General features: G+C 42.4%; 3 protein-coding genes and 1 long non-coding RNA gene across 8 annotated transcripts; 3 read left to right on the top strand and 1 right to left on the bottom strand.

The window, feature by feature from the left end:
* Window positions 1-19,247: 19,247 nt before the first annotated feature.
* On the top strand, window positions 19,248-21,196 carry LOC122032001 (probable glycosyltransferase 7). The gene is made up of 2 exons (XM_042591242.1): window positions 19,248-20,406; window positions 20,501-21,196. The coding sequence occupies exons 1-2, from the start codon at window positions 19,597-19,599 to the stop codon at window positions 20,975-20,977; spliced, it is 1,287 nt and encodes a 428-aa protein (XP_042447176.1). The 5' UTR covers window positions 19,248-19,596; the 3' UTR covers window positions 20,978-21,196.
* Window positions 21,197-22,757: 1,561 nt separating this feature from the next.
* Window positions 22,758-45,835, bottom strand: LOC122031725. Of its 4 annotated transcripts, XR_006125841.1 has the most exons (9): window positions 45,389-45,819; window positions 45,081-45,144; window positions 27,809-28,276; window positions 27,381-27,508; window positions 26,742-27,268; window positions 26,155-26,266; window positions 25,001-25,712; window positions 23,695-23,892; window positions 22,758-23,599 (listed from the first exon to the last, which is right to left on the bottom strand). It is a non-coding gene; the product is annotated as an uncharacterized LOC122031725 (long non-coding RNA). The 4 variants fall into 4 exon arrangements; XR_006125840.1 differs by lacking the exon at window positions 23,695-23,892 and having other exon boundaries at window positions 22,793-23,599; XR_006125842.1 differs by lacking the exons at window positions 22,758-23,599; window positions 23,695-23,892 and having other exon boundaries at window positions 25,574-25,712; window positions 27,381-27,451; window positions 27,721-28,276.
* LOC122031724 (protein SOB FIVE-LIKE 5-like) lies at window positions 25,007-26,103 on the top strand. Of its 2 annotated transcripts, none has more exons than XM_042590825.1 (4): window positions 25,007-25,393; window positions 25,476-25,571; window positions 25,648-25,723; window positions 25,843-26,103. In XM_042590825.1, the coding sequence occupies exons 1-4, from the start codon at window positions 25,007-25,009 to the stop codon at window positions 25,953-25,955; spliced, it is 672 nt and encodes a 223-aa protein (XP_042446759.1). In that variant the 3' UTR covers window positions 25,956-26,103. The 2 variants fall into 2 exon arrangements, with proteins under 2 accessions (XP_042446759.1, XP_042446760.1); XM_042590826.1 differs by having other exon boundaries at window positions 25,648-25,740; window positions 25,843-26,101.
* LOC122031723 (long chain base biosynthesis protein 2a-like) lies at window positions 45,684-48,602 on the top strand. Its single transcript, XM_042590824.1, has 12 exons — window positions 45,684-45,816; window positions 45,895-45,960; window positions 46,332-46,420; window positions 46,535-46,680; window positions 46,755-46,879; window positions 46,968-47,061; window positions 47,147-47,310; window positions 47,387-47,548; window positions 47,632-47,758; window positions 47,833-47,999; window positions 48,072-48,179; window positions 48,322-48,602. Exons 1-12 carry the CDS (start codon window positions 45,691-45,693, stop codon window positions 48,397-48,399), a joined length of 1,452 nt encoding a protein of 483 aa, XP_042446758.1. The 5' UTR covers window positions 45,684-45,690; the 3' UTR covers window positions 48,400-48,602.
* Window positions 48,603-61,223: the final 12,621 nt, after the last annotated feature.

Raw genomic sequence — 61,223 nt, 5'->3', positions numbered from 1 at the left:
TTATATCACGCCTCGACCTGAAATCTCATTATCATGTCTCAATCTCATATATTGATATCATGTCTCATATCCCAACATGTCATGTCTCATATCCTAACATGTCATGTCTCAGCCTCAGTCGTCAACTTCAACTATCTTCAATGACACTCTACATTGATTGACGGTCAGCTATCAGTTAATCCCCTTCATATAACTTGGAGATGGACTGTGAGGGGTACCTGGGGTAGAACTATCAATTTGGGTTGGGTCCGTCGGGTTGGCCCACCCTGCCATACAATTTAAGTGGGTTGAGTCAAAATTTTATCAATCCAAACCTGCCACAGGCCGACCCACCGCGGGCCGACCCGCCTCGGCCCGCGACCCGTGCGGGTCGAACCGCGACCCCGTGCGGGTCGGCCCGCGACCCCGTGCGGGTCGGCCCGCGACCCCGTGCGGGTCGGCCCGCGACCCCGTGCGGGTCGGCCCGTTACCCCGTGCGGGTCGGCTCGCGACCCCGTGCGGGTCGGCCCACGACCCGTGCGGATCGGCCCGCGACGGACTTGGGTTGACCCGCTGGTTGAGAAACATATGTAAGCTAAGTTTTATACCAATTTATTATCTTTCTTTGTTATAATTTCAAAATAAAAATAGTACTTTTCATCCCACATAAGTACATATTTGTGTCCATTTTTATTTAAAATACATGTTTATGGATATATTTGATTGATTAAATATTTTCGAAGTAAAATGTTGAAGATATGAAATATTTTTTTATTTTTTTTTAAAAAATAATGGGCTCCCGGGTTGGCCCGCCAAACCCGCAACCCGCCAAGTTGACAGGTCGGCCTGTCCTGCCCGGTCAAATGGTTGGCCCGCCACGGGCCAACCCGCCTCACTACGCGTTAGCCCGTCTGACAGCTCTAACCTGGGGTAACATAATCATCTTTTGCTAAAATGATACTCCACATTAATGCCATTTCCTTCTTCATCCTAGATCACTAGATCAAATCCACACTAACTCCTCATTAATGAGACCGATTTTTCTAGAGGCTATAGACAACGACAATGAATATTTTAAAACATGTGACACAAGATGAATTGCGAGATGGTTAATGGGTTGTCAGATTTGGTCTTCTAGATGTTCTCCTTCAAAATGTGACGCTTAACAGATTGAGAGACAACTAATTGGATCTATTCCCTTATCGACGTTGACGTGGAGATACTCTTTTGATGATTATATAAACTACAGAGAAGGTAAATACAAAAAGCTTCTAGGATATGAACTCTCTATAACTCCACTAGATCCTCTTCTTCTCTATTTCTTCTTCCAATATATTACCCAAAATGAATCCTGACTTGAGCATCAAAGTTGCAAGGTCGGAATCTCTCTAGTGCTTATCTAATCTCCTTTTAGAGTATCTTTTAGGATCCTTTATCTTCTCTTATGGAGAAAATACACTTTGACTTGTGGATTGATAAGTAATTAACCGGAACAATGACTAAACATACTCAGGAAATCCTATCTATGTAGATCATTCTAAGAGCATCCACAATCCACTTCCATTATAGCACCCATTATCTCATTAAAAAGTACGGAGTTTACTGTCATATACTCATTATAACAACATATCTCTTTTATTCACATTCTTATTAACATTAATACTCATTATTTATTGATTTCACAGTCCATTCAATTATCTTAAAATTATATCATATTAAATAAATATATTTTAAAATATTAAAATTATTATTATTATTATTTTTAATAATAATCTTACTATTTAAAAAATAGTTTTACTATTTTTAAAAATGATATTAATATTTTTAAATATATTTATTAAATAAAATAGATATTTGTGAGAAATACCATAATAGAAGAAGTATACCCCAAAAATTAGATTTTTATCCTTAAATAATAATAATAATAATATTAAAAAATACACTCATATTTTATTATTTACCTATTTTATTCAATTTTTAATTTTAAAATTATATTTTTTTTTGAATAATTAAAATAAAAAAAAATACACTCACATGCTCTGGCCTATCCCACGCCATTTTGAACGTGTTCAAGATCTTTAACGCATTTTACACCTCTTCTCTTGAACACGGTTTACCTGGGCTACAACCCGGAGGTTGACGGCGTCTAATCTTAAATTTACAGTAAAAAATAAATTAAAAAATATAAGAGAAAGAGGAATTAATCGGGGCGATGGCGACAAAGTCAGCGATCATTGCTCACAACTTGGAACTAGCCCGGATAGATCACCCGGCTCTGCCATTGTATACACCATCTCCATATTAGCTCCAAATTTATTGATTAATTCCTGATTTTAACAGACAGTGAGTTGTGGGTTAGGGGACTTTTCCTATTATTCCCGCGATTAGTTTAATTTGATGCCACTGTAGCCATTAGACATGCAGCATTAATTAAAATTTACAAACTGATCAAGTTATACAGAAAATGTTAAAAGTCACTAACAATAATGCAAGCCAGACGCAGACGGAATTAGTTGACAAAGAGCCAAATTGACAATTATATATATATATTCCATCCGTTTCACCAAACGATACTTTTCATTTTCTTAATGTTTTCTGTTGCAATTTCAATTTCCTTTCCTAGTCATGCACTCTTTATTTCTCCTCAGTTTTTTGGAGGAATTGAACAAGACAAGTTTCCTTTCTTTTCCAACGTGACATTTTCTGATGCAATAACGAGGTTTTGCGAGTGTTCTTCCTCTTGACGTTTTTTCATCTGAAGTCAGATAGACTCAGCATCTCGTAAGAGCTCTGAATTATTAAAAATAAAAAATAAAACTAATTTTAATACTCAAAGCTAGAAAATTATAACAGTTCCTGTCCGAAAATTGAGTCGATGGACGTTGGAGATGTAACGCTCTCGTTGACTGGTCGAAGACTCTACAAGTGTAAATCTCCCACCGACGTGGACCTGCAAGCACAACGCTGAGCAAGGGAGGGGTTTCCTGACGATAGCCCTTTGACACTCAAGTAAGATCTCAGGCGGAAAGAAGTAGAAAAAGAAGAAATGAGACACACATACATCCACTCGACCGGATACTCGCGGCGTTGACCATTGACTTTCCACGTGTCATCACCCCTACTTATTACCGGATCACATGTCTTCCCTTCAAGTCTAGTCGAAGGAGGTCAGAGGTCCGACTGACTGGACGAAATTAGTCTAGTGCTCCGTCGATCGTTCGGTCGTGCTGCTGCAGAGGGTCTGACCGGCCTCACTTCGCCATTCGGCGATACGTGTGCCGATAATTATGCAAAATTCACCATTCCGGGTCCCGGTCCGCGGGCGGTCAAAGCTGACGTCATCCGGATTTTCTCGGAATTCGTACAAATCACCGTCATTAAGCCGAGCACACGACCATGCCCAGTAATGGAGCTCATTAAATGTGCCCTTGTATGTGAATGTCACGTGGTGCCGCCGTCGTCACCACGTGATTGATGCGTCAGAGATGATGTGACGTGTGGCGGTTCAAATTCGACGATTGGATGCGTGCGTCGATTTTCGTAACCTAGATTGGACAACTCCGCTCGGCCGGACTTGATCTTTATAAGGCCGCTTCGCCGACTTCTGTTTCATCGTTGCTGTTTTCGTGTTCGTGTGCTCCGGCGACTGTCCGCGTTCATTGCTCTGGTGCTCTCCGACTTTCTACTCTAGCGCTCCCCTTTTCTGTAAGCTCCCACTTCTGTTCCTTCGATTTCCTTTCTCGCCCTTTAGCGCTTTCAGGCGTTCCGCCATTTTGCCCGGTGAACCTTCTGTCGATCATGCTTTTTGGTTTTCCGACAATTCCTTTCGCTAGTCCTTCCGTTTCTTTGTTTTCCGATCATGGCTAGTTTCATCTAGCCAGTCGACCCCGCCCCTAGTCTCTGGTATACCACCATGGAGACCAGGTTTGATGCGGGCGACGCAGCGCACCTTATCAACGCCTTTGACATTCCGTCCGACCACGAGATTATCCTGGCCGGACCGTCCAACCAGCCATACAACCTGCCGACCGACACCATATGTTTTTTCCGAGACCAGTTCGTGACCGGTCTCCGATTTCCTATCCATCCATTCATAACTGAAGTTTGTAATTATTTTCAAATCACGCTCGCCCAGCTCGTCCCCAATTCCTTTCGCCTGCTGTGCGGCGTGGTGGTGTTGTTCCGAGTGCACAACATCCCACTGGCCCCTCAGGTCTTCCACTACTTCTACTACGCGAAATAGTTCGAGCTAGGCACCTATCTGTTCCAATCCCATATTGGTCTGGTCTTCTTCGACAAGATGCCCTCCTCCAACAAACACTGGAAGGAGTACTTTTTCTATTTGAGACTTCCTGAGCGACCCCACTTCCGAACTCAATGGCAGACCACCCTACCACCCCAGCCCGAGCTGAAAAGATATAAGACTCAACCGGATTACCTTCATGCTGCCAATATGTTGGTCGGGTTGAAGTTCAACATCCACAAGTTGTTGCCAAAGGGCGTGATGTACATGTTTGGGCTGAGTCCGAACCGAGTGAAGCTCTCGAACAGCATAGGTATGAGATTTCTTAACCTTCTTCCTTTCGGTCTAACTGATTATGTTCTTCTTTTGCAGTCGATATCATGATGCGTGCCCGGGCGGCTGGTATAATGAAGGCTAAGCATGCCGAGATCGAAGCAGCTGCTGCCAAGGAGATGGAGCGGCTCGGATTGACCCGGGTCGGCTCGCACGAAGGCACGACTGGGGAAAATACAACTGCGGACGACGGGACCACCGAACGGACACCCAGCATGGGAGGGGTAACCGACCCAGGAGCGGTCCAAGAGGCGCCACCCGTTATCCCTGCTGAGGGTTCGGGGTCCTCGGGCGACGACGTACCGCTCTCCCGTAAGAGGCGCCGAATGGAGGCACCTTCCTGATCCGCCACTTCAGTCGTCCAAGCCTCTGCGGGGGGAGGTGTCCCGTCCTTAGCTCCCGCCATAGTGGAGGCTACTTCCTCCAATCGGACTCCGTCCGTCGCTGAGCTATAGGAGCCACTCCCCGTTCAGCCAATCACCTCCCTTCCTCTGACTAGGCGGAAGATAACCCGATCAGCCATTCTTCCAGTCCGTCCTGCTCAAGCCTCCGACCCGTCTGCTTCCGCTCAATCGACGTCGGGTGGGAAACGATCCATCACTGCTACCCTTCGCCTGCCTACTCAGGATCTTCTTACGCCAGGCGACCAACCCAGCTCTCCTCAGCATTAAGTCTACATCCAGGGTCGGCTAGCCTGCATCTGGGAGGAGGCGAGGGCGCGAACGACCATGAAACCTCCGGGCGCACTGGCTGACAGCCATCTAGAGATGTCCACTGGGGTTAGTATTTGCAAATATTAGTTCATAAGTTACCTCTGCTTGGCACTAATCTTTGCTTGCAGTTCTGGGTGGAGAATATCACCATGTGCCAGCGGCTGACCCAAGTGGAAGATGAGATGAAGAGGCTCAAAATTTCTGGAGAAGCCTCCTCCTCCCAAAGACCGTTGGTCGCTCGTCTGAAGGTCGAGTTGGAGAGGGCTCAACAACTCCTTGCGACGGAGCAGCAAAAATCGGCCGAGCAGTCCAGTAGCCTGGGCCAGATCGAGGCACATCTGAAGACTTATAACCGGAAGCTCGATCTGGCTTCCACAAGGAAACTACGGGTCATCGCCGATCTGGAGGAAAAAAACAAGGAGGCCCGATAGCTGGCCGAGGATCTGAAGAAGGTGGAGGACTTCCTGGTGTTAGGATGTATACTAAAAGTCTAGCTTTTGGTATAAACATTTATCTAGAAATAAGAATCACATTGGTCAAATGTCTACATTTATGATAAATGTAGTTGTTCAATTAATTTATATTGTAGATAACATGGTGTGTGGTGTCACACACAGAGGATCATATTATCAGTACCTTATAAATTATAAACAGTAGCTCACGACCAAGATGGAAAGGAACAAACCATTAGAAGGTCGTAGTGTAATTAGGTATTAGTTTATCTTAACTATACAATTACACTAGTACACTTAGAGTGTATTGAGTAGGACCATTGGAGGTCGTTTCTTTTTATATTGACTTTATAAAGGAACAAAGACCTCAGTTATTATGGAAGTGTGTGCTCTTAATCCTAATATAATAACAAGCACATATATTTGATATTTATTTCTTTAATTTATCAATGGGTGAGATTTAGTTCGATAAATCAATAAGCCCGGTAAGTTGGGAAATGATATCACTTATAGTGTGTGTTGTTGATTATAGAAGGAAACTGTGTCCTAATAATCTAGGTTGAGAATGTCCCCAAGAGGAGCTCATAAGGATTGTCATGTTAAACCCTGCAGGTGGACTTAGTCCGACATGACGATGAAGTTGAGTGGTACTACTCTTGGAGCTAGATATTAATTAAATGAGTTGTCAGTAACTTACTTAATTAGTGGACATTTGTTATCTTAAATACAGGGAGACTAACACACTCATAATAAGAAGGAGCCCAAAATGTAATTTGGGATTGATGCGATAGTTCAATAATAGTTCTTTAGTGGAATGAATTATTATTGATGAAATTAAGTTGTGTGTTCGGGGCGAACACGGGATGCTTAATTTCATCGGAAGACCAAAACCAATTCCTCCTCTCGGTGCCTATCGTAGCCTCTTGTATATAGAGATTTATACCCACCGCATACCCACCTTCTTACCTATCTAATGGGGCTAGCCAAGCTAGCTTGGAATCCAAGCTAGGGCCGGCCAAGACCAAGTGGATGAGCCAAGTTGGTGGTCGTCCAAAGCTTGGGTCCCAAGCTTAGGTGGCCGGCCACTAGAGTATTAAAAGGATTTTTATTAAAATTATTTCTTATGTGGATATCAAGGTTTTTAAAAGAGAGTTTAAAAATTAAAAATTTCCTTTTATAGCTTTCTACAAAAGATTAAGAGAAGAGATTAATCTCTTTCCTTATTTGTAGATTAAAAGAATAGTTTTAATTTTTGGTAAAAACTTTCCTTCTTTGTAAATCATCTACATGTTTAAAAGAGAGTTTAAAATTTGAAATATTTCCTTATTTGTTAATTAAAAGGTGGATTTTAAATTTTAAGAAAACTTTCCTTTTTAACCATGTTCATGGTTTAAAAGAGAGTTTAAAAATTAAATATTCTCTTTTATAAGTTTGTACAAAAGATTAAGAAAAGATTTGATATCTTTCCTTATTTGTAGATTAAAAGAGATTTTAATTTTTAGAGATAACTTTCTTTTAATCCACATGTTTAAAAGAAAGATTTTAATTTATTAAATTTTCTTTTTATAAACCAATCATGAAGGGATAAAAATTATTAGAGAAATTTTATTTTAAAATTTTCGAAAACAAATTAGGAAGGTTTTAATTCTTGATTGAATTAAATTTTCTTTGCTTAGTTTATTGTGGCCGACCATGTTGATTAATAAAAGAGAAATTGATTTTATATCAATTAAATTTATTTTTCATGGCAAAAGAATTAAGGAAGTTTTTATTAAAATTTCTTTATTTGCCAAGATCAAGGATTATAAAAGAGGGGGTAGAGGTACCTTGATGACAAGAACTCTATTCTATTTTTCTCCCTCTTTTTCTTCCTTGGTGTGGCCGGCCATCCTCTCCTCCTCTCTTCTCTTTGATGGCCGAACCTCATCCTTCTTGTGGAGATGCATATGGTGGCCGGATCAAGTTTAGAGAAGAAGAAGAAGGAGGAGAGAAAGAAAGCTTTGTTTCTAGCATCCCTTGGAGCATGGTGGTGGTGGCCAAACCTCTTCATCCTAGGAGAAGTTTTGATGGCCGAAACTTGCAAGGAAGAAGAAGGTGCTTGGTGGTTCTCATCTCGGAAGGTCGTTGCCCACACAACGTCCGAGGTTAGAAGAGGAATACTGTAGAAGATAAAGAGGTCTTTCTAAAAGGTATAACTAGTATTTTTCCTTTCCGCATCATACTAGTTATTTTTGGAAATAATACCAAATACAAGAGGCATGCGATTCTAGTATTTCGAATTTATTTTCGATGTTGTGTTCTTTTGTTTTTCTTTTTCCTTGTGATTTGATTGTTCTTTTCGGTTGACCTAAAGTTATTTAAGGAAATTAAATATTAGCTTTCCTTAAAATACTTTGTCTAGTCGGTGGTGGTTGCTCCCATATCCAAGAAGGTCATGTGCCTCGCCATGTCAGTACTGGAAGCTAATTTTAGAAATTAATATTTAATAGAATTAATAACCTAGGTGATTTGGATCGAAAGTGTTAAGTTCCGCAGGAGATCCAAGTCTAAACCTAAAAGAACAAATAGATTAAATTTCGGATCAAATGTGTTAAGTTTCGCAGGCGATCCAAGTTTAATTTAAAAGAATACATGGTAGCTAGGAAAAGGTTCAGACCTTTGTACAAAATTTTTGTACAGTGGAATCATTAGGTTTTCCGAGTAGCAACCAACACCTGGTGGTCCAGCGGGAGAGTCGCTTAGCCAAGGAGGCGGAGCTGCAGGGCCAGGTGAAGCGCCTTGAAGAGGAGCTAGCGGCCTCCCGTTTGGCTCTGACTACTTATCAAGAGGCCGAGCCAGGTCGTTTTGCAGCCCTGAAGCAATAGTACCTCCGTTCGGACCAATTCTTGGAGAAGGCGACCGATCGGATCGTCCGCTCTTTTGAACTGGCGATTGATGCAACTCTCGGACAACTGAAGGCGAACGACCATGTCTCCGAGGCCTTATCTGATAAAGACATGAGTCGTGTCCGGCTCCTTGAATCTATTCCCGACGAGGCTTTTGAATACATTGAGTGAGCGAGGGGTCAGTTAGAAAACATTTTTGTAAGGTTTTGATTGTACTCCTGCCGTTCGACAGTGACCTATTATCAATGATCCTTTTGCGTTTTTTCTTCATATTGTTTACTATGTCATATGTTCGTTAGGCCATCTGTTTGCTAAGTGTTTGGCCGTATAGTTCCGATCGACTATGGCGCCCGTCCTATGGTTATTGAAATATTCGCTAGGATCATACCTCAGGGGTTTATAGTCACCGCTCGACTCTAGGTTTTAACGTCTCCGCTAGACGATTTTCCAAGGCGGACGTTTAAGGTTGGCGTTCTATCGTCGCTTGAGTCATGGGTTTAACATTGCCGCTCGACGGTCTTCCGGGAGGATATTTATAATCGTCGTTCGACTCTTGGGTTTAACGTCGCCGCTCGACGGTCTTTAAGGCGAGGTTTTTATAGTCGCCGCTCCGACTCTAGGGTTTAACGTCGTCGCTCGACGGTCTTCAAAGCGGGATTTTTATAGTCGTCGCTTTGACTCTGGGGTTTAACGTCGCCGCTCGACGGTCTTCAAAGCGGGGTTTTTATAGTCGCCGCTCCGACTCTGGGGTTTAACATCGCCGCTCGACGGTATTCAAAGCCGAGTTTTTATAGTCGGCGCTCCGATTCTGGAGTTTAACATCGCCGCTCGACGGTCTTCAAAGTGGGATTTTTATAGTCATCGTTCCGACTCTAGGGTTTAACGCCGCCGCTCGACAGTATTCAAAGCGAGGTTTTTATAGTTGCCGCTCCGACTCTGGGGTTTAACGTCGCCGCTCGATGGTCTTCAAAACGAGATTTTTATAGTCGCTGCTCCGACTCTGGGGTTTAACGTTGTCGGTTGACAGTCTTTAAAGTGAGGTTTTATAGTCACCGCTTCGACTCTAGAGTTTAACGTCGCCGCTCGACGGTCTGCAAAGCGGGATTTTTATTGTCACCGCTCCGACTCTGCAGTTTAACGTTGCCGCTCGACGATCTTCAAAACGGACTGGTCACTCGATGATAACTTTGTAAACCCTTGCTTTATATTTTAATTCTGCAGTCGAAGGACGCAGAAAAAATGAAGATTACATGACATTAGTTATATCAACGTACCTTTCACCCAGCTCGGTATGACTGGAGGTGGTTTGCACACCATGGACGCTCTAGCCTCCGCCTGTCCTCGTCCTCTAGGTAATAAGCACCTGACCAGAGCTTTTCCACTACCTTGAAGGGTTCGACTCAAGGAGCCTCCAACTTGGTGACATCGCCGACTGGCTTCACCTTCTTCTAGACGAAGTCACCGACCTGGAAAGATCTAGGAATTACCCGCCTGTTGTAGTTCTGGCGCATCCTTTGTCGACAGGCCGCCAGCCGGACGACTGCTTTGGCGCGCGCCTCGTCTACCATAGGGGTGAGCAAAAATTCGGTAAAATCGAATTAACCGAACCGAACTGATCGAATTTAGGAATTCAGTTCGGTTAATTCGATTTTCAGTTTTGTTTTTTAAATTCGGTTCGGTTTTCGGTGAATTCGGTTCGTTTTCGGTTTTAAGTTTTGTAATTCGGTTAAACCGAATAAACCGATTAAACCGAACAAAAATATTTATTAATTTATTTTTATTTAAAAATATAATAAATAAAATAAAATCTCTTCTTTTTTTAATTGAAATCAAATAAAGTTTTAAAATTCGGTTAATTCGGTCAAAAACTGAATTAACCGATCTTTTATCGGTTCGGTCGGTTCGATATTTGTAGAGAATTCGGTCGGTTCGGTTGGTTGAAAAAAAATCGGTTTAGTCGGTTTTCGGTTTATTCGGTTCGGTCGATTTGGTTTTGACCGAATGCTCAACCCTAGTCTACCAAGTCCAGCTCCAAGAGTCTCCGCTCGGCGTAGTCCTTGCTATACTGCTACACCCGATCGGATTCAACTCCGACTTCAACAGGGACGACTACTTCGCCTCCATAAACCAAGTGGAACGGGGTCACTTTCGTCCCCTCCTTTTGAGTCGTGTAGATTGCCCATAGCACGCCAGACAGCTCGTCTGCCCAACTGCCTCCGACGTGATCGAGCCGAACTCGAAGAATTCGTAGAATCTCTCGATTAGCGACTTCGGCTTGTCCGTTACTTTGGGGATATGCTACGGAGGTGAAGGCCTGTCGAATCCCACACCCCTCGCACCATTCTTTTAGATGCTGTCCAGCGAATTGTCTTCCGTTGTCAGAGACGAACTGACACGGGATTCCAAACCGACATATGATGTATTGCCAGATGAATTTCTTAAATATCTGCTCGGTTATTCTTGCTAGCGGCTCAGCCTCGACCCATTTGGAAAAGTAGTCTACGGCGACGAGCAAGAACTTTCATTGACCGGTCGCCATGGATAAGGGTCCCACTATATTCATGCCCCACTGGTCGAACGGGCAGGATACTACGACCGCTCTCATCTCCTCCGCGGGTCGGTGCGAGAGGATGTGGTACTTCTGGCAGGACAACCAGGAGGATACTATCCGAGCGGCATCTGCTTAGAGGGTCGGCCAAAAATATTCGGCCAGCAGTATCTTTCTGGGCAATGACCGACCGCCCGGGTGTCCTCCGCAAGTTCCTTGATGCAATTCATGTAGAATGTAGTCGATATCCTTTGACCCAATGCATTTGAGCAGGGGTCGAGAGAAAGCTTTCTTGTATAGTTGATCCTCGATTAGTGTGAATCTTCCTGCCCTTCTTCTTAACAGGTGGGCTTCCTTCCGATCGGACGACGTAATTCCCGATTGCAGGAACTCTATCAGCGTTGTCCTCCAATCATTTGGGAAGGTGAACCCTTCTATTCGATCGATGTGTGCCACCAGAGATACCCCGCCCGATCGGCTGCGATATAACAATCGACGATATGGAGCTGGCTAGCTTAGCCAGCTCATCTGCCACTTGGTTTCCCGTTCGGGGTATCTTCTGAATAACCACCTCCCGGAAGTCGGCCTTTAGCTTTTCAAAGACCTCAGCATAGAGCTTGAGTCGAGTGTTGCTTATCTCGAATGTCCCGGTGAGTTGCTGAGCGGCTAACTAGGAATCCGAGTGAATCAAGACCTTGATCGCTCTGACATGCCGAGCGACCTGTAGGCCTGCTATGAGTGCCTCGTATTCGGCCTCGTTGTTAGTTGCCCGATATTCTAACCGAACGGACAAGTGCATCCGTTCCTCCTGGAGGGAGATTAGTAATACACCGAATCCACTTCCTTACCGAGTAGACGATCCGTCCACATATACCCTTCAAGTGGCTTCTGGCTCGAGATTCTGTACTTCATTGACAAAGTCCGCCAAGGATTGCGTCTTGATGGCTGTTCAGGGCTGATACTGCATGTCAAATTCGCTAAGCTCTGTCGTCCACTTGATCAGCCATCCAGACGCCTCTGGATTGAGGAGGACTCTACCCAGAGGGATGTTGGTCATCACTATGATTATATGCGCGAGAAAGTATGGGCGAAGCCTCCGAGCGACGAGCACCAAAGCAAAGATAAACTTCTCGAGACCAGTGTAGCGGAATTCAACATATTTTAAAATGTGGCTCAGGAAATACATTGGTTGTTCCTCGCCATTCGACCGCACCAACACAGAGCCGACAGCGTGCTCGGTTGAGGACAAGTAAATGCGAAGCGGCTCACTGGCAGTTGGCTTAACTAATACATGCAACGAATTCAGATATGTTTTTAGCTCTTCAAACGCCCGGTCGCATTCTTCGTTCCATTGGAACTTCGTAGCTCGGTGTAGTATCTTGAAGAAAGGGAGGCTCCGGTCGGCAGACTTGGAGATGAGTCGAGAAAAGGCAGTTATCCGACCGGTGAGGTTCTGAGTTTCCTTCAAATTCCTTGGCGGCGACATATCTTACAGCGCCCTCACCTTACTAGAGTTCGCCTCGATGCCCCACTCGGTGATGATATGGCCGAGGAATTTTCCACCCTTTGCGCCGAACAGACATTTGCTCGGGTTCAGCTTAATTCCATATGCGCGGAGCGTCTGGCAGGTTTCCTCTATTTCTGCACAGAGGTCGGCAGCTCGGAGGGACTTGATGAGTATATTATCGACATATACCTCTATGTTTCGTCCGATCTGCTGCCAGAACACCTTATTCATGAGTCTTTGGTAGGTAGCTCCAACATTCTTTAGTCCGAACGACATCACGTTGTAGCAGTAGGTGCCGCCCACCGTGATGAAGCTCACCTTCTCTTGATCCTCACGGGCAAGCAGCACTTGATGATACCCCTGATACGCGTCCAGCATGCATATCAGCTCCCACCCAACTGTGGAGTCCACCATCTGGTCGATCCACGACAGTGGGTAGAAGTCCTTCAGGCAAACCTTGTTGAGGTCTCGAAAGCCGATGCAGACCCTCCACTTATTGCAGGGTTTCGAGACCAGCACCACATTCGCGAGCCAGCTCGGAAACTGGACCTCTCTGATGTGGCCGACCTCCTATAGCTCTTCTACTTCAGCTTGGATGATCTGATTTTGCTTGACACCGAAGTCCCTTTTTCTCTGCTTCACCGGCCTAGCGTCCAGTCGGACGTGGAGCTCATGCTGTGCTACGCTCGGGGAAATGCTGGGTAGTTCATGGGTAGACTAGGCGAAGACATCATGATTTTGCTGAAGACATCTAACCAGCTTGGCCTATTGCTCAGCTTGTAGGTCGGACGCTACGAAGGTTGTTGCCTCTGGTCGGCCGGGGTATATCTGCACCTCCTCTTTCTCTTCATAAACTAAAGTAGAAGGTTTCTCGGTTATGACATTTACCTTGAGTCGGGGGGTTTTCCGAGCGGACCTGGCCTCCGCCTTCACCATCTTGACATAGCAGCGCCAAATAGCCAGTTGATCTCCTTTGACTTCCCCAACCTGATCCTCCACGGGGAACTTGATATTCTGACAATAGGTAGAGACTACCGCCCGAAATTCATTGAGGGTCGGCCGGCCCAGAATGACGTTATAAGCTGATGGGACGTCCACGACGATGAAGGTGGTAGTCTTGGTCCTCCGGAGCGGCTCCTCTTCGAGTGATATGACCAACCTTGTTTGACTGATCGGCTGGACCTCATTGCTGGTGAACCCATACAAAGGGGTTGTCATTGGTAGCAACTCGGCCTAGTCGATCTGGAGCTGGTTGAAGGCTTTCTTGAAGATGATGTTGACCGAGCTCCCTGTGTCAATAAATATGCGATGAATAGTGTAGTTGGCAATTACCGCACGAATGATGAGGGTGTCGTCGTGCGACACTTCAATCCCATCAAGATCCTTGGGACCAAAGCTGATTTCGGGCCCGCTCGCCCTCTCTTGGCTGCACCCTACAGCATGGATCTCCAATTGCCGAGCATATGACTTTCAAGCTCGGTTGGAGTCTCCGCTGGTTGGTCCACCAGCTATGATGTTGATCTCACCCTGAGTGGCGTTGCTTCAGTTCTCCTCCTCCCGAGCGGAGTGCCTGACTCGCTCGTGTGGGGCTTGGGCGTGGTCGTCACCCCTGGTCGATGATGATGATGCCGCTCAGGTGACTGCCTAGCCTCCTCTCGCCGTCCGGCGCTTGGCCGCCTATATCGCAATTCGGGGGAAGGCGATCAGCAACGATAACTCCTAGGAGTCGGTTGAGCTACTGCAGGGACTCCGCGATAGTCGCGGGTGTTTGTGGGTTGCCGATTGATGGAAGGTACGAAACATGGGAGTCCATACCTTTCCCTTGGACCTTGTCCGCTCGGCAGCCACATGTTGGACGATGTGTGACCTTGCCTCCTGATGTGGTCGTGCCACGTCGGCTCGGGGCACTCTCGGAGGCTGGTGGCTGGTCGCGGCCTTCGTTCGGCATGCGCCGATGGTTCTAATGGCGCTTCTTTCCTTCGGGCTGCCCGAGCTTCCTCCACGTTGATATACTCGCTGGCCTTCTTTAGCATATGGTCGTAATCGTGGGGCAGCTTCCTGATGAGCGAGCGGAAAAAATCTCCGTCGATGAGCCCTTGGGTGAAGGCATGTATCATTGTTTCAGACGAGACCGTGTGGATGTCCATGGCCGCTTGGTTAAAGCGTTGAATGTAGGCCCGTAGAGTCTCTCTCGGCCCTTGCTTCATAGAGAATAGACTGACGCTGGTCTTCTGATAGCGCCTACTGCTCGCGAAGTAGTGGAGGAAAGTCGTTCGGAAATCTTTGAAGCTCTAAATCGATCCGTTTGGTAATCTTCGAAACCAACGTTGTATCGAGCCGGATAACGTGGTGAGGAAGACTTGACACTTAATTACATCTGTGTATTGATAAAGGGTTGCGGCGTTATCGAACTTACCGAGGAGGTTGTCTGGATCAGTCGACCCATTGTATTCGCCGATCGCCAAGAGTGCGTAGTGCCTTAGCAGAGGATCTTGTAGAATTGCCTCGAAGAATTGGCAGTTGATCCGTTCGAGGGAGGAGTCAACTCGGGGCGCTTTGCCCTTTCTCGCGTCCCGAGTAAGAGCTTTGTCAGAGGAAGATCGGTCTCGATTTGCTTGCGCGATTTCAGATGGCATCTGGAACAAGACCCGATGGAATGGAATCGGGGCGGGCGGCGCCTCTGCTTGCGTGCTGGTCGGACCCTTGTTTTGGGCCTATATAGAGAGTTGTTCTGGCCGATCTTCATGCGCCGCTCGACCTCCATATGTTGAGGTTGCTTGTCGCGCCAGCCGATCGACTAGCGCCTTCTGTTGCTACTCTATTATCTTGGTCGCTCGCGCCTGTATGAGTGATTACGACCCAATTTGTCATGAATTGGGCATCAAACAATGAAGTACCGAACCCCTCCTACGCTATGTAGCATAGGAATGACTCGGGTCGTCCGCCAACGAAAGCAACGATAGGATGGTAAACTTAAGGTCGTATATTATTTCTATTTTTAGGGTTTTCAATATGGAAATGAGGGTTTTGGATTTTGATTCTAAATTTAACAAATGAAGAGCAAAGCAAGTAGGAAATTAATCTAGTGCTGGAATGAAATCTAAGTAAGTGTGAATAATTAATCCACAACGCATTGTCACTCTACGTTATGAATTAACTATCAACACAACTAAATTAAGAAATGAAATAGCAAAGCATTAAATGAAAACTAATGTAGTAAATGAAAGACAATGCAAGTAATAAAAATTAAGTCTAACCTAACTACCATTGCAGGAATAAAAGACAATATGAAATAAAGTAAAGCAAAGCATTTAATGAACCCTAAAGCACTTAATGAAACCTAAACTAATCTATCCTAATTGTATCCAAATAAAGAACTAGAACTTAATGAAATTGAAAGAACAAGACAAAACAAGAATTAAACAAACTAAAATGCATCAAATTGAACATAATTATTGGTTGAAGCATTTCATCGAACACATTGTAGGCGTGTAACTAATTAAGGTTAGTAAGCACAATTTAAACATGAAAATTCATATTCAATACAAGCATTCAATAAAATAACTTCAACACAATCAAACATCAACAATGAACAGAAAATAAACTAAAAACTTCAACCACATTCCACACAACTTCTTCAATACCAATGATTAGCCTCGCCATCACACGAGGACCCGGCTTCGGAACCCCCAAAACCGGTGGACAGGAGCTCACTGTAGGTTGCTGCAAACTTCGACAACGGTGTGGATGAGATGAATCTTCCACCGAAGAACCCCTTCTACGGAAGTTGCTGGACTATGATGGACTACCGCCGGACCTCCTTCTGCTATGCCGCCTTCTTCTTCCTCTGCCCATCCCAACCCCAGAAAGACAGAGAAGTCGGAAGGTGAAGGATCTCACCGGAGAACCCCTCCGGTGAGGTGGATGTTCGGAATCACTGCTGAAGCTAAACGCCACCTTGAAGAGTGATGCCGTCGCTTGCCATTTGAAATCAAGAAGACGAAGGGTGGGATGTGGAGGTCCGGCCGGTAGGAGCAAGCATTCGGTTAATTCGGTTAATTTGATATTAATTTTGTATAAATTCTTTTTATTATTATTTTAAACAAATTTAGTTAATTCGGTGTTAACTGAAATAGCTAATTCGGTTAATTCAGTTTTAGTCAAACTTTGATTTGATTCGGTTAACCAATACTAAATCGGTTTTCGGTTAATTCGGTTAATTTATGGACCGAATTAACCGAATGCTCACCCCTACCCGCTGGCGACAGTAAAGGTAAGGGAAGAAGCAGGGTCGCCGGTCGGAGAGAAGAGAAAGAAAGGAGAGGGGAGGTGCTGTGCCCTAGCTGCGGAAGAGGAGAAAGAAACGCGAACAGAAGGGGTGAGTTTTTGCTACTGTGCATCGCGAGAAGGTAAGGAGGAGAAGGGTTCGGGTTTTGGTTTTGGGTTGAGAGGTTTGAGTGAGTTCCGGATCCGGATCCAATAAGAAGATGAAATTGGGCTTTTATAATCGGGCTTGAAGAATGGGTTTGAAGAGTAGACTTTTGGATCAAATCTGAATTGGAGCTCCACTTCTTAGATGAACCCTTGGATGCCTTGATCTCGATCAACGATCCAGATCGCTTTAAATCATGATGAAGGGTTGGATCACTTGATCTGACTGAAGGGGCAGGATCTCACTGGATCTTGATCAACGGTCTACATTAATTCAGCTTGATCTTCCTTATTTGGCCTCCAAATCAAGCCAAATTTGATCCGGCTCGACCCTAATCCATGGCTCTTTGAATTTCCTACAAAACCAAAAATAAAAACATGCGATTAAATTTCATAACTGTAGGAAATTTATATTTAAGTCCAAAATAAATCCTACTCGCAAATCATGATATAAACACAATATTAAGTATACGAGAAGGTATAAAATGCTAAGTATAAGAGCCAAAATAATACACAAAAATACTCATTGTCAATGAGCGCGTCGTGCTCCTCTTGAGAGAGCGTCACAGTGTGCTGACGTCCAGCTTCTTCCATCTCCTTGGCTCGGATTCAGGTGCGTTCCCACAGACGACGCCAAATTTGTTCCTGTTCGAAAGCTAAGTCGATGGACGTTGGGATGTGGCGCTCCCGTTAACTGGTCGAAGACTATGCAAGCGTAGATCTCCAGCCGATGTGGATCTACAAGCACAACGCCGAGCCGGGGAGGGGTTCCCCAGCGATGGCCCTCCGACGCTCAAGTAAGATCTCCGGCGGAAAAAAGTAGAGCAAAGAGGAAATGAGAACTGTAGCTACAGTAAAGAAGTAAGCATACCTCCGTCAAAATCTGGGGGTCCTTATATAGGGCTCCCCAGAGGCGTGTGCACGCTCCTCAAAGCATACTTGGAATGGATGTGCCAGAAAAGCGTGTTTGACGTCATACCTCAATAGTATGAGCATATCCCTGACGAGACAGTAGAAGCTTCTTCAGTACGATTCTCTATCTGACCATGCCGCCGACCATGCCATCTGTCGGTGACACTGGTCCCCAAGAAGATATCGTCAACTGCTTCCTTTGTACTTTATCGGGCCGAGCGGAGGGACCGTCCGGCTAGTGCCTTTCAGGAGACACTAGGGCCGGACCGAGCAGGATGTCCGCTCGGCCAATCATCCTATTGTCTCGGTTCTGTCTCGCCGAGCAAAGAAATCGTATTTACAGGGCCGAAGCTGCGCTCCTTGTTCGACCAAGGGGGGTGGCCACTCGGCCGCTCGGCCCTCGTTCCTCCTTGCTAGTCATGCTTGAGTCTTCTTAGCGTCGGAAGCTTAGCATTAGACCGAGCTGTAATACAGAATCGGACACACATACGTCCACTCGGCCGGTTACTCATGGTGTTGACCGTTGACTTTCCACGTGTCATCGCCCTTACTTATTACCGGATAAATAACTAATTAAAATATTTTAACTAAAAGTTTTCTGAACTTAATCAAACCGAATAAATTTGAGTAAATTATGATGTATATGAAGTCTAACGGCAATCCCGTAATTATAGTCACCAATTACATACTCTATTCGGTCGTAATCATCATTTGATCGTGGCATCATCGTGACAACTTAAAAATGAGTGAATTAGTGATTTGATCGTGTCATCATCATAATAATCATATGACATGATTTGATTTTGATTGAAAGAAAGTCGAAAGAAATTGCATTATTTTTCTTTCATCCATTTTTTCTTGTTATAACCTGAATTCAGATCAGCAAGTAATAAATCCCTGTCATGGTTTCATTAAAAAAAAAAAAAAAACTTATAATATTATAAATTTCAGTTAACATTTTCTTTTAAAAATAATTAAATTTATATTTATATTCTTAAATATCAATTTAAATATTAATTTGATATGTTATATTTATTAAATCATTTAATTTATTAAATATTGTTAGACTGACCATTCTGAACTGCTTGACTTATCCTCAAATTAAGTCAGAATTTGATCTGAGCAAAGCCAAACAGTCTGACTGTATTTTGCTTCCAATTAAAATTAATTGTCTTCGAATTAACCAGGATCATAAAATGAGGCCGCACACTTTACCCCATTTCATGGAGCAACTCTCTCCGCAATCCCCGCAATGCGTCACCCAACTGATCCCTCGTGGAACCATGTCGACCGTTAATAGTGGCGCGAATTGAGCCCGTCGCTGTCCGTTTCCTGAACTCGCCTGCCTTCGTCGTCGTCTCTGGCGCCTAAGTCGTCATCTCAACCGCAGTGCTACATGGGAAGCGAGGAAACCACCACCATCCTCATCCTCAACTGTGCGAAATGGTGTCCATTTGATTCTCCGAGCACAAGCAGAGCAAGCAGGGGAATTGAGGTAAGCGTCGATGAGCATGGACGATCACCTGCCGTAACTGTGCAGGCGCCGTCACGGCCGGACGCCTTGAAGCCTTTCTGTTTGATGCTCTAGCCGCCATGGGGGCGTCTTCCGTGGCTACGACTCGCCGCCCCTCCAAGGCCTCCTTCTCTTGCCTCTCTCGCGTCCTCGTCGTTCTCGCCGCCGCCGTCGCCCTCCTCGTTGTTTTCTACGGCGTCTATACCACTTACTCATCCAACTTCTCCTCCCCCGTCGTGGATTCTCGCTCCCGCGTCCCGCCGAGGCACCGCGGCCGCCTTCCGGACGCCACCTTCTACGACGACCCCTCCCTCTCCTACGCCATCGACCGCCCGGTCGCCGACTGGGACGCGAAGCGCCGGGAGTGGCGCCGCCTGAACCCCCACCTCGCCGGCGACGGCCAGCGGATCCTGATGGTGAGCGGGTCCCAGCCGGGCCCGTGCCGCAATCCGGTGGGGGACCACCTCTTGCTGCGCCTGTTCAAGAACAAGGCCGACTACTGCCGCCGCCATGGCATCGAGTTGTTCTACAACACGGCGCTGCTCCACCCGAAGATGGGCTCCTACTGGGCCAAAATTCCTGCGATCCGGGCGGCCATGCTGGCCCACCCGGAGGCTGAGTGGGTCTGGTGGGTCGACTCCGATGCGGCCTTCACGGACATGGACTCGGAGCTGCCGATGGGCCGCTACCGGTTCCATAACATGGTGCTGCATGGCTGGGCCCACCTTGTCTACGAGAAGCGTAGCTGGGTCAGCCTCAACGCCGGCGTCTTCCTCATTCGCAACTGCCAATGGTCGCTCGACTTCATGGCGGAGTGGGCCTCCATGAGCCCTATTTCCCCCGACTACGCTAGATGGGGCAAGATCCTCAAGGAAGAGCTCAACGACAAGGTATTCAATGTTCATTATTCAAATTTCTAATTTAATTTAATTAGAAAAAAAGGAATAAATTTTGTAAATATTCTCGGCGGGCTGAATTAAATAGTTGTATAACGAATCGGACGACCAATCGGCGCTCGTCTACATCCTCCTGAAGCAGAAGGAGCGATGGGGCGACAAGATCTACCTCGAGAGCGAGTTTGAATTAGAGAGCTACTGGCTGAAGACGCTGGGGCGGCTGGAGGAGTTCGCGGGGGCGTATGCGGCGGTGGAGCGGCAGGAGGAAGGGATGCGGCGGAGGCACGCGGAGCCGGCGAGCAGGGCCTACGGGCGGATGCGGGAGAAGCGCATGATGGGGGTGGAGAAGCTTCGGCGGCCGCTGATCACACACTTCACCGGGTGCCAGCCATGCAGCGGAGACCTCAACAAGATGTACACTGCGGAGAGCTGCTGGGAAGGGATGCAGAGGGCGTTGCACTTCGCCGACGACCAGGTGCTCCGTGACTACGGCTTCCGCCACGCCAACCTCCTCACCGCCGACGTCATCCCGCTGCCCTTCGATTACCCTGCGGCCACGAGCTAAACAAAAACGTGGCACAGGTGAAGAAGGAAGATGTGCCGTCGTTCCGGTGTAAACACAAGTGAGGTTACAACTTCAGACGTAAAGAGATGAATTGGGCCGGAGAGGTTTTAGTCCAGAGAGGGTTGTTGTGGGTTAGACTTGAAATGGGCTTCCTATTGTTCCCATGTTCAGTTGATTAAAGACGATAGACTTATTACAATAAGATGAGATCAATTATTGATGCACTCATGTCCTCCCACTTCTTACCCAATTTGACTAATTTAAATCTATGAATTCATTTAAAATTACGATGCTAGCAACGTCAAAGTAATTAATTAAGATGGAGCATTAATATGACAAGGACACACATCTTATAACTGCATTATGGTCTGACTTCGCTTTTGCCACATTATGATCTGACTTCTGGTCTAGTAGTTAACGTATAAGATGTTAGCATAATGAGATTTGAAGTTTAAATCTTGATAAATCCGAAATAAATATCTTCTTTGTGTGTTAGTCACTATTCCAAAGACTAGTAACCACCCGTGATTTACCTCCTCCGTGTAGTAACCATCCGTGATTTATTTTCTCCATGTTGACCCTGAGATGAATTGACAGGACGCTGAGGACGAACGAATTCGTTTTTTTTTTCCCCACAATTATGGTCTGACTTCTGGCTACCGTCTGAAACCTACGTACATCTCTGATTAATTTGTGTGTAGTTTGACTTCCTTGATAGCTAGCTAGATGTGCAGCCATAGTCAACACAAGCCTAAGCTCCTTGATAGCTAGAGGCAGTGGACACCAGCATGAGCTAAAAGACAACTCCAGACCTCTAACTTTATCGTGATCTCCAATAAATATTAATCAATCTAAGATGTATTTAATTATACATATAAGTCAAAGATTTGTGTCTCAAAAATTATTAATCTTCTAGAAGATAGCTTTTCTGCTAGCGAAAGATAGTTAATTCAGTAATCACCAGTTCCTTATCCACCTCGACGCTGTTTAGATATTGTAATTAACTCCATCACAATCTTGTCAAATGAATAAATAACTTGGCCATCAGTGACCATCTATCTCTATCAGTAAGCAATTAGTTGAGTCGAACCGTGCATGCACTTCGCTCGAATAAGTTTGTTTGCTGCCTCCATGGTCAAGTGTCAACGTACGTACAGTTGAGCCGGGACAGGCGATAGTCAATATGGTTGTTCTAGATGGATGGTTAACTATATATATATATATATATATATATATAAAACTTACTCTTCAGACCTTAATAATTAACTGATTAGATAGGATTGCATGCAAAATCTAACTCTTTGAAGAAGAAGATTGAGACAAAGTCGAGACTAAGCAGTCAGCGATCGATAACTACATCAAGGAAAAAACAAAATTCTTCTCATGAGGAATCCATTAAGAGGAGAAGCTAGAAATACATCTTCAAAAGGACAAGCATAGTATTCACCTTACTACTAGGAGCTAGCTAGATGGTTTTTCATTAATAGTAAAGGTTCAAGCCTCTTTTAAATGAGCAGATGATTGAACTAATTAAAGAGTTCTCTAAAAAAAATGGGCTAGAAGTTTAGATGCTAGCATGCATGTACCTTGCTCTCTATCTTTAGTATTGGACTTTAAGTGGACTTCACCTCCAACTGTCTTCTCCAAGCTGACTTGGGAGGACAGCCATGTTCCCTAGATCATATCCTTCCACTTGCAGGACCATATATTATACTATATTTTTAACTTCACCACTGAGTGACTTATCATTGCAATTTGTATCAAGGAACGTAACTAATAATTGATCGACCAGTAGTGACCATGACAAGATAGTTAAAAAAATAAAATAAAAAATCACTATATATTTCCAAAGTCCAAAGGCAAAAAGGAACTACACCAATTCTTTGAGATACATTCACATAGGCAGCTGGTGTAGATAGAAAGAGGACAACAGGACCTGCGTCTTGGTCTTCTAATGGGTCCCTTACATTGTAGGATCCATGCAAGCAACGGACCCCACCCCTTCTATACCATGAATTAACGTTGCACATGGCTTGAGCTACCCCTCGCCTCGAGGCTGCAGATTCGGTAAAAGATGGGCAGCTAGGTACTCTTTAACACACCCACAAATTAAGGGCTCCCCCATATTCATTCCCTTCTTCAGTCAAGTAATTAAATCCTTTCGGAGTGGTTAAGATAAAACAGTTCGATACGGGGCCGGCAGATTCAATTCTTTGGCAGCTGTATGAAGTATTTTTGTTGGATAGCAGTTTTAACTCAACAGCGAACAGTAGCAGACCGAGGTGGCAGATCAAATCAATGTATGTATCATAAGCATAGATGGATATTGAATTCTAGTTAGTGTCTCTTAGCTACATCGGCCTCCAAATAGGTGGGGGCATTCAATTTCATGATCCAAACTAGCTAGGCTTCAAGTTAAGAATCCAACGTAACATACAGGCTAATTACGTACCATCTACATGGCGGGCATGTGAAGAGGCCATTAGCACATGCAGGAGATGGAAGTGGAAAGCGGTGAGAGGTGCGGGTTAAAGAACCATGGTCCCAGACTCCGTTAAGTGCGAGGGCAAAGAGAAGACCACGCACGCCGTGCCTGGCCGTCCATGTTCATGCATGTTTAGACTGCAAAGTACGATCCTGATTAGTGATTAGGTGGTTCCAAAATAACGATGACAACTGATAATTGCATAAATATTATTACTTGGAGCTCTATTTACCTTTCCCTGTTTCACGGAGGGAGTAAATTACCTAGACAAAGAACAAAGTCTTCAGTCTTCGCTAAGCGAGTCATGCAACACTCATCAAAACCATTCGACGGCATTTTGATGGTCAGAATATATATAATTGACCATTTAGATTACTGATTGCTTTTGCTGCAGGTGCGAATCATGGTTTGTGGAAGAAATATATCTCCCCTGCAGGGAGAATTAAAGCGCCAATAATTACTCACACTTGTTAGTTCGATCTCCACCAGCAGCATTATTGCTAGCTGATCGATGATAGTTGATGGTCAGGCTTCCTAGCTAGCTATAAGTTGGAGCTATCACTTAATGTGACAAATTTCTTAATCATCGATCAGGAAGTAAAAATTTCTACAAATCTAGCTAGCACTGAAGGAATACAAACAATCGTGTAGGAGATATGCATGCTTCAATTAAGAGACAAAAAAAACTCTTCCTGTGAGATTGACTGAATAGTAATAATCGGATCAGACAAGAGGATTGTCTTTCATGACACGCGTTCTTCATTACTCCATTATTCTGACCAGACTGAATTTGAGTGTCAGGTTATTACACGAGGGAAGCGATTGAAAGGGCTGGATTAGGTGGGAATAGAGTTACGTTACACAGGTCTCAATTGAACCTTCAATAAGTAGTGTGAGAATCTACGAGGGATATGACAAAGAAAACATTGAACAGGGTCCTCGAGTAAGATGGAGGGGCCTGCGGCCGTACAGATAGTAATAGGATACGCCTCACCTCCCCAACGCCAAAATTTGCTCCGTTCACGGGATTTTAAAGGCGAATAATGAAACCCGGCGTGGATAGGTACGCTTTGCCTCGCTGTATTGCATGTGAGGCTGTTTTGGCTCCATTCCTTCTACGGGATGAGAGAGAAACAGAGATTTCCAAGGAAGAGCGCAGCGCGAGGTGAGATCAGTGTGGGTGTGAGAGTACTCCTTCTCTCTCTATCTCTAAATCTATGTGGTACAGTGTCGGAGTCTCACTCAGTGTCCGCCAAGTCCATGTTCACCAACAAAGCGTCCGTTGCCCAACTGGCAGTTTTAATTTTTTTCATGTGCACCGAGGAAAGCAATGTGGTGGGAGGAAGGACGGCATGGACATAAGGACAAAATTAGTCTCGGATTAAATTTGGCTCTCATGCTCTTCATTTCATCTGTTTTCTCTGCTTCATTTCTCCCCCTCTCCTCCCCACTGCTTCCCACCACCACCGCTACTACTTCACATTGACGGACACTTAACACAGACAGTGCAAATACTATACTGGGGAGAGATCAAATACCTGATCATGCTGGGGGAGGAGGAGCGAGATGTCATCAGCTCAGAGTGCAGCAGTGGATGCCAATCTGGTTGGACGGCTTACTTAGACAACTCCTCCTGTGCCTTCTCTCTGCCTCTTGAGCATGAGAAAGGCGATTCCTTGGAGGAGGAGGAGGAGGAGGAAGAAGAAGACTTGTCGATGGTCTCTGATGCATCCTCTGGGCCGCCTCACTTCCCTGAACAGGATAAGCTCTCCCTCCACAGTATCAACTCCAGCACTTGCTTTGAAGGCAATGACTTAGTCAAGTGTGGTAATGCCAAGAAGAGGAAAGTTGAACCGGAGCAACAATACCAGGAGCATTGCTCTTCTCTGTTGGATGACACTGCCAGTTCACCTCTCGTCAGCCAACCCAAAGTATGAATGCAGATTTTGGTTGAAGTTCCACTTCGCCTGCTCTCGTTGGTTATTAACCTCTTGAGGTTCGCTGGTATTGCAGGCCAGCTTCATTAGTGAGGACATCAGCAGCTACATGAAGACCCCCATGGAAGGTGATTTGGAATTCTCTTGTGGCTACTCAGCTACCCATTTCGAGGTGAATTTTTCTTACTTCCATAAGCACATCTTCCATTGTTGCTCTGTGTTTCAATTGGTAGTCCAATATTGAGCAGAGAAACTATACGCCAGAAAAAGCAAATGGGCTTCCTTCAATCCACTTCTCTCGGCAAGCCAAGACCTACAAGACCAGTTAAGAGATTTCGATGGTCAGCATTGTCTCATGTTAATTATAATAAATAAATCTGGTTAGGTTCGTGTTATGTTCTTTAACTCATTCTCAATGGCTGTGGTTTGTCTGTCTTCTACAGATGTCAAAGAAAGAAAGTGGAAAGAAGATTTAAAGAGATTGACCCTATATCCCCTTCTCTGTAGAAGAAATAGAAGGATGAATCTACAGAAATCTCGAAGAGATCTCGTTTAGTTTGTCGTTGTAACTCTCTCCCTTTCTTCCCTCTGTTATTTTTTTTGTGGCGTGTCAATGTAGTTGGAAGCAAGTAGCCTAAGCAACAGAGGAAAAACAAAAATAAACAATCTTTCTGTCTTTTTTTGTTAATTTATCATGAACGAAGGTAAACAACACGAGGCCTGGCGTTTTTGTTTCAGTTATCGAGCCATCTTACCATGGTCTCGAAGGTACCACACAATGATCTTTCAACCTGATCTCCAACCCCCACGAGCACTCCAAATAGAACATGCAATGGCACCATGATGGTGGATCCACTACCTTCCAGCCTGCCATCACGTGATTAGAAAAATATCAATTTACTAATTTATTTATGCTACAATATTATAATAATGCTCAGGCCAAGAGTCCTATCCTATTAGCAAATTGTTCAAGTGCTGTGCCACAATATCTCAGAGAGTCGACACCTTGGAATCATATGAAGTGGTGGAGAAGAAGAGTTACCATAGGATGTCACTTGTCAACAGAAGCTAGACGGACAGTCGTAGTCACTTTCACTGCCAGCATGACATAGGAACAAAACACTTATCCATTGATGTGGGCAAGAATGAGGATTAACTTCTCGTGGATGTTAATGAGTGATGTATGTCACTTTCTCGTAAAAAAAAATAAAAATAAAAAAGAGAGTTTCTTGCTACTATGACTGCCTGCTGCTTTGTATAAAAAAGGAAGCATGCATGACAAATTCATGCATAGTGAGTTTGATCCAACAACCAAGGACAGGTGAAAGAGAAGCATGGGTACCTTGTTTTGGCTGCAGTACAATCCTTGCGAGATTCTTTCATCGTTTCCAGAAGAGCCCAAATTCTTTGAATTTTTCTTTTGAAAATTTCTCTGAATCGGTATCCAATCCAAAGCGGTATTAAGCAAAGCCTGAATTTATTTCTCATTTGAATGATCTTTTCTCAGAGATAGCGAGGACAGTGGTCTTGTCGTCCCATTAGACAGTACAAGGATAAAGCAGTGTCTATGTTTTCGAGGACAAAGTTCATAGGTGCTGCACCCTTTATTACTCTATTCGCAACCTAAGTTTACATGGTTAATTGAAGGAAAATTCCAACAAGATGCCGTAGAGCAAGTGCCAGACCCCCCATGTGGGATGCTTGTGCGAACTTTTAAACCTGAGATCCTTTAGTTAGATCTTCCATGCCCGGATCATGCGGCCAATATAATACTGTGATCCTCAACTCTTGAAGCCCAATATCTTCGTGTCTGTACCTAATGCTTTCAACACTAAGATCCCCTTTGGAACGGTCCTCTGGCCACGTGTCCTGTTACCATCTAATTTAATTAGTTTCTCTAGTCAACCATGGAATAAATAAGTTGTAAATCAAAAGAAAGACAGCACTTGGAGTTGGAGTTTGGAATGTTCACCCCTCTCACCTGTTGTTCTCCCAGCAAACTCTGACAACAGAGAGAGATATGAGAAGATGTGCGTGGCTGCAGTCACCTACCTACGTTGGATGAGGAACCAGAGACAGGTAAAGATAGACATCTCATTTCCAGCCAACCTAATAATTCATGTATCCAATTCTGTGAAGTTTTTTATCAGCCATCAACATGATTCAAAAAACACTTGTAGAGACTCATTTAAGCAGTCAACATTTTTAAATTTATCATTCAAATCTAACTTTTTTTTTAGTTGACATCAAATATTAAACCCTTCAAATTGACTATTAAATTAAAAAGTACTCATGAAAACCAGCATTCTTAGAAACCTAACCTTTTCTTAAACTTTATCTCGATTGATCTGGTTGGGTTATTAAGTCCCCACCAGACGGGAGCATATAACATATTACTCCATACCATACCTTGAAGCTCATGGCAAGGGGAGTGAGAATGGCCAGGGTGTATGAATAGGACTTGACTTGCATGTGTGCCCAGCCATCACACTCCTCTTCATGTGAGCGCGTGGACAGTCACACAGACACGTACTCTCACCTGCGCACATGCGCACGTGCAACTAATGCGGCTTTCAATGCCCGTATCGCCTCAAACACAGGCGTCATGTGCGCTAGGTCTGGGGCTCTAAGCTCCATGAGACTCTTAATCCGAGACAGAAGCACAAGCGGAGTAACATGCTCTCCTGGTAATCCCAATCATCTTTTCAGAGCGTCATAGGAGATTGATTTATTGATTCTTGATCAGCAGAAGCAATGGAACTATGGAAGGAAGGCAAATTCTTTGACCAGAGTCATTCCATCATAGACTCTTAAACCTGCATTCGTTTCAGTTTCCTGTGTAGGAGATTTCCAGCCCCTTGTAATCAATACACAGATCTGGCAAAAGAAAAAAAAAAGTGAAGGTCTTGATCACATATCCATCTGTAGTTTGTCTTGCAGTAAGTTATTGATTGACGGGCCAAAGAAAACAATAGGAGAATTTTGGAGGATAAAGAGGGGAATACTAGCTTCCCTTTGAAAAAGTATGACTTTAAAGAGGAGAATCATGCTATGTCCACTACTGCATCAACTAATTAGCTTGTGTTCCACATCAGAAGTGAGAATTATAACATGGATGCATCCTAAATAAATGCATTTGATTTAGTCTTGGAGACAATAGCATTTTTACTGAAAGACTTACATAAGGAGTCAATGAAGGTATTAGGAATGAATTTATGTTATAGGAAGTGAACCAAGAGTCTTGTACATTAAGTTCACTAGGGTGGAACTAAATTTATAGTAGTAGAAATTGTAGACTCTGCATATTTGTAATGGTTTTTTCCAGCAATAAGTATGCACATCTTCTCATTTATTCTCTTCAGAAAAAGATTTGAGTTCTCTTCTCTCAGTAAATCACAAGTGTTAAATTAGTAGGTGTTCAGTAGATATTCCAAGTGGTGTTCAGTAGTATCACTAGTAGGATTAAAACAGTACTTCTTGCTTTAACATAATTATTAAACTTCACTGTTCATTCACATCCTAAAAGATCAAGCCAAAAGTGGTCAATCTACAAATTTATGTTCTCAACATTTGGGATCTAGGTAAACCTACTTAAAATGTAGCTGAGCTCAAGAATTTTCCATACACTTCTTTCAGTGAGAAATAGACTGAAAACAACCAGGTAGGGTTTCTACGGAAGGATACCGAATGTTAAGTCATCATACATTGTGGTATCCGGTATTTGTTTATCAACACTCAAGCCAGCCACCTGAGCAAAATACAAAAAACATGATAAACCATCAATTTCTAGGCTGGATACACAGTAGTCCAATCGCCCAAATCAGAATAAACTTAGACAATTAACCATCAATTACCACTATACTCTGTATGGTTTCTGAATCTGACCAAAGCTCGCACTAACAAAAGAATCTTAAATTATTAAGTGCCTATCATTATCTATGAAGGTAGTGCAAAACTAGAAAAATATTGTTATTTGATTTACATATCTAGGTATTTCTAAAAAAATGAAGTTGAAATGATAAATATTTGAAGACACCATTTTGCTTGTCTGTAAGGCAATCCAGATTTCTTGAATCATATCTGAGTTCTTACAGTGCTTCAAATGAAACTAGGTATTTCTAGGACTTGATCGTTGAAAACTCAAGACTTTCTGTTTGGATGACTCAATATGAGAGAGTTTCTATAAGCTTAGTTAGAATTTATCACAGTAAATCCATTGACTTAAGATGAAAAAAATAACAAATATGCAAAATACAGCAACTAGAAAGTATATGTGGTCATCTTAAGAGAGTAACACTATATTTCTCTTTGTTTCTCTCTTTAGTTCTCTTCGCCAGAGACTGATTCCCCGACAGTCCTATTATTTCAAAACCCTTTTCAGTATTAATTCACTATGCATCCCTTAGCATCCTTCCATATATGGAATTATTTTGTTGAATTTTACAGTACTAGGCTTGCTGTCAGATGCAAAGAAGATAACCCAGATTGATCCTCAATCTAAGTTATTTTTGCCACAAGATCCAGCCAGTTTGCTTGAACCTTGAAACTGATAGACAATGTTTTTATTGATTGAAGACCTTAATCTCCGAGTTTATGATTTCCAAAAGTGAACAAGTTGCTATGTAGCACTCGGTACTTTTGCATTTTATAGGTGACATCTACAAGAAGAGAGAACAACACAGACATCTGAGAATATTGGAACAATCCATGCCTGAACTTTAAGCCTGAATAAACAGTCAGTCAAGTAATCTGTTTAAGATCACAAAATACCTTGATTGAGTGTAAATATATCTTTGCAATTCTAGAAGGATTATAGTTATTATCTAGTTCTAAACAGACTACCAACTACAGCTCATATAATGTGCCAGAAGACACATTACTGAGGTTTGGACAGACCTCAGAAATTCTGTGCAAGGTCTGACACGCATAGAGTTAAAAGGAAGACCTTGAAGGAACTTTCTTTCAACTGATATGACAACAGTCCTCTAGAATTCTGCATAAAAAGAAACAAAACAAGGAATGAGTAGTAACTTTAAAGTCTAAAAATCTCCTCAAGTTCAGAAACTAGCAGTTATTCCATCAGGTTTCTCTCTCAATTTTCCAGGGCAGGAGTCATATTCCTTCATTTGACTCTTATATATAGAATTGGTTCAATTAGCAGATTCAGATCAAGGAATAGAAGCGTCTTAGAAACATAACTAAAGTAAGATGTCAAAAGCATTGGAAAAGGAAGAGTACCTGAAGAATAACAATAATAACTGAGATTTTTTTTTGCACTACTTGTGTCGAATGCCCATCAAGCAAGATGATACCAACAGACAAAAGGCTGTCATATTACTATTTCTTTTATACAGCTTCTTGGAACACTGGTCCTATCATGCTAGCAGAATATAACAATTTTTCATGGCTGATACTTGCTAGTATAAGGATGCCAAGCGCACTCAAAGAGTCGTCACTACGATGGTACCTCTCCAACTAGGAAGAGTTTACAAATTATAATTAACAATGTATCATGCTGAATTTAGTGCACTAAAACTTAGCAATTGCATTTTTTTTCTTCTTTCAAACCCACTGCAAACAGACCAATCCAAGATCTACATGGAGCTCTACCAACTCTAGTTAAACTCTCATGCAGACTACATATTCATATAATATCATGATGGATAATGGTGATTAATTAAGTTCTTCCTTTCGATTTATAATTTTGTGGAATATTTTTAATTGGGTTGGACCATGGCGCTCACTTGGCTACCAAGATTCAAAAAAATGCGCCTTTTTATTGTAACGACCCGACCCCTCGGCCCCTTGGGCGGCCCATTTGACGGTCCCTTGGGCGGCCCAACTGGCGGCCCAACTGGCGACCCTTATGTCATCGACCGACGACCCTCGGCCGTGCCGTTACTCACTAGGACTTCCCACCCCTGGCCAGTGGATTTTTGCCTTCCCCAGGATTCAAACTCTAGATCTTCAGGCTAAGTAATAGAGTTTATGAATCCTGGTAGCCAAGTGCTAAGCCAAGAAGGTTGGAAGAGCTTATATATGGAGCCCTTCCATCCTTGCTTAGCAATGTTAAGGGGACCTATACGCATGCGCGGGCCGAACCCAAATCAGGTGATTTCGGGAGGTTCGAGCCGGAAATCCATAAACCGGGCGTGACGCACGCTATCATCGCGCGCAGGGGGGTGCAAATCCCCAGCTCGTGGGCTTCACGCTCATAGGCGGCCTGGTTTGTTTTTGCCAGTCTTTTCGCTGGCGAAAGCAGTAGAATTGGTTCTGTTCCACGAGTGAAGGAGGGAACCGACGCTTTGGTTTGCTCGCGAAGAGTTGGTTCTGTCCCGACGCTTTGGTTCGCTCGCGAAGCGTTGGTTCTGTCCCGACGTTTTGGTTCACTCGCGAAGCAGTGCTACTGCTTCAGGGTGAATAAATACCTGCGCACTCAAGCAGTATTATTCATTTACTCTCAAGCAGTCTGCTTTCTCGTACACTGTCTTCTTCTTTTCCGAGAGTTTTTCCTAGTCCTGAGGCTTGGTTTCCGCGATCTGAGGTTGAGTCAGAGAGCGACGTTCGTCTTGGAGTGCACCTACGGACGACGCGAGTGGTTGTCGGATCTTGGGAGAATTTTGCCGGAGAGCCTCTGCACCGTGGGCGGCAATAAATTCTCTAAGGACAGTCGGCACGCTGACGCTTCAACCGGAAGATATCAATTTCTAAATCTTACTCTTTTATTTACCTGCTTATTGCATGCTTACTATTTTGGTATAATTTACTACCGTGCTAGTACTCTCCTATCAACAACAATCTTAGAGAATTTATTGCAAACATCAATAGACAAGATGAATGATAGGGTAACGGGGTCTGATGAGGCTAGCGCCAGACCCGAGAAATTTTTCGGGCAAAACTTCAGACGTTGGCAACAACGGATGAAATTTTGGCTTACTACGCTAGGGCTATTCTCCGTTATAGAAACAGATCCTCCTTCACCTGATGAAGAGGAACCTGCCTATAGTGCTGTCTTACAGAGGTTTAAGCAAAAGGATTATCTCTGTCATGGGAGGATCCTGTCTGCCCTCTCAGACGTACTATTTGATGTATACTGCTCAATGACTTCGGCTAAAGAGCTGTGGAAATCTTTGGATAAAAAATACAACTCCGAAGATTCTGGTTTAGAAAATTATACTGTGGCAAAATTCCTGAACTTCAAAATGGTTGAAGGCAAATCTGTGATTGAGCAGACACATGAATTCCAAGTTCAAATTCATGGTCTTGCTGAAGGAGATATGTCATTACCCGAAAAATTTCAGGTCTTGTCTATCATCGAAAAATTGCTTCCAAGTTGGGAAGATTTTGGCATGACTCTTAAACATAGGAGAGGTAAAATCTCTCTAGAAGATTTGATGATTGCCTTAAATATTGAAGAAGAACATCGGAAGCAACATAAAGATGATAATAAAAGAATGCCTATGGATTTTATTCCAAAGGCAAACATAGTAGTCTCATCTGATAAGAAAAAATTCAAAAATCAGAAAATGAAGAACAAGATGAAACCCAAACCAAAGGTTCAAAAGAAAAATGGAACCAAGTCGTGCTGGGCATGTGGACAAGTTAGACATTATACCAAATTCTGCGCTAAGCAAAAGGACAAGAAGAAAAACCAGAGCAATATGTCCAACACCAAGGCACAAGCAAATGTTGTGACGGCACCAACGATAGGTTTGTTACCTTCAAACCCGAACTAAACTTGATCTATCAACCCAATGAATGGTTAGTTGATACAGGTGCTAATGTGCACTGTTGTGCTGATCGCTCTGCCTTCCTTACTTATCAGGTAATTGAAGGCACTTCCGTGACCATGGGGAACCATTCTGCAGCCAGGGTGTTTGGGATAGGACAAGTTGACCTGAGGTTCACCTCTGGAAAAGTCCTGTCACTGCATGAGGTGCATCATGTTCCATCGGTCCGTCGGAATTTGATTAGCGGGTCAAAGTTAGTCCGCGCTAGTTATGAGCTGAACTTTAAATGTAATAAAGTTGTAATATTACATTTAGGAACATTTATTGGAAAATGTTACCTTAATGAAGGTTTATTTAAACTCAATGTAGAAAATGCTACTTTAAATAAATTTACTGATATTGGTTGTTCATATAACATTGAGTCTTATGATATATGACATGACAGATTAGGACAAGTCAATTTTAATACCATAAAAAGGATGATGAATCTAGACATGATTCCTAAGCATGCTATAAATGATAAGAAAAAAATGTGAAGTTTGTGTGCAATATAAACAATCCCGTAAACCTTTCAAATCAGTCGATAGAAATTCTGATATTTTAGAATTGATTCATACTGACTGTTGTGAGTTTAACGGTGTAATAACGAGAGACCATAAAAGGTATTTCATTACCTTCATTGATGATCACTCTCGTTATTGTTATGTTTATTTGCTGAAAACTAAGGATGAAGCTTTAGATAAATTTATGATTTTTAAATCTGAAGCTGAGAATCAAACAAATAAATCTATTAAGAAGTTAAGGTCTGATAGAGGTGGAGAGTTTACCTCGAACTTGTTTCAAAAATTTTGTCAAGATGCAGGTATAATTCACGAGGTAACTGCTCCATATAGTCCTCAATCCAACGGTATAGCAGAACGAAAAAATTGAACCCTTGAAGATATGATTAATTCCATGTTAGGCAGTTCTGGGTTACCCAACTTCATGTGGGGGGAGGTTCTATATACTGCATGTCATGTGTTAAATAGAGTCCCCATGAGGTCTAGGGATAAAAGCCCATATGAGCTTTGGAAAGGTCGGAGGACAAGTTTGAAATACCTTAAAGTGTGGGGGTGCCTTGCAAAGGTACTAGTACCTGAACACAGAAGGAAAAAACTTAGTCCAAAGACCGTAGATGGTATCTTCTTGGGTTATGCTCAAAATAGTATTGCATATAGGTTTCTGATTATCAAATCTGAAATTTCTGGAATAGATGCAAATACTATTGTAGAACTTCGTGATGCTACATTTTTTGAAGATATATTTCCTATGAAGACGAGAACACCTCAGTCTATATTTGGTATTCCTACTAGAGATAATCTTACTGTCATAGAGGTTCCATTATCCGTAGTAGGTACACCTTCCTCAAGTCACTCTAGACTAGATGAATCTAGCGAGTATACAGAACCGAAAAGGAGCAAGAGGCAACGTGTGTCTACGGATTTAGGCCAGGATTTTATCACCTATAACATAGAAGGTGACCCTGTGACATATAGAGATGCTATGGCTTCTCCTGAAGCTAAGCACTGGAAAGAGGCCATTAAAAGTGAAATGGACTCTATTATCTCTAATGCCACTTGGGAGTTGGTAGATTTACCTCCTAGTGTACCACTATAGGGTGTAAATGAGTGTTTAAGAGAAAACTAAAACCTGATGGGTCAGTAGATAAATTCAAAGTCCGCCTAGTTGCTAAGGGATTCAAACAGAAAGAAGGGATTGACTATTTTGACACTTATTCTCCTGTTACCAGAATTACTACAATCCGAGTGTTAATAGCATTGACATCCATATATCATCTTGAGGTCCATCAAATGGATGTCAAAACAACATTCCTTAATGGAGATCTTGAAGAAGAGATATATATGGATCAGCCTGAGGGACATGTAGTCTCTAGAAATGAGAATAAAGTCTGTAGGTTAGTCAAATTTCTTTATAGTTTGAAGCAAGCCCCAAAGTAGTGGCACGAAAAATTTGATAGAGCTATGCTACTGTTTGACTTTGAAATGAATGACTCTGATAAATGTGTGTATGCTAAAATGAAAGGTGATAATTGTATTATCTTATGTTTATATGTAGATGATATTCTATTTTTTGGTTATAACCTTTCTATTATTAATGAGACTAAGACCCTTTTAAGTGGTAAGTTTGATATGAAGGATATGGGTTGTGCTGACATGATTTTATGGCTGAAGTTGACTCGTTCAACTGATGGAATAGCAATTTCTCAGTCACTCTATGTTGAGAGAGTATTAGAGAAATATGGCTATAGCCAAGTTAAATCTGTCGTCACACCCTATGATCCTTCAAAAACTCTCCACAAGAATAAGAGTGGTGTGACAGTGCCTCAATTAAGATACTCACAAATCATAGGTAGTCTAATGTATTTAACAAATTGTTCTAGACCTGATACTTCTTTTGCTATAACGAAATTGAGCAGGTTTACCAGCTTTCCGGACAGAACGCATTGGGATGCATTAGACAGAGTACTCAGATACCTAAAAGGCATTATATCCTTGGGCTTGTGGTATGGGAGATTCCCTGCAGTCCTGGAGGGATATAGTGATGTTAGTTGGATAGCTGACACTGCTGAGTGTAAAGGCGTTACTGGTTATGTCTTTACACTTGGAGGCGGTGCAGTTGCTTGGAGGTCTGTTAAACAGACGATTATAACCCGTTCTACATCTGAGGCAGAATTGTGTGCTTTGAATACCACAGTAATTGAAGCTGATTGGCTTAAGGGTCTTCTTTCTGAAATTCCCTTGCTGATGAAGCCAATACCTTCTATTTCAGTACACTGTGATAATCAAACAACAATAGCTCAGATTAGAAGCTCCAAGTATAACCAGAAACAGAAGAGACATGTACGAATAAGATTAAAATCTATTTGTGAGCTAGTGTCTCTTGGAGTGATGTCATTGGACTTTGTAAGTTCAAATGACAATATTGCTGATCCACTCACTAAAGGACTTGATTCTGAGAAAATCAAGAGATCCAGTAAGGGAATGAGACTGAGGCCTATCCTGATTTCACCTATAGCGGTAACCCAACCTATCTGATTGGAGATCCCAAGAAGTAGGTTCAATGTGGTATAAACAAGTTATAAGGGTGAACCGTAAGCATCAAATTGATTGAGATGTAATCTCATAGCTTCTTCCCTGGATAGATGCTTGACTGCTAGTAAGGATAAGCTTAGGAGCTCTTAATGAGTTCAAGGTCTTAATGACAGGATGCTCGCAGTACATCCTTGGAGAACTCACCTATGTAAGTGTAACTGTGTGGCCGCAGTGTGGGGGTCTAAGCAACTCTCCTTAGCACTTATTGTTGGTGCAATATCCCTCAGGTCAAAGTTGACCGGGTTGACCAAGCCTGAGTCTTGGTTTGGGTTTCGATGTGTGACAATACAAGACTTCGATGATATGGACAATGCAGGTGCAGTTGTTCATTTGGAGAGATTGTTTGGTGCAATTCCCCTCTAATCAGGGCCTGATCAGTTTGGTTGTAGAAGAGTCAAGTAGGTCAAGGTTGACCGGATACTTGACTGGAAAAGTCCTAACTGGGATGTTAGGCAGAAGGAAAATCCTGGTGAGTGAAGCCAGGTGAAGACCTGAGTGAAGTGGGTGAAAGTGAGTGAAGCGGCCAAGGAAGAGAAATCACAGTAAGTGAAGCCGGTGAAAGACTGGTGGTGAAGCGGGTGAAGACACAGTGAGTGAAGCCGAGCGGAAGAAGAAGTCTGAGTGGTGAAGCTGGGCGAATGAAAGTCTGGTGAGTGAGCCAGGAAGAGAAGTCCTAGTGGTGAAGCTAGGCAGAATGGAAAGTCTGGTGAGTGAAGCCACGGGAAATCCGGATGGGTCAAGGTTGACTGGACAGGAGAGTCAGTAGGTCAAAGGATTGACGACTTGGCAAGAGGAGAAAAATCCAAGTGGGTCGAAGGATTGACCAGACACAGTGAGAGAGTCTAGATGGTCAAGGGTGGATGCTAGGTTTTATGTACCAACAAGTCGTTGAGTGGATGTTGGTTTAGGGGCTTTGGACTTGCTTTTGGGCAAAACCAAGATCTGGATTGATCAACGGTTTGATCCAGCAGATCTGGATTGATCGACGATCGATCGATCGGGAGATGCGGTTCGATCGATCAGTCCTGGATCGATCAACCGATCGATTGGATCATGCCAATCGATTAGGCGATCGATCGTGGTCCCGAGCAGAACCCCTTTGGATCGATCCGTGGATCGATCCAGGTCTCAATCGATCGATGGATCGATTGGGGGTTTGTCGATAAGCCGGATCGATCAACCGATCAATCCGGATTCGAGCGATAAGCTCTGGATCGATCGGTGGATCGATCCAAAGCCTCCCTGATCGATTGGGAGCAATCCAATCGATCGGGATCCGACCGTTGGCGTCGTATTTAGCTGCAGGCGAGCGTTTCCTTCAGCAGAACTTCACCGATTCACTCCAGATACTCTTCAGCATCTCCATAGCTCTCTCCAAGCTCCAGATCGCCAGTTCTTGAAGATTCTTAGAGGCTCTTCCAAGTCAAGAGGCGGATCAAAAACAAGAAGAAGAAGTTAGGGTTAGGGATTTTATTGTACATCTTGTAAGCTTTTGCTTATCTTGTATTTCTCTTTCTTCTTCTTGTATTAAGAGTGTTGTAGGGCTTCTCCGCCTTTGGTAGTTACCATAAAGGAGTGTTATTCATAGTGGAGGGTGCGTGAGTAGGTGTGGATCCTTGGACTAGTCACCTCTTGTGAGGTGGATACCAAGTAAACCATCATTGTTAGCGTTGTATGCTTTTGTTTCTTATATTTCCGCTGCATATCTCTGAAGAAACGAGCAACGCCGACGACGAGCATGCGAAGAGCTATTCACCCCCCCTCTAGCTACTTTTCGGTCCCAACAAGTGGTATCAGAGCGAGACCGCTCTTCACCGGAATCATCGCCGGAAGGGACAAACAAAACAAGCAAAGCTAGAGGGTGAAGAAGTTGAAGAAATTCTACAAGTCGAAGACTTTATCAAAAGGCTCAACTTCAAGATGCAATTCCAAGATGGACTTGGATTTGACACAAGGGTGGCTCCACCGTACACATCCACAAGCTTCGATTCTTGGAGATCAAGAATCGAAAATTTCTTGATGATGGAGATAGAGCAATGGTTTGCTCTCATGGAAGGATTTGAAGCTCCAACAAACTCCAAGGGCAAGCCTCTCAAGAAAAGCAAATGGAGTCAAGAGCAAGTTCAAAGGAGCAAGGCAAACGATAAAGTGACCAAGCTTTTGGTCAACTTATTGCCAAGCAATATTTTGGCTCAAGTTGGAGAATTCAAGGATGCCAAGGAGCTATGGAGCAAATTGGCATCAATGCATGAGATCCCCTCCACTGCACCAATCCAAGACGAATCCAAAGAGGGCGACTCATTGGAGCAAGACCAAGAGGAGGACTCCAAAGTTGAGAGATGCTCGACTTCCGAAGAAGAAGTCCAAGAAGAAGAAGCTTCATCTTCGAGGGAATGCAATGAAGAGGGCAAGGAGGGAGCATACTCCTTGTTCCATGTACAAGATGAAGATGAAGAAGCCTCCACCTCTAGGATTGAGGGGGAGCAACCTTCATTGACACCGGATCAAGAGCAAGAAGAATCTTCTACATCCGGGTCAAGAAGAGAAGAGGATGAAGAAGCTTCCACCTCCACAAGTCAAGCTAAATCAAATGGAGGAGCATCACTATCGGATCAAGAGGAAGTCTCTACATCCACATCACATGGAGGACCAAGTGTCATCCCTACATGTGAAGGTATAAACAATTCAATTAAAAATAAAAATCACATTATATGTTTTGAGTGTAGGGAGAATGGGCACTACAAGAGCAAGTGTCCCAACCTGGCCAAGAAGAAGGGCCAAGTGGCATCCAAGGGCAAGGAGAAGCCCAAGGAAACGATCCCCGGAACAAAAAAGAGCAAGGAGCACATTGTGTGCTTCTTGTGCAACCAAAAGGGGCATTACCGAAGTCAATGCCCTAAGGGGAAGAAGGTGGTCAAGGCTCAAGGAGGAAACTCAATTCAAGGGGGAGCCTCCAAAGTAAAAAAGAAGGTAACTTTTATTGAGCCTACTCCCTTGAATAATGGTAAAAAGCATACTAGCACTAATTTATATCATTTTAATACTATTTACCATGAAAATAGGAGGCATGATAAAATTAAAGAAAATCATGTAGCTTATCATGCTAAAATCACTACACTTAGGGCTAGGAATGTAGGTAAAAGTCTAGGCAAGAACTCTAAGGATTTTAGCTACAAGCCTAGAAACAAAAATGCTCATGGATTTAATGGAAAACCAAAAACTAAGGACTTAGTGATAGAAAATCAAGTCTTGAGGTCAAAACTTGACAAACTAGAAAAGACCATAAAAAGAATGGAAAATATCCTTAAAGGGCAAAATGAGCAAAATCTAGGTTTAGGACAACAAGGGTCATCCAAGGGCCATAGAGGTTTGGGATACAAACCTAAAATCAAAAGGGATGTGCCTACTTACCATAGGGTTCCATATAGCTATGGAACCAACCCTAAGTCTAGAAGTCAAGTTAAGGATACAAGGGAAGTCATCCCTAGAAGTATCTTTGCAACAATAAATGTGACTAAGACCTCTAAGAAGTCTAAAAAAGTCACTAACAAGGTCACAAGGGAGGCTATCCCTAGAGTTGACCTAGAAAAAGTGACCAAGGCTTCTAAGAAGCCAAACAAGGTCACTAGGAAGGTATCTAGGGAAGTTATCCCTAATGAATACCTAAAGCATCCAAGGAGCACTAATAGGTTTTGGGTTCCTAGGAGCATCTTCTCTACCCCATAGATGGGTTAGAGAGTGTCAACTCTAAGCAAAAGGGTAGTTAACCCAACTTTGAAGAAATTGACACTCAAGGAGCATTTTCAAGGTTATTATTAACTTTTGAAAATGAAATAGATTTATCATTTACTCTTTGGAAGAGTAAAGTGTGCCAAACTTGAAGATATTGATTTTAATTTTATTTGGCACAATTTGAGAAATCATGAGAACTACCAAGTTGGGATTTTGGTATGTTCTTAGGAAATTAAAGGCAAATCTAAGCCTTAATTTAAAGTGCTACTCTTGTGGAAAAATGAAATATGCCAACACTTGAGGAATATGCTTAATTTCAATCGGCATAAATTAATCAAGAGAATTAGAAATGCCCATTTAGGTTTTGGCACTCTCTTGAAGCACTTTGGGCAATCTAGGGTTTAAGTTTTAGGATTAGCCAAGATTAAGGATACTCAAATAGGTAATCTAGGTATTTTAGTTATGCTAGACTTTGCCATGATTGTTTGCCCATTATATGCCATAATCATGTTTTATTTTTGCACTCATGCCTTATCATGAAAATACAAAAATACCATGTCATGTCATACATACATTATGTAGTTATAAGAAAATATTCTTTTAAAAATTATTTCTTTTTGATGTATGTCATAAAATTATCATGCATTACGCTTATTTTCTTAAAATTAAGGACAAATGACATTTATCAACATGTCAACAAGTGACATCCTAGGTGGATGTTCAATATCCACAAAATACCTAGATAGCTATGCATGATCCCTAGATTAGGGCAAAACCAAATTTTACATCTCACAAAGACCTATAAGATGACTTGTATGTGTTTTGTGCACAATAGATACAAGTGAGATGTTAGGATGATGAACAAAACCTAACATGTTGATTTAGTGCATTTCTTTGAGTTTTAAGTTCATCAAAACACATAGGTATGTGTTTTCCCATCATTGGGAAAGCTAATGTACAAGTCATGTGCATTAAGCCCAAAGAACATGATGGGATATTGGCTTTGAAAATGTTGTTAAAATGCTTTTGGAAAACCTTAGTGAAGGCTATCTTTTAATAGTAATCACCATTGAATAGTTAGACACAAACTCGAAGAAAACACTAAAATTTATGTAAGTTTTCAAGTTTGTGTCAATCTTTGAAAATATGATGTATTTTCATAGAAAACTATTTTTCCATGATAAAGTATACCCTAAATAATGTCTACACAAAATTTCACGATTTTTGGAATTTTGTAGAATTTTCTAGGGGTTTCTGAAGTTGACTGAAATGGAATTTCAACAACTATCAGAACTCCAATCGATCAGTGGATCGATTGGAGTGCCTCAATCGATCAGCCGATCGATTGAGAAGGCATTTCTCGCGAGCAAAAACTCGCTGGATCGATCAGTCGATCGATCCAAGAAGACTGAATCGATCAGTGGATCGATTCAGCAGGGTTCAATCAATTGGAACCCAACTCCAATCGATCGAAGATGCTGATTTGGGCTGGGAAAGCTTATTTTCAGCATTTTGAACCTATTTTAGTTTAAGTAATCATTCCAAACCCCTAAAAATATATTTGTATACATAAAAAGGGTGTTTTCATGTTGAAAACAAGGATGGATTGGTTAAGGGAGACTAAATAGAAGTTAAGGTTGAGTCTTGCTTAAAAGTTTGAACTTTTGAACCTCAAAACTTCTTAATTTGGATTTCCTAAAGGTTTAGGGATTCCAAGTCATTGTTGGTGCAATGACAGAAGTTACCACCATATCTTTAGGGGGAGAGACTCTTTAAAGACATGAAAATTATTTTTCATGAATCTTGGAAGGTGGCTAACCTTCTTTTCAGAATATGCTCAAGGTTGAGCGTTTGAACTTTATTGAGGAGTGGATATCCTCATTGTTCAAGTGGTTTAAGTTGAAAATGTTCAAGGATGGGCATTTGACTACATTAATGGGAGAATGTAGGGTTAAGGATAATGAAGGGTATGAGACTTTCATTATCGTGTTGGTCATAACGAATGAAGTTGTGAACAACAATGAGCAACTCTTCAGGGGGAGAGTCTCAAAGGAGAAAGTTTTCAACAAGTGAATTTGTTGATGTGTGCCCAAGGATGGGGCATGTTGTTGATGTGTGCCAATAGGAGGAGAATGAAGGGTTTAAGTTAGGACTTCATTACCTAGAGGGAGTTTGCCCTCTTAGGAGGAGAATGAAGGGTTTAACTTATGCCTTCATTACCTGGTGGCATGAAGGAGGTTTAGGCTATGGAATTAGTCTAACTTACAAGTGGTATTGTCAAACATCAAAAAGGGGGAGATTGTTGGTACAATATCCCTCAGGTCAAGGTTGATCTGGTTGACCAAGCCTGAGTCTTGGTTTGGGTTTCGATGTGTGACAATACAAGACTTCGATGATATAGACAATGCAGGTGCAGTTATTCATTTGGGAAGATTCTTTGGTGCAATTCCCCTCTGATCAGGGCCTGATCAGTTTGGTTGTAGAAGAGTCAAGTAGGTCAAGGTTGACCGGATACTTGACTGGGAAAGTCCTAACTGGGATGTTAGGCAGAAGGAAAATCCTGGTGAGTGAAGCCAGGTGAAAGACCTAGTGAGTGAAGCTAGGTGAAAGTCACAGTGAGTGAAGCGGCGAGAGAAATCACGGTGGTGAGCGGTGAAGACTGGTGGTGAAGCTGGGTGAAAGACCAGTGAGTGAAGAGAGGCAGTGAGTGAAGCTAGGTGAAAGTCTGGTGAGTGAAGTCGAGCAGTGAGGAAGCTCGAAGGTGAAGCTAGCGAAATGAAAGTCCTGGTGAGTGAAGTCGCGTAGAGAAGTCCAGGTGGGTGAGGCTAAGTGAAAGTCTGGTGAGTGAAGCGGACACGGGAAATCAGATGGGTCGAGGTTGATCGACGTCGGTGAAAGTCCAGTAGGTCGAAGGTTGGCGGATAATTGCAAGAGGAGAAAAGTCCAAGTGGGTCGAAGGGATTGACCGGACACTTGGTGAGAGAGTCTAGATGGTCGAGGATGACCGGATGCTAGGTTTATGTACCAACAAGTCATGATTGTGATGTTGGTTTAGGGGGCTTGGACTTGCTTTTGGGCAAAACCAAGATCCGGATTAATCGGTGGATTGATCCGGATCTGGATTGATCGATTGATCCAGCGTATACGGATCGATCACCGATCTGGATCGATCGGTGATCGATTGGATCTGCCAATCGATCGGTGATCGATCGGGTGAGTCCCCACGACAGAACCCCTTTGGATCGATCCGATCGATCCAGAGGTCCCAATCGATCGATGGATCGATTGGGGGTTTCTTGATAAGCCCTGGATCGAACAACCGATCGATCCGGGCTATTCCAGAGATAAGCGCTGGATCGATCGGTGGATCGATCAAGCCCTCCCCAATTGGGAGCAATCGATCGATCGGGATCCGACCGTTAGCGTCGTATTTAGGCAGCGATGCGTTTCCTTCAGCAGAACTTCACCGATTCACTCCAGATACTCTCCAGCATCTCCATAGCTCTCTCCAAGCTCCAGATCGCCAGTTCTTGAAGATTCTTGGAGGCTCTTCCAAGTCAAGAGGCGGATCAAAAACAAGAAGAAGAAGTTAGGGTTTTTATTGTACATCTTGTAAGCTTTTGCTTATCTTGTATTTCCCTTTCTTCTTCTTGTATTGAGAGTGTTGTAGGGCTTCTCCGCCTTTGGTAGTTACCATAAAGGAGTGTTATTCATAGTGGAGGGTGCGTGAGTAGGTGTGGATCCTTGGACTAGTCACCTCTTGTGAGGTGGATACCAAGTAAACCATCATTGTTAGCGTTGTATGCTTTTGTTTCTTATATTTCCGCTGCATATCTCTGAAGAAACGAGCAACGCCGACAACGAGCACGCGAAGAGCTATTCCCCCCCCCCCCCCCTTCTAGCTACTTTTCGGTCCCAACACTTATGCAACAAGATTCGGTGGCATGACCGTAATGCACCAACCCAGAAGGATTCAACCGTCGCCCGTGATGAGTTTTACCAATTGATTTTCACATATAAAAGGTTTAAGTTCAAGACTGAGTTCACTTCAAACCTATGTGAATAAGATTGGTGTACTTAGGTGAAAATTCAAACCGGAAGGTATTTTCACTAAAAGCTCATTGCAACCAAGCCTCAGGACAAGTCTCTGTTTTTCGACCAAAATAATTTGAATTAGTGAGGGATTGTTGAGTTTTGAGTTGAATTCAAAGTATTTTCTTGGTTTTAGTTGTTATGGTAATACATATGTGTATGCATTTAGTCCCACATTGTTAAGCCAAGAAGGTTGGAAGAGCTTATATATGGAGCCCTTCCATCCTTGCTTAGCAATGTTATGGGGACCTACACGCATGCGCGGGGCGAACCCAAATCAGGTGATCGCGTGCGTCACGCCCGGTTTATGGATTTCCGGCTCGAACCCCTCGAAATCACCTGATTTGCGCGCATGCGTGTAGGTCCCCTTAACATTGCTAAGCAAGGATGGAAGGGCTCCATATATAAGCTTTTCCAACCTTCTTGGCTTAGCAATGTGGGACTAAATGTATACACATATGTATTACCATAACAACTAAAACCAAGAAAATACTTTGAATTAAACTCAAAACTCAACAATAATCACAAGGTGAAGATTAAAAATGATAAAAAAAATGCTTATTGTGGACATAATAAAGGCAGAAAGCTAAGTTTGTCTATATATCTCCCCGTTTTTTTTTTCCTATTTTTAATAAGCCAACCAAGCAAGCTTTTGGCTTCCTTCTTGAAACAAAAAGGATAATATCCTGTAGCACTCATTAAAATCTCAACAAAAAAGGCTCAAAGATAAAGAAGTATTGACACTCCTGGAGCATTGAAGTAAAGCAAGATATTTTCATGCTTATCACAGGCCTCCTTGATTGGCTTGCAAATGTTGGTAGAAGAAGAAGTAATTTTACTCTTTAAATGTAAACTACCTCCTCCTCAAGGGAGCTATCGTTGTAATCAGAGTCAATGTTAGTGCAGTATGTATACTTAAAGCATCAGAAAGAAAGACACAAACTTTTTTGACATGAATAATATCAGAAGTCGTACCCAATTCGATATCTTCTCTCTCCTCCAACCATCCTCATCCGAGCTGTTACAGTCGTGGTCGATCCTGCCAAATTATTTGGTCAACGTTTACGTGATAGTTAATCAATCCTACTATGGATAAAGAAAGTAGTCAAGTCTAAACACATTTAGTGGTAATTATAAATGGACATGTAAGATACGATATGTGGACTCATCAAGATTAATTGAAGTAGTAAAGGGGGAAGTGCAGAGGAATGCGACTTCAAAGCAATAAGCCGCTTCCCCAACAGTAGTATGGAGGAGTAGCAACAGTAGATTCTGGGAGGTACTTGGCAAACATTAATCTGGTCCCGCTCCAATTCAGCGCTGCTACGTGCAAATCTCTCTCAACGCCAACCAAACAACAACTTCAACAACGACACTTTGAGCAGCCATCGTTCGCCATGGGAGAGGCATCCATTAAAAGCCCGATCCCGAGCGCGCCTCTTCCCTCCACTAACTCTCTTTCCTCCTTCCCTCCTCTATCATTTCAGCAGCGGAAAGACCAGCCATGCCGCACCCGCTGCTGCTGCTGCTGCTCCCCCCGCTGCCGCCCATACCCCCCATCGCTGTGCCGCGGGAGATCCGCCGGATGGTGAGGCTCACCTACCTGACCGCTCTCACCACCCTCATCGGCTACGGCATCTTCTTCGCCTTCGGCCTCCTCCGTGACCTCTTCCGCAAGCTCTTCGACTGGTCCGAGTCCGACGACCAGAAGGTGCTTGGCAGTTGGCTCAAACATTTCGCCGATTGTAACGTTTCCGGGTTAATGGATCCGGGTTGTGTTTGCTGACAGGGTTATGCGCCCATATGCCCGGCGTTTGAGGATTTCTACACCCGACGAATCTATCACCGCATCCAGGTCGGATCCGATTTCATTTTGGCACTTTTCAGTTTTCCCCTCTCTTGACTCTCTCTGTCTCCCTCCCTCTCTTTCCGTCTCCCCGTTCGCTTGTTCGTAGTAGCACGGGGAGGCGGGCCAATGGCGGAGGGACGAGGCGCTCCTGAAGACAAGTGGTAGAGGTCAAAAAGGAGTTAGTTTTTCGGGTTATCTTCATTCATTTACGTAAATCATCTGCGTCCAGTTCCACTCTCCTCGGATCGGTCGTCGATCATTCAATCTCCATCTCGTCTGCAACTGGCCTCAGTAGAAGGAGCCGTTCGAAGCAGAATGGCTGGGCTAAGGTGGCGTTGATTCAGATGGTTAACTAACATTTCTGATTGATATGACAGGATTGCTTTGGTCGCCCAATCGCGAGTGCACCAGATGCTTGGATCGATGTGGTTGAGCGTTACTCCAATGACAATAACAAGACTCTGCAGTATGTTAACCTTGCAGTGATGTTCGATCAATTTCAGAGGAAAGATATTAATTTGTGGAGGTTCTTCCAGTACTGCTAGAAGAATTGTTGATTGCAATTTGTTCATCTATGCAGCCGAACTACACAAACAACAAGATGCCTCAACCTCGGATCATACAACTACCTTGGTTTTGCTGCAGGAGACGAGTACTGCACGCCTCGTGTGATCGAGTCTCTCAATAAGTATTCGCCTACTACTTGCAGTGCTAGGGTGGATGCTGGTATGTAGGATTCTGCTCTCCTTAAGTTTTGGTGAAGGATGTTGTTGGCTTATGCTCGACGTGACTATGATAAGGAACCACTAAGTTGCATGCTGAACTTGAGGAATTGATAGCACGATTCGTGGGAAAACCAGCGGCCGTTACTTTTGGCATGGGATATGTGACAAACTCTTCCATAATTCCTGCTTTAGTCGGAGAGGTTTAAACTCAATTTTAGACTTTTTTTAATTAAAGTCCAAGATAAATTTACGTGAGTGATAATTCACACTCTTGTGCCTAAACAACAGGGAGGTCTAATCATTAGCGATTCGCTCAACCATAATTCCATCGTCAATGGTGCTCGAGCTTCTGGTGCCGCAGTGCTTGTTTTCGAACACAACAGTAAGCTTAGCACCTGAAGCATGACATATTGCTGAGCTTTTCTCAATGATGGGATTAAACTTGTGAAGTTTTTTTTTTATGACAGGCCCATCTCAGTTGGAAGATTTGCTGAGAGAGCAGATGGTCAAGGGGCAGCCCTGCACAGGCAAACCATGGAAGAAGATAATGGTCATTCTGGAGGGAATATACAGTATGGAAGGAGAGTTCTGTAAGCTACCTGAGATAGTAGCTACCTGCAAGAAGTACAAGGTTGGCCAACATTCTATAGCAGATGATAATTTGATGCTTTTCCTACAAGAGAATATGGAATTTCTTTCTTGATCAGGCATACATATATTTGGACGAGGCCCATAGCATTGGTGCAGTTGGAAAATCTGGCAGAGGTGTATGTGAGCTCCTTGGGGTGGATCCAGCTGATGTCGATATCATGATGGGAACTTTTACCAAGTCATTTGGGTCCTGTGGAGGTTATATTGCAGCATCAGAGGTTTGCCTCTTGAAGCATGAACGTAGTATTCCTTATCCTAAAGCGTGCATATATACAGTATACTGAACCATTTTGTTCCTCAGGAAATCATTCAGTACCTCAAGTACGCTTGCCCGGCTCATCTCTATGCTACATCCATGTCGCCGCCAGCAGTTCAACAAGTTTTATCTGCAATCAAGGTTGTTCTAGCAGAAGATGGATCAAACAGAGGTAAGAGTACTCAGTGCCACACCAAGCACAGTTTCTCAAGGCATCTAAATACAACTTGCTTTTGGCTAAACTAGGAGCCAAGAAACTTGCACAAATTCGCGAGAGCAGCAATTACTTTCGGTCGGAGCTTAAGAAGATGGGCTTTGTGGTTCTCGGTGACAATGACTCACCAGTCATGTCTATTATGCTCTACAATTTAGCTAAGCTCCCTGCTTTTTCTCGGGAATGTTTGAGACGGAATGTAAGTATGTGGTCAGGCAGTGTCGACATATAGATTTTGTGCTATAGACTCGTGATCCATGATTTATCGTAGGTTGCGGTTGTGATTGTTGCATACCCTGCAACTCCAGTTTTGCTTGCCAGGGCCAGGATCTGCATATCTGCTTCCCACACCAGGGAAGACCTGATAAAAGGCTTGAAGGTAGAGAAAATTACTTGTACTTAAAAACTTGATTCTTCTACCTTGATCTGTTTGGAAAGAGTGCAATCTATGCAAGTAAAATCTAACTAGTTAGATTTTGATCTGAATTCTTTTTCCAATCCCTGTTGCTTAAATTTTTCAGGTCATCAGCGAAGTTGGTGGCCTTGTAGGGGCCAAGTGCTTCCCTGCCGAACCAGAGAAGATACAGAAGTTGGGTTGAAAGAAAACAGAGACAGAATAAGAGGCATCGATCATACTGGAATATAGTTGTGTTACTACCTTTCCATCATCAAATGTAGATTAATTACTCGTTTGGGCAAAGCCTTAAGTTCATATATTATTCAATATTTATCAGAAGCAAGCATTGTTCTTATCCAATTATTAACAATTGTATGTAAACGGTGTGGATAATTAGAATATAGCTTCCGGTTGATTCTTAATAATCAAATCGACAAGTCTTGAGATCTGAATTGTCCAAGTATAATTCTAATTTTTTTTATACTTCTCTCGAGGCTGATCGTGAGGAGATTTAATACTCTACTTATCCAGTAGATTTCCGTCCAAATCTACGTGCAGACCTAGCCAAATTTGGATATTCATTACGTTCTCCTTTTTAATGAAATTCTACATAATATTATAATTTATTAAAGCCGACGTGGAATGTACTGGGATGATTGGCTTTTCTCATAAGGTGAATAAGATATAAGGTAGGCCTTAAAATTAGGATCGAAGTTAAGAAGATTAATTGATATGACGGTTAAAGTTAAGAATGGATCAGTATTCGGGATTAATATGGTTGCATGATCAGTCGAGCATTCTAGTTGATCGGATCTTTTATCTGATCGAATTTCGAGTCCTCCGACTCAATGAAAAATCTAGTCCTTTTGGTCTAATCAAAACTTTTAGACATACGGCCTGATCAAACTTTTGTCCAATCAAATGGTGAGTCTATGATATGATCAATCTTTTACAGCCGACTCAATCTATCCTGGAGCAATGTGCCCAAACAATAGATAAGACTTAATTAGCATATTGATGAAGTATTATGATTAGTAGTTTTACAGTCGACCTAATATTTCTTCTTGATATTTATATAATTATAATCAGAATCAAGGGAATATTTTTTGGACAGCTAATAGGATAATAACTTTTATCCAATAAATACATAGATGGAGAGCTAATTTAGGAAAAATTATGACATGTTAGATTGAAGAGTAATGATACGCTGCGGGAATTAAAATCACGAAATGCTGCGGGAACGAGTCAGCCATTCCAACGTGGCTTAAAAAAAAGGCACGAACCCTTCTCATTCTTTCCACCTCATCTTGAATTTACTCTTCTCTTTACTTTTGACTAAAACCCTAAACGAGATCCACTTCCCTCCCATTTCTCCTCCACGAAGCTGCGCCTCTCCTCCGAGTTTGGCTTCTCCGCCCTCTCCTCCGATTGCTCTTCCACGCAGAAGTTGCGCCACCCCCTCCTCCTATTTCTTTTCTGCGCCGCCCTCTCCTCCGACACAGAGACTACGCCGCCCTCTCCTCCTTTCTGTCCTCTGCGCCGCCCTCTCCTCCGACACAGAAGCGTCTGCGCCGCCCTCTCCTCCGATTGCAGGCTTCGTTTTTCCAGTGTCGCCGCCCTCGTTTCCTAGGGTTTCCCCAACCCTAGGAAAGACTCGGCCAACCCGCGCCACAATCCATTTCCAAACGATTTTGAGATCTCCTAGTGTTGATCTCCTCCTTGGAAGGACGTAAGTGATCCCAAATACTCACTACATCTTCTCTGTTTCACCCTTTTCGCCTTCTCTGTCTCAGCTAAGTTTGGCATTTCTTGCAACATATAACTTCGTCCTCTTTGAAATTCTTGCAACATATTCTTCTTGCAGCATATCATTTCTTATAACTTATCATTTCTCTTCTTTGTGCACTGTATAAAAGTTTGTTAATAGCTATTTTATTTGAATTTAGGTTGTAAAATTGTTATGGAGCAAGAACTATTAATTGAGGGTGATTTCCAAGTGTTGGGTGATTCATCAAGCTCAAACGGAGTTGATACTCCACAAGTTGGGATGTGTTTTTCAGCTGAAGAAGAAGTTCGTGATTTTTACAAATCTTATGCCCAGAGTCTTGGTTTTGGTATTTCAAAGCTGGGTTCCAAAAAAGGAGATGATGGCCAGCTGAAGTATTTTTCGTTCGGATGCTCTAAAAATGGTAAGACTGCTCCTAGAGTGAAAAATTCTTTTTATCCTAGACCCTGTAGCAAAACGGATTGTAAAGCAAAGATTAATATTACAATTCAGAATGATGGATTATGTGTCATTACGAGTATTCAACTTGAACACAATCATGCATTAAGTCCAAGGAAGTCAAGACATTTTAGATGTAATAAAGTGTTAGATTCCCAAATTAAGAGGAAATTAGAGTTGAATGATCAAGCGGGAATAACTTTGAGTAAGAGTTTTCAATCATTTGTTGTTGAAGCAGGTGGCTATGAAAACTTATCGTTTGATGAGAGAAAGTGTAGAAATTATGTGGCTGAATCACGGAAATTAAGGCTTGGGAATGGTGATGCAGAAGCCTTGAATAAGTACTTTTGTCGTATGCAAAGTAGAAATTCAAATTTCTTTTATGTGATTGACGTAGATGAAGATTCTCGCATAAGAAATATATTTTGGGTTGATGCAAGATCTAGGGCTGCATGTGATTCTTTTTCTGATGTCATTACATTTGATACTACATATCTTACCAATAGTTATGATATGCCATTTGCTCCGTTTGTTGGAGTAAATCATCATGGTGAATCCATATTACTTGGTTGTGGTTTGATATCTAAAGAAGATTCTGAAACTTTCATTTGGTTATTTAAATCATGGTTGACATGCATGAGAGGACGAGCTCCACAAGCTATTATTACAGATCAATGCAAAGCCATGGAAATTGTAATTGTTGAGATATTTCCAGACTCTCATCATCGTTTATGTCTTTGGCATATTATGAAAAAACTTCCAGCCAAGTTTAGTAGTCATGCCAACTATAAGTTGATAAAGAAAAACTTGAAGAATATTGTTTACAATTCTATGACATCTGAAGAATGTGATAGCAACTGGAAAAAATTTATCGAAGAATTTAACTTGGAGAAAAATGATTGGTTGAATTCTTTATATGAAATTCGTCATAAGTGGATGCCTGTATATGTGAAAGATAAATTTTGGGCAGGAATGTCAACAAGTCAAAGAAGTGAAAGTATGAATGCATTTTTTGATGATTATGTTCATTCAAAAACAACTTTGAAGCAGTTTATTGAACAATATGACAATGCTTTGAAAAGCAAGATTGAAAAGGAAGATAATTCTGATTTTGCGTCTTTCAATTCAATCATTCCGGTTATCAGTGGCAATCCAATTGAAAAACAATTTCAAAGTGTTTACACTAACAAAATATTCAAGTTGTTTCAAGATGAATTGCGAGGTTTAATGTTTTGTAACACTACATTTGTAAAGCAAGAAGGATCAACACTCTTTTTTGAGGTGACAGAAACTATATATGGGAAAGAGGGAGCACCTCCAAAAAATATTTCTTTTTGGGTACAATATAGTGAGTTACAATCTCAGATGAAGTGCTTGTGTCGTCTCTTTGAGTTTCGTGGAATTGTGTGTAGACATTTGATGTCAGTTATGGTGAAAAGAAATATCACTGTAATTCCAGAAAATTTTATATTGGAACGATGGCGCAAAGACATTAAACGTGGATATCAAGGAATCACCAATATTTATGATGATTTTTATCATCATGCAGAGGAACGACAAAGATATAATAATCTTCAACCATTGTTACAAGAAGTGGGGCAGCTTGGGTCAAAAAATGATGAGAGGTGCTTTGTTTTAACAGGGATATTGAAAGAAGCAAAAAAAAAGATTATGGATATAGATATTGGTGATTCATTGGATGGTTATCAGGACAGCAATAAAATATATGAAGAATCAAGAAATGAGATCAAACAGTTTCACAGTCCTCTAAAAGTAAGATCTCGTGGACGTCCACCGATGAAACGAAAACAATCAAAAATTGAGCAAATTGTGAAAAAGACGAAGACAAAGTCTCAAAAAAAGGTTTGGTTGTATATTTGATACTTTTGGTGTTATGTTTTAGTGATAATTGATTTTACTTTTGTTATTTGTTAATATTGAGCATAAGTACATCTATCTACAGGATGCTACAGTTGATAAAAATCAAAATGAGTTATCAAATATCAATTCTCGAAGTATGATCGATGATCAGTCCAGTAAAAATGTAAGTTAGATGCATGAAATTTTTTAATTTAGAATTTATCATTTAACATTTTATTTGTATATGTACTTAGAGTTGGTAATTTTGGCAAGAAATGAATTCTCCAACTTGTTTTAAGTTGAATTTGTCATTTGTTTCAAGCTGCCAAAGATGTTTTAAAGAAAGCCTACTACAATATGATTGCGATCATTGATCAGTCTTTGCAAGATCTTGAAAGAAAGGTATGTAGTCTTTGCTTTAATTTATAGCAGCTTGTAACAACAGATGACATTGATTTCTTAAGATGTTTGTTAGCAATAACTTTTCTCAGATATGTTTAAAGCAATAACCTAGACAGGAAAATAGAAAAAGATGCATATCAGAAAAACCAAGACATTATGTTATTGATTTGGGAAGCATCTTTGATTTTTATTCATTGAGTCTCTTATTCATTTTGCAGGTTGTGTACTAAGGCCTGCACCGGGGAAATGGAGTTGATGACAAAAGAGAGATAATATGCTGGATTTATGTTCATGACATTAAGACTCTTTTTGTGTACTTGAGGGATTGAAAGGTTTATGTTAGTCCTATGTTGGGTTCTTTTTTAATTGAATATTGTAATGCAATTGAAGATTGTAATGTAATTAGATTTATGTTTCCAATTGAAGATTGTATGGGTTGAGAGATAATATGCTGGATTTATATTCACGTTTTTTGCATGCGTATTTCAGTTCATAGTTTCCAATTTGTAATTCCTTACTTGCTGCCCTAAGTCATATTCAACATTGTTAGCACACTTAGATTCTTCCATTAGCTTGTCTTTTACAATGTGTATCTCGGATGATAACTGGGAGGAATCTTGTTGCAGTTTTCTTATCACATTGCATGCATCCTATTTCTGTTTTGTTCTCAATAGCTGAGGTTTCACAACCCATTGTCCAGTGACCAAAGGCAAGTAACCTTCTTCTGTAGCCTGGAATGCCCTCCTCAGTATATCAGCTGACATTGTATGTTCCTCCGATGCAAATCCTATGACATGTAATACAATAAACAAGAGCATACCAAAAAATCTGTATCGCAATAAACAAGAGCATACCAAAAAATCTCTATCACTAAAATGTCGACAATATGGAAAAAAGGATTAAATGACCACTACGAACCAAGACTTCAAGAATCCAGATTCAATAGTTCTAATCTCTTCCTCAAAAGAATTTACTGCTTTCTTTAATGGATAAGCAGGCAAGTAACTTTAGTTTTCATACACTAATACTCAAATGTTACACATTTACAAGTACAACAAATAGAGAGAGAATTTTAAACTAGTTGCAATGAAAATGAAAAGAAAACATTTCATTCAAAATGAATACGAACTTCATAGCAAAGTACATTTCATTACTTCAACAGTTATTTGCTTATAGCAAATTACACCAACCACCTCCAAATCATCACAATCCAAGTAAATACAACTACAACGATAGTAACTCTAAACATTCTATTAAATGAACATATTTCATCACTCAACTTCATTGTGATAGAGTTGTTCACAGGCTCCAGGAGAACATTGCAATCAACTGCACTTTCGGTGTACATATTAGATTTCTTCAATTCACTAATCTCCATCTGTAATTTTTTGTTATCCCTCTTCAGATCATTAATAATTCCCTTAGTTCTCTCTGACAATTCTGGATCATGCCATAGGAAGAAGCCACATCCCCTTTCCTGAATATCGAACAAACTTAATCAAAATCCAATAAGTAAAAAAGCATATAAAAATGGTTGGTTTTGAAACCATTTTATATAAACAAAACTTACTCTAAATTTTGGGCATGAAAAAAATCGCCTCCCTGGGTTGGTTTCCTTCCATGAAGTCCAGAGAGTAGCTCTTAACCCACAATAGCATAATATATGAGGTGTTTCACCTTGTTCATCATTCATGCGTCTTCGAGTAAAAGAATTTGATGATGAAGAACCGGCTGCCATGAATATGTGTTCCTTTGTCCTGCAATTTTTTTTCATATCAAAAGAACAAAAATCATCTGCTTTCTCTTTCATATCCTTACTCAACAACTACAATTTAGGTAATTTATGTTAGAGTAATACTTAGGAGGCCACACATAGTATAAGAGATATCTAGAGTATAAATTATTGCAAATTTAAAATATCCTAAACATGACTTTCAATATCCTAATTGATTTCACTACTGGGAACCAAACAAAATTGGTTAATAATAGGACATGTCTCGGGTTTCATCAATGAGATGCTACAAGAATTATAATATGGCAAACATAATTATAATTACATTTGTTCAAGAAGAATAGTCATGAGAAGATTTTAATGTTCAATAATAAGGGGAAGATTCATCAAGTGCTAAAAAACAAACCCGTCAGTTCGCTGGTGGAGGAGGTTTATTTCCAAGGCCGTGGAGGAGCTTCGCGACTTCTCTGGGGGTGCACCTTTAGGGTTCGCTCGGCGATGGAGGAGCTTCGATGGTGGTAGATCTTTGCTTTGTGCACAGCTTCGATGGCGGCGCAGAAGCTTCTCTGTCGGAGGAGAGGGCGACGCAGAGGACAGAAAGGAGGAGAGGGCGGCGCAGAAGCTTCTGTGTCGGAGAAGAGGGCGGTGCAGAACCTTCTATGTCGGAGGAGAGGGCGGCGCAGAGGACAGAAAGGAGGAGAGGGCGGCGCAGAAGCTTCTGTGTCGGAGGAGAGGGCGGCGCAGAATCTTCTGTGTCGGAGGAGAGGGCGGCACAGAGGACAGAAAGGAGGAGAGGGCGGCGCAGCTTCGTGGAGGAGAAATGAGAGGGAAGTGGATCTCGTTTAGGGTTTTAGTCAAAAGTAAAGAGTAAATTCAAGATGAGGTGGAAAGAATGAGAAGGGTTCGTGCCTTTTTTTTAAGCCACGTTGGAATGGCTGACTCGTTCCCGCAGCATTTCGTGATTTTAATTCCCGCAGCGTATCATTACTCTAGATTGAATGGTCTATTTTAAAAATATATTCATATTCGTACATAGATAAAATAACAATATATAAGGGTTTCATCTGCCCCTATAAAACTAAAGCAACCTTAATTGACTGTCTAACAACTATTAATAACGAGAAAAGAACTCAATCATATTTCTTACCTTTCCCATCAACATACAAATATAGCACGTGCATATAGTCAGAATAGTATTTATCTATATTTTTTCTAGATTCAGAGGTGAATGAATAACAATTTTCACAAAAAATAAAACTTGAATAAAAAAATAGAGTTTCAAATTCTCTACAATGAGTATTAATAATTTAAATTTGTTTATCAAATCAATAGTTTAACTAAATTAAAAATAACAAGTTTTAGGAAAGGATGCGATTTACATTATCCAATTTAAATTGATGGATGAGATTTAATTGAACCAAAAGGTTCTTATACCCCTTAATTAGTATAAATAAGATATCTCACATCCTCATTTCATGCACTCAATTCCTTCTAAGAAAAGCAAACATTGCATTCCATACTTGCATTGGAGAGTTCGAGAAGCTTCTTTGGTTCGGAGGTCTTGCGATTTGTAGTATTGCGATCGCTAGATAAAGTCGTTGTATCTTGGGAGACGATTGTTGTGTTCCGTGAGCACCATGTGCGGGACAAATTCGTTTTAAAGAGATAGAGTCTAACTCTAGCTTCAACTTCGTCAAAACGATGGTATACCGTCTGATCCTGTCCGAGCGCTGAGTCGACGGATGCTGGGGAAGTGGCACGCTCCGCTGTCTCCGACTGGTGATGTAGTTCTCCGACGATCCTGCAAAGAAGCCGAGCCGGGAGGGGTTCCCGGCGACGACCCTCCGACGCTCAAGTCAGGCAACGAACGAGGCAAAGTAACGTGGCTACAGTAAATAGTTGCGCATACCTTCGTCAACGTCTGGGGTCTTTATATAGGACCTCGGGGAAGCGCGGGCACGTTTCCCAACGCGTGCGCGCTTCTCCAAACATACCTTAACAAGCCTGTGTCAGAAAAGTACCTTTAGCGTCATTTCGCAATCGTCCGAGCATATCCCGTTTGTGACGGTGGAAGCTTCCACCGTACGATTCTGTGTACGACTCAGCCGCCAACTTTGCTGCTTGTCGGCGGCAGGTGTCTCGAGGATGATGCTGTCCTGTCTCCTTTGTCCTCTTGCGGTCTTGTTTGTTCCAGGGCCGAGCGGATAGGCCGCTCGGCAAGCATATTACTCCTGCATTGGTCATATGCTCGGCTGAGACTGCTCCTGCCTGTGTTGCCTTGCGCGCCAACCGAACGATGAGCCCTCTTGACCATTGAAACCTCTTCATCTTGAGCATCGGAAACCCGACCCCTAGTCAGGTTGTCCTCCATTCGGTTCGGAGAATTTCCGGCCGGTCAGACTGCAGGGCCCTGTCGGTAGGCCTGCTCCGTCCGGTCGGCCGATCTCCGGGCTGACCGTGTTGCCCTCTCACCTCCACGTGTCGTTGACCCCCCACTGACGAGGATCCCCCGTCCTTACCACCGGATCACTGTCATTCTGCCCGCATTCAAATTACACCACCATTACAAGAACCCATCAATTTTAAGACGAATTTTGTTTGTGCAATTTTAATGGATTCATCATCAACGGTTCCTGTTCCACCGACGCTTGGCGAGAAGCCAGAGAAGTTTACAGGTACGGATTTTAAGAGGTGATAACAAACGATGTTGTTTTACCTAACCATGTTGAATCTTGCGAGGTTCATACGTGAAGATGTACCCTCCATATCTCAAGGCGAGACTGATCAAGATAAGAGGGCGACATATGATGACATTTTATGTTGAAACTATATCCTCATTATCTTGGACAACATGTTATATAACGTGTATATTCCAATGACAACTGCAAAGGAGTTATGGGAATCTCTCGAAAGGAAGTGTTGGTGCGAGAAGCATCCGACGATCGACCGTTGTTTTGATAATGGCAAAGGAATTCAAAGTTAAGTTGTTTTGTGATCTAACATACTTAATTGAGTGTTTCAGGAAAGTCCTAGCTGCAGTTAGACAGGTAGAAACCCCTAGGGAGTGGTAATCCTAGGTCATAGGGGGTGGTAATCCTATGCGGAAAGTTTTGGCGGGTCAAGAGCTTCAGGCAAAAGTCCTAGGGAGGTGGGTAACCCTAGGTGGAAAGTCCTGGTGTCGTGAACTAGGTGAAAGACTGGACCAACCGGGAAGCGGAAGTCCAGCAGAAAGTCCGGAAGCTTCGAACGCTGAGCAAAAGTCCAGTCGATTCGGAGGATCGCACTGGCAACCAAGATAATATGTATTGCTCTGCTTTGGCAGATTCAACAATACATGTGATCGAGGTAGTGATAGGTATCACGGCACGGTTAGGCATTAGAGTTGGTTCGATCGAGATCTAATCTAATCGAAAAAGGATGCATCTTGTGCACGACTTAGATCTAATCTAATCGCAAGGGTGCATCATGTGCACGACTTAGATCTAATCTAATTGTTAAGGCACTAATTAATTAATTAATTATTAAACATGCATCAGATACATAACAATTAATTAATTAATCTATTTATGATTTAGTCATGGCCCTACTACGATCTTCTCAAGCCAATGAGAAGATCGAATGGTCAACCTAGGGTCAACAGCTTCTCCAAGCTCCTCCCTTTGACCACCTTGTGTTGCTCGTGCTCGCCTCGGAACTCCGTCTCGTGTGGACCCTCCACCGCTCCAATTTGTACATTACAATTTGAAACTCGAGTTACATTCGAGTCTAAATCTAATTTACAACCAGAATAAGAGAAAGGCACGACGCGCAGGCCGTGGAAAAAATAAAAATCATATGACGGCACGCAGGCCGTATTATGAATTACAACACAAATCCAATCTTATTGGGTATTTTGGGCCATGACTATCACAAATTAATATATAATTCAAAATTATATATTTTTCATAATTTTTCTGTAATTTTAAAAATAATTTTTACAATTTTTATGAGTAAAATTTCCCGGCGGTCTCGTTTAGCGGTTTCGGGCGCAATCGCGGAACGGATCCCCTTGCGGGGCCCAGGGACAGTGCCCCTACCCGCGATCTAACCATCGCGAGGGTTCCTTTGCGATCCAACAGCGCCTAAATCCGCTATCCCAAAATGATCTGGGTCGAGACATTGCCGTTTTGGAAAAATCTTCCCGGCGGGTTCGTTTTTAGCGATTTCGGGTGCAATCGCAGAGCAAATTCCCTTGCGGGGTTAGGGGCAATGCCCCTACCCACGATCTAACCATCGTGAGTTGCTCCTTTGCGATCTAATGGCACCCGACCCCGCTGTCCCAAACGGATTTGGGGCAAAACGAAGCCGTTTAAAAGAAAACTTTCCGATAGCCGAAGCCTACAAGTGCCGAGACACTTGTGCTTCGCTTCTACGGAAAAATTACTCATAAAAACTCTAAAAAACTCAATTTTTACAGAAAATCACAGAAGGTATATTTTTCATAAAAATACAAACGAACTCGTACAAGTCTTTGCACGTGGCTCTGATACCACTGTTGGGTTCGTCGGGCCGCGAAAACCATTTTTTCGCGTCGCGAAAACCGTTTTTTCGCGTCGCGGAAACCCCGAGTCACCCAAAGCCATGGATCTCGTGTAAAGATTCGTAAACAAAATTATCGAAAAACCTTTTTCTTTGTACGAGTTTGTAAAAACTTTAGATCTACACTAAAGTTAAGATCATTACCCTTGTGGCGAAGCCCTTCGCGTTCCCGCTTATCCAAGATGTCGCCGGATCTCTAGTTGTCAAAGTAGACAACCTCTATATGTATCCACACGGACACAATTAGAAGGAGATGACCAAAACACAAGGTGTGCTAGCACCAATGGAGTGTTCGGCCAAGGAATGGGAGAAGGAGAAGAGAGAGCACCCAAGGGAGAAGAAGAGTGAATGAAAATCAATGAGAGGAAATTCAAAAACCCCTTAGCCATCAAGTGGCCGGCCACTCTAGGAGGTGTAACCCCCACATTAATTCCAATTAATGTGGAGACCATTAAGAGTTGTAACCCCCATGAGGTGGCATTCTAGGATGATGTGGATCAACACTATTGGTCCACATCTTGCCACCTCACTAAATGACATGACAACAAGTGTAACCTCCTCATTTAATGTGGGCCGGCCACATTAAATGCTATGGAGGCTTGTAACCTCCATGAGGTGGCACACATTGATGATGTGGAGCAATCCTATTGGTCCACATCTTGCCAACTCACTAGTGATGTGGCAAAAGTCAAGTCAAACATGACTTTTTCTCTTCCTCTCAAATCAAGTCAAACTTGATCAAATCTCTCTCATGGTTGATCTAATCCAACCATATGATTCAAGCCAACTTAATATAATGAATCTAATTCATTAAATTAAGTTGATTTAATGAGTCATAATCTAAATTAGACTCATTGAATACATGAATCAACTTGAGTCCAACTCAATTAGCCCAATTTGGATTACTCTTAATCCAATATGATTCATCAAATGAATCTAATCCTCTTGGTTCATCATATGAACCAAATCTCCATCTAATTGTCCTTAGTGTGTGACCCTATAGGTTCTTGTAACGTTGGCAATGCCCTAAACCTATTTAGGAGCATAAGTAATGAGCGGTATCTAGCAACACATCATTACTACCCAAGTTACAAGAATGTCGAGATCCGACATCACCTTGTGACTACTAATTGTGACTCCTCACAATCTATGTGACATTGTCCTTCTATCCTAGACATCTAGATTGATCAATATGAGGCATAGACCGTGTCATCCTCTAATCAATCTAAATCTTGAACTCCAAATAGACTCACTCGATCAAATGAGCTCAACATCTAATGTTGACTCATTTGGACATGGTCATGCACTTAGTGGTCTCACTCTATCAAGAATACCGATGTCGCTCCCGTCATATGGGAGGGATAGATCCCATCTACATCACTCACATCCCTCTACATAATTCGTTATATACCCAGTAATCGCCTTTATAGTCCACCTAGTTACGGGTGACGTTTGACGAAACCAAAGTACATAACTCCTTATGTAGGGATCCATGGTGACTTCAGGTCTAAGGACTAATAGTCATACTAATAGCCACATGAGAAAGTATATGACACTCATATAACGATCCATGATACTTTCTCATGGCGGGTCATTCAGTATACATTCTCCAATGTATACCCATGTGTCAGCTTAATATCTCTATATCCATGACTTGTGAGATCAAGTCATCGAGCTGACCTACATGCTAGTCTTATTGCATTAACATTGTCCCTGAATGTTAATACTCGACTAGGAATAATTTAGAGTAGTGTTCCTATATCATCTCACTATCGATTCAACTAATCGATTGATATAAGTATGAACCTTCTACTCAAGGACGCTATTATACTTAGTCTATTTAGCACTAATACAAATAAGTATAATAACCAAACAAATGCCTTTATTAATATACAAGAATATGATACAATGAGTCCATACAATCATCAAATGATTGGCTCTAGGGCTCTAACTAACAGAGCGGGGCCGCGTTGATCTGGTGTAACCACCAATCACGTAATTTTTCATGGTATTTTCAGTTTTACGGAGTCAATTAGAATTAGCTTAATAGCTATATTCTAATTATTTTTTCGAATCGGTTTTTGCTCGAGGGTGGTGCAACACCACTCGAGCTCATTATTTCTTAACTTTATTTCCCGCACTTCTAATCCAAGACATAGTCTTGGGACATTTTTGTTATTCCTTTGTTTTGCATATTTAACAAATGGCCCAACAAGAGGGTTTCAGCACC

Source organism: Zingiber officinale, chromosome 11A, assembly GCF_018446385.1.
Source record: "Zingiber officinale cultivar Zhangliang chromosome 11A, Zo_v1.1, whole genome shotgun sequence".
NCBI lineage: Eukaryota > Viridiplantae > Streptophyta > Magnoliopsida > Zingiberales > Zingiberaceae > Zingiber > Zingiber officinale.
The sequence above is the reverse complement of the archived record's forward strand: the minus strand, read 5'-3'. Positions and strand labels throughout refer to the sequence as shown.

Bases quoted from the DNA above. Each gene is read 5' to 3' on its own strand.
- LOC122031724 (XM_042590825.1), top strand. From the start codon at position 25,007: ATGCTGGGGGAGGAGGAGCGAGATGTCATCAGCTCAGAGTGCAGCAGT. The intron at 25,394-25,475 runs GTATGAATGCAG...CTGGTATTGCAG, and splicing joins CTCTCGTCAGCCAACCCAAA to GCCAGCTTCATTAGTGAGGA. The intron at 25,724-25,842 runs GTTAAGAGATTT...TGTCTTCTACAG, and splicing joins AGCCAAGACCTACAAGACCA to ATGTCAAAGAAAGAAAGTGG.
- LOC122032001 (XM_042591242.1), top strand. From the start codon at position 19,597: ATGGGGGCGTCTTCCGTGGCTACGACTCGCCGCCCCTCCAAGGCCTCC. The intron at 20,407-20,500 runs GTATTCAATGTT...TGAATTAAATAG, and splicing joins AGGAAGAGCTCAACGACAAG to TTGTATAACGAATCGGACGA.
- LOC122031723 (XM_042590824.1), top strand. From the start codon at position 45,691: ATGGTGAGGCTCACCTACCTGACCGCTCTCACCACCCTCATCGGCTAC. The intron at 45,817-45,894 runs GTGCTTGGCAGT...GTTTGCTGACAG, and splicing joins CCGAGTCCGACGACCAGAAG to GGTTATGCGCCCATATGCCC. The intron at 47,311-47,386 runs GTTGGCCAACAT...TTTCTTGATCAG, and splicing joins CTACCTGCAAGAAGTACAAG to GCATACATATATTTGGACGA.